Below are 50,730 nucleotides of genomic sequence, written 5' to 3' on the forward strand. Positions count from 1 at the left end.
AAGGTATTAAATTAAACTTAAGAAGTTCTGTATATACTGTACCCTGAAGACCTTGCAAAATCTGCAAAATGTTAAATTTTTATTTTACCAAAATATTTTACCAAAATAAGAGGAATCATACAAAATGCTTGTTATTTTTTTTTATTTAGTACTGATCTGAGTAACATTTTCCACACAAAAGACACTGACATAATAGTCCACAAGAGAAAAAAATAGTTGAATTTATAAAAACCACCCCATTCAAAATGCTTGATTCTTAATAATGTGTGGTAAACTGGATGATCCATGGCTGTGTTTTTTTGTTTTGTGATGGTTGTTGATGTGTCCCTTGTATACAACTATTACAGAAGAACAGGTTATTTTAACTTATTTTGTCTTCTGTGAAACATCCAAGTTTCTTCTAAAGGGAAGTACTAAATGATATTTTTTTTTAATTTAGGCTAAGAAAAATGTACACCTCTTCATTCTGTTCAAAAGTTTACACCCCAGGCTCTTAATGCATCGTTTTCCCTTCTAGAGCATCAGTGATCGTTTGAACCTTCTATAATAGTTGCAAATGAGTCTCTAAGTTTTCCCTCCAACACTGATGACATAAAACCATGATTTGTGATTTTATGTGGCAATTAAGAATTACTTTAATCTGAAACTCTTTCCTCGCCGACCATTCAAATAGCTTTTTTTATGTGTGAAACTTCATCCACGTTGAGCACATAAGCTGGCAGGTGAATTCGTTCTTAGTGTCAATTCTTAAGCATTAAGAATTTCTTTATTGGACAATATCTTGCCACAGTTTGCAGGTGAAAGGCATCTCTCTAGCATGACTTCTTATGTGGCTATAAAGGTTTTTGTTATGCTTGAAACTCTGTCCACACTGATGGCACATGTAAGGTTTCTCTCCACTGTGAATTCTCATGTGGACTGTAAGGTTTTGTTTTTGACGGAAATGTTTTCCACACTGTTGGCAGATGAAAGGCTTTTCTCCAGTGTGAATCCTCATGTGGTCATTAAGAGTGTGTTTATATGTAAAACTCTTTCCACACTGAGTGCATGTATAAGGCTTCTCTCCAGTGTGAACTCTCATGTGGCTTTTAAGGGTTCCTTTTTGAGTGAAACTTTTTCCACACTGATGGCAGGCGAAGTAACGGTTAAATATGGTTTTCTGAGCCCTTTTTAATGAGGACGTTTTTTCAGTTTCACCAAATTTATCTCCATTCTTGAAATCGTGGTCTATTTTCTGATAGTGATCTTTCTCTTCCATTTCAGATAGTACTTCACTCTCCTCTTTAAGCACCATCAGTTCTAAAGTGAAAAAAGACAAATACAGTTTAACACACAGCAACAGACATCCAAACCAACAACGTGCTTGCTATATTCTAGATTCACTAAACCAGTGAAAGCAGAGTTGTGTCAGTCCACGCAAGCAAGAAGGGTGTGGCTGAAGACTGGTCTTTTTTATTTTCTTCTATTTATTGATAACGTTTTGTTTGAATCTCTCAACCATTTTACAACAGTAGCCAGTCGGTGAAGACAAGAAAAAAGAAACTTAATTACAAAGTCAGTTGCAATCGCCACTTGCACTCTCTGCTACCTGCGACATCACTTGCAATCGACCCAAATTGCCCATGTTGCCAATGGAGACAAGACGCTGTGGTGGTTATTAAATTATTAAAACTAATTAGTATTCTAAAATACAGAGTCCTGCAAGAAAAAGACAAGACCGGCAGATCCATGGCCACAGAACAGCAGAATATGAATTCAATGCACAAAGTCTCTGGTAAGTGTTTTCCTCCATTAACACTTAATATAGCTTAATGTATTAAGAAAGTCCTAAATTGAGTGCAATTAAAATATCTAATTTAATATAGTTATTAATTAATGTACTACAAGGCAAGCAGATGTCCATGAACAGCAATGCGCAAACTTTCACTTCTCCTCCCAAACAGCACAACGCCTTGGCATGATAACAGACTAAGATGATGAAAGACAATTCAGTAGCCTATGTCTTATTGTTGACTCAAAGTATACACAGACCAACAAATATGAATGTGCAATATGAAATACATTAAGTGATATTAAAACCATGAACTCCGTGAAGGCAAGCAGATGAGCCCAGAACGCAATATTAATGTTAAACATTTTCCTCCCATAGAAAATCCTAAATTAGACACATAAATGTAGCTTAATGGAAAAAGAAAGTGATATAAAAGAGCTGTAGGCCATTTTTTTTAAGTGATGTGATGTGGTCAAGTATACTTGGAATTAGTGCACTGAATGTATCCCATCCAAAGTGCACACACAGCAGTGAACACACACACACCGTGAACACACACACACACCTTGAGCAGTGGGCAGCCATTTTTGCTGTGACACCCAGAGAGCAGTTGGGAGTTTGGTGCCTTGTTCAGGGGCACCTCAGTCGTGGTATTAAGGTGGGAGAGAGCACTGCACATTCACCCCACCTACAATCCCTGACGGTATGAGACTCGAACCCACAACCTTTGGGTTACGAGTGCGAATCTCAAGTCATTAGGCCATTACTTCCTTATTCTATATGGAAAAATGCTTAATGCAAAACTTTGCGTGTTACCTTTATTCTGGGCTCACCTGCTTGCTAGAGGAGCATATTGAGTTTGGTCTTTATTGTCTTAGTCCATTATGCCTTAAGTTTTGCACTATGGGAGAAAAATAATATATTGATCATATTAATAAACTGCATATTGAATTTGATATTTTAATAGCATCTTAATACATTAAGCCATATTAAGTATTTATGTGTTCTACGGGAGGAAAATGTGGCCACAGATTTAGGGGTCTTGTCTTTTTCTCCTACAGATGACTTTCAGGACCCTGTACACTACGGTATTAAATTTTTTTTTTTAACTGTTTAACCACCACAGAGTCTTGTCCTGGCAGTTATCAAAACCTCTCATCACTTGACCCAAGAGAAATGGTTTATTGTAGACCAATCCCAATGTTCAGTTTTGCAACAAAATGCTATTTCAGTCAGTATATAGCCCCAGTGTAGAACTAAAACTGTCCTTAATAATGATGCCTTCACATGCTATTGGAAATGTCCTATTACCCACTTATGAAGTCATGATTACGAGCTTGTTGTAATCATGTGTTTATATGTTTGTCCCTCTACCATTTTTAAAGATGACCCGCCCAACTCAGAAACTGGTATCAAAGTTATTTCTGAATTTCCCAGTGATAAATAAGACTTGAGAAGTGTTCATCTAATTTCTGATTAGGAAACTTGTATTTGCAATAATTCCGATAAGTATGTGAAGGCAGCATAAAGCTTTTTTCCATTTTTGTAACGTTTTTTTCTCTTCTAACAGACACCTAGTGATCAAAGTTGATAAATGTAAAAATACAGGTAAACCTATTAAAACACTTCTTTTCTCTTTTGATGAAGGCCTGTTTGACCTGAAAACTGTTGGTGTTTCATATGTATCTCTGCAAATAAATTCTTTTTAAAAGCTCAAATATGCATTATACGCAGAGTATGCAGTCTGAATAGGGCAACAACTCCCAAAGAAAACAAAAACAAAAAACATGCGCCATTCTCCCATCCGCACTCGCGACCGCTCCCACCTCATGTTTGCGGCTGAATGTTCATAATTGATGGATGGACATCTATACTGAGAAGATGCGCAAATAAACACTGAAAATGAACGTGGATTTGTGCATCTTCTCAGTTAACAATGGCTCTGTGTAGTAACAGCTGCTCTATGTGAAATCACGCACCTGAGGGAATTAATGGCTTATTAGAGAACCGGCTTTACTGACGAGATGCGCATTAACAATCGGCCGGAGCACCTCTACCTTCCACCCATCCTCACCACATTCTACAGGGGCACCATTGAGTGTACTGACCAGCTGCCCAGGCGTCTGGTACAGGAACTGTAGTGCAACAGACTGCAAGACCCTCCAGCGGACAGTGAACACAGTTGCAAAGATCATCCGTGCCCCTCTCCCATCCATCCTAGACATTTTCATCAAACGATGCCCCAGCAAAAGCAAACAGTATCGTGAAGAACACCCATCCCTCCCACAGTCTAGTTCCAGTTCAGCTACCATCAGGAAGACGGTACCAGAGCATCAGAGAACTGCTCAACAGTTTTTCCCCCCAGGCTGTGAGAGCCTTAAACCCAAATCTCCCCATCTTCCTCTGAAACCCCAGACACCCTACCTCCTAAACATGGACCATCTCACCTCCTCCACCCCACACCCCCCTTTACCACATAACAGAAAAACTGTCTGAAACTCTCTTTTTTTGTGTGCAATTCAAAATGTGCTACACACAGGTGAGTGGGCCTGTAGTAACCATAGACAGTAAAAGAAATGGACACAGTGACCTCATTGGAACTCAACTGAGACAATTGAAGCCCATTTTTAGCGTTTTTTAGCACTTCCATTTCTGACGTGCAGACTCAAACGAAGCTTGATGACGTCAGCAACCTGTCTGACAGATGTAAATCTTCTAGTAGCTGTGCGTGCAAACTGCCATCGTTAATCTTGCAGAGACGGCGAGCTTGAGCGGGGAGTTCTTTTAAAATGTATTTTAAAATGTAATGCCAATACGCCATATTAATTTAATTGCCTGCAAGCTTCTCCTCCTGTCTGTACGGTAATGCGACAGAGAGTTGAGTGGTTATGACTCAATCGTTAGCCTATTTTTTACAAAAACTGTTTCTACGGGGCCATAAAGTAACATAAAAGGTAATGGAGCCCTTTATACATTGTCGTGTATCTTTAGAAATGGACAAACGGAGTCTTTAAACGCCTCAGATGTAAAGTTATTCGCTGTCAAAGTGACGCCAAAATGAATGGGAGTCAATGGGAATGCTAACGCAAGTGAAGTTCTGCTACAAGATGGCAGCCCCCAGCCGACTTCAACTTCCGGTCGACTTACTTGCCGCCTGGTAGTAACAGTCTCCTCTATGCACATTGGACACTTTTCACACACACTGCCATGTGTACATAATCAAAAGACTTGGTAATATATGTTTACATGCTTATGCACTACAAATCATCCTGCACAGTTCCCTCAATCAGCTGCTTGACTTACGATGTTTCTCTTTGCACATGTTGAGTATTACGTGAAGCATTCATATAGTTAGTATTTTTTAGTTTAAGTATAGGTAAACATTTATATATAATGTATTTATAGTCAAAATCTGTCAGTAGAGTAGTTGTGTATGGGTTTATATGGTTTTACTTTGTATGTCTGTATTTATGTAGCACTGTGGTCCTGAGAGCCAAGACATTTCGTTCTACTGTATGTCCACACATGTATCAGAATGACAATAAAGCTCAACTTTACTTTACTTCTGTTTTATGAAAAACAGGATGTTGACTGATTTATTCATACATTTTTCCCTGACTTTTAAGGATGTAGTAAGACAAATGATAGTTTTTCAACATGACATCACAGACATTGGTCCTCCTATTAAGCACCATGTGTACAGAGTTATTCAGAAGAAGATAAAGGTGATACAGATAATGAAGTGAAGTATCTACTGAACGACAGTTGGCTGAGCTTACTGAAAGTTAATGGGTTCATGTTTACCTGATCCAAAGCCTGTTGGAGTATTTTAGCAAGATCAATGCAGTTACAGTTCCTGATTCTTACCATTTACCCTGAATGGAGGGCTGTACTGATAAAAGTTGTAATGTTACAACAGGTTAGCTACTATAAGCTACAAAATTACCATCATTTTCCGTTTTTTATCCATTCAGTGAGATTTTGAGCTGCCAACGATCCATGACAGTCGTTGTCCATGCCGGCAAATAATAGCCAAATGGCCATTTGACATGAATTACATAAATAATTTTAATAGCACGTCCATTCAAAACCCAAGGATCTACCATGTGCAATCACTCACAATCATTTTGGGTTGGAATTATGTAAACACAGATATCGCATACCAGTTGGGTCTCAATTGAATGTAACCAGACAGGACAAAATAAATCTGTGCCTTAAGACATGCGGTGTAAATGCAGCCTTAGTCAAACCCTGCGAACTTCTGCAGTCTCTGATGTATCTGCTTTGGTAACAAAAGACACTTTTTATACAATATAATTTCCTGTAAAGCTACTGGAAAATTCTATACTGTGAAAAATAAACCTTTATGTTGTGAAGCTTGTGGGAGTCTCATAAAGTGTTTGGGTTTACATCAAGTCTGAGCTGATGAATTCATGTGTGGTTATGGATTATTTTCTAAGAATCTTTGTGTTCATCTGAAGAAAGTAAGTATTCATCACATACAGCAAAAGAGTGAGTAAATGAAGAAAGCATTTTACACACTATAATGGTTTAGTTTACGCTGTATCTGTATATTATCCTAAAACACACACTATAATTTTCTAATGTGTGTGTCCTGTCGTAAAAAACGTTATAAACTTATAAGCAGGATCTTCTCTGGTTAAAGGCAGTGTTAGTATTTGTCAGGTCAGGTGATCTCAACATGTCTGTCCACATGAGGCTTCATGACAAATTAAACAGCTTTAAAGGACTTCAAACACTTGTATAACATTCTTTAAAAATATTTTCTATAGAGCTGGACAATTTAATAAGGATCACATGAGTAAATTCAGTTTTAAGAATGAAAACTAACCTGTTTTTGTCTCAGTATCTTCTTGTTTGACTCTGAATGTTTCTTCAATCTTCACGTCTTCAATCTCCTCTTTAATAAACAACATCTTTGTTTGTTCCTCAGTATCTTCTTGTTTTACTCTGAATGTTTCTTCAATCTTCACGTCTTCACTCTCCTCTTTAATAAAGTCCATCTTTATAATTGTAATCTGGGTGCGTCTCAATCAGCACACTGGTAAGACAAAGTCAGCCAGAGTCAGAGTAATGACCTGATGAGCCAAGAAACACCAAAATATATTTATAATTAAAGGTTTATATTGTGTATCTAATAATATGCAGATTAGTTTACACTTGCATGAAAACATTACTGTTTAATAAAAGTCAATCATGCATTTGTTTTTTGTTCTCGTTGCATTTACACAGATTTGAGCAAGTCCGCCGATTCGAGCGATTCAAAACAGTGAATCAATTGATTCAATTGAATCGGAGTTTCAAACCAAAGCTCCGTTTATTTGGTAGTGACCGAATTCGTGTTTACGACAAACTGATTCACGAGCGAAATGAGACGCGACTCATTAGTTAATCACGTGCAGACGCAGTTTACAAAAAAAATAAATAACACTCATAAATGTTATATGAGACGTTACAACGACTAATTCATAATAAATTATTCATTTTACATAGCTTGCCAAACATAATAAAACTCTCCAGATGCTGAAAAACACCAACCTTTTTTCAAAAGCAGGAGGGCGGCGCAGCCTTATGACGTCACATCGCCAGAACAAAATAAAGGTCCTCCAGCGCATTAGAAATTTAAGATACATAGAAATAGATTATATATACATTCAGAAAACACACAAGTAACAAAACATGTGTCTTCTTGTATAATGTTTAATGTAGTAAATACTCAGCAATCTTTTTTCAGGTCAAGCATATGTCCCATATGTGAACATCTGGCATTTTATCGGATTTCTATTATATTACTTTGACCATTGCACTTTTTACAATGCATTTATTGTATAATATTATTATAATCAGTGTTGGGGAAAGTTACTTTTAAAAGTAATGCATTACAATATTTATATATTACAATATACTCCCCAAAAAAGTAACTAATTGTGTTACTTAGTTACTTTTTATGGAAAGTAATGTCATGTTACTTTTGCGTTACTTTTCAGTTACTTTTTCTTACCTGGCTGAGGCTTGATCTCTCTCAGGTCTTACACGTGTTTTTTTTTGACTGAGAAGTTATTGTACTAGTATTTAAAGCCGTAATATATTCAACAACAGCCTATACAAGTCAAGCACCTTTATTTTCTTTTAAAAACACATAGGCTATATATTGAATAATAATAATATAGAATAATATTATATCCGGAGAACTTCCTGATCCCATAGCTATGCATGCTATATAAAAGATCAATAAACATTAAAGATTATGGAAAGTAATGTGTTTTTTACTTTTGTTCTTATTGTGTGGGTAGAGTAAACTATATAAAGTGAATTCACTATCCATTGTAATAATGAGGAGTGTAATACTTGTTGCCATTATGAAATAATTTATATCAGGGTAAAAGACATATCTTAAACATTTAAAATGTTTTATTAACTTGTTAGAGGACAATAAAGATGATACTTGAGAACAAACATCACCACCAATTAAACAGATCTGTCAGCTTTCTATTATGTGTCCTTAAAACAAAATTATTTTATAAAAAAAAAAAAAAAAAGTCCAGATCACTTCTGCAATACAATGCAAAAAAAATGTATTGTCAATGTAATGTTAGAGTATTATCTTAATAAGAGTTCATTACTTCATCTGGGTTTTATTTTCAAAGTAACGATTGTAGCGCAACAGGAGTAGTTTCTCAAAACGCTGGTCTGTGAGACGGTTCCTTTTTGGGGTGAGGATGAGACTTCCAATACTAAACAGCCTCTCAACTGGTGCACTGGAAGGTGTTGCTGTGTTGGCTTTTAAGAAGATCTTCAAAATCCTGGGGAAATCATGTAAATTTACCATGTAATAAACCATATTTGCTGATTTCAGGTATTCACATATCTCCACGTCCACAGTAATTGCTTGGTCGTCATGTTGATTCTCCTCTTCAGGAAATGCAAAGAAGTCATTTTCATGGTCTCTGCTTTCAGGAGACTGCAGTGGCTCTTTCTGTGGTATCTCAACAGTGAGAGCACGACACTGTGCTGCCAGAATCATCTTGATGTTGTCTTTTCTTGTTTCATCCCTCAACCCAATTTTGGCAGGGTTACCGCAGCAATCAAAGCTTCATCGCTGTCAAGGGTGGAGCTAAACCGTGTCTTGATAGCCTGCAAGAGAATTTTAGATAGGTTACACAGTTAATACACTAATAGACATGAATTCATACCAGAATAATGTGTAAAAAATAGAGTTAAAAGTAGAATTAAACTTAACGACACGCAAACATATTGACTTGAAAGCACTGACACACACTATTCTATGAGAACTGAACTGAGCTGAATGATGACATCACTGTTTTTTCCAGAACTGCTTTATAGCTACAGTATATTGAACTCATTTCATAGTTGATGAACTACACTATTATACTGAACCAAACAAAATAAACACTGAACTGATTTGAACTAATGATTGTTTACTATTTTCTTTTTAGAGCTGCTTTGCAGCTAAATTGAATTCTGTTTGCATTATTGAATCATTATTTTCCTGTTATCCCTGTAAATCTGCTTTGAAACAATCTATATTGTATAAAGTGCTATACAAATAAAAGTGACTTCACATTAAATAAAACTACATTAAATAATAAAAATAATAATAATAAGACCATATTGAACAGAATTACCTGAACTATGTGGTCTGGGAGGTCAGCCATCATATGAGAGAGGCCCTCTTTCAGTGCCAAGATTTTTGTCATCAGGATTTCAAGGGTAGGTTGAAGGGTGCCATAGAAACATTGATCTTCACCTTGAAGTATATCCAGTGCCATACAGACAGGCTTCAGAACCTTGCAGTATTCTTTAATGAACTGGTACTATCTCTCTGTAATGCATCTGATGTCCAGGCGAGTGCAAAGTTGATTGAGGTCCACTAAGGGCATGTTTATGACTAAGTAAACAAGTGAAGTGAAGCTAAGTGCATCATAAAACGAGTTCCACCTTGTAGTTGAAGGGACCAGCAACTTTCTTTTGCTAAATTCTTCCAGGCTCTCTGATGCCACAGTTGATCGACTAACTTTTGACCACAAGGCTGAACATTTTCCAGTTGCACTTCCGTACACTGCTTTGCAATCTCCCTTCGCCGTCAAAAATTTAACTATGTCGTTCGAGCATATAAGGTTAAGGGTGTGCAATGCACACCGGTGATGTGGAGGGAAAACATACTGTTCGCTGGACTCAACGTCATCTCGTAAAACTGTGTGCAAGTCCGTAAATATGACCTCGTCTTCATCATTCTCTGTTTCATTATCATCGTCAGCTTGAAACATTCTGAAAGCTTTGACAAAGTTCGAAGCATTGTCAGTGACCGTGGCAGTTATCTTACCACAAAGAGCATATGAGCTGTGAATTTGCTCCAGCTCCGCTGCGATGGTATCGTACGTGTGTCTCCCACGAAATCGTCTGCAGGCGATTGCAGCTTTTTTCCGATGCAGAGTAGCAGGATCTATCCAGTGTACTAATTCCCAGAAAACTTTTATTCTGAGCAGTCCATAGATCTGCAGTGGTTGAAACATATTCCAAGTTGGCAAAAGTTTTCTTTAGTTCGGTCTCCATTTCCATATATGCATTATCCAAAAAGCTTGCAAAGGTTTTACAATTGGGCAGCACGCCTCCCAACCTTTTCCCTGTCACAGAGATTTTGCTGATGATTTTTCTAAATGTGGGCGCCTCCACAGTGGACAGCGGCTGCATCTCCTCAACAATAAAAGCAGCAACCAATTTGTTGAGTTCAGTGGAACTAATTGTTTTACTTGGTGATGATTAACTGAAATCAAGCTTTTGTTGTTTAGCTTGAGGCGGGGTGGAGGTATCATTCGGCGCTCTCTCTTCCAATTCTGTAGTGCTGTGCTTTGCATGCAGATGTTTTTTTTAATTTGAGGTGGTGTTTTTTGCAGTTGACAAGAGCTTTTCACCAACACATAATTTACACTTAATGATTATTCCCTTCTCCTTTTCTTCGACGACTTCAAAATAATGAGAATACTTCCGTCGCAGTAATGTAACGCTCTGGCCTGCCATCTCCGTTCCTGACTAGAGTTTGTTCCCGCGCAGGACGCGCACGTATCTGTGTTCTACGTGACTACGTTCATTTTAATTCAGTACTTTTTTCTTCTTTTTTTATGCAAATTAATTAAACTGAAAAGTAACTCGCATTACATTTTTAAAAAAGTAACTCAAATATTAATGTGTAAATTTATAAAGTAATGCATTATTTTACTCGTTACTCCAGAAAAGTAATTTTATTACGTAACGCATTACCCCCAACACTGATTATAATTATACAAATACAGGGCTATTGTTAACAAAAATTTTATAAGACAAAATGGAAACTTCAATTGTTAATTGCCAAGAATTACCCTGACTGGGCAAGTCAACCAAGCAGATTGACTTGTTAACTGCTAAGTGAATGGGTCATCTGAAAAAGAAAAAATCACCCCGAAAGATTACTCACTGTGGTATCAGAAACAAAATGTTATCAAATAATTTTTTGCAAATGTTTTGCAACCAGGTAATGATCGTTATATGTTTTCTTTTTAGAAAATACATTTTTCACTGGCAGAAGTGAGCGCAACCAGAGGATTGAGCAACTTTGACAGGACCCCTGGAATTGTGTGCACTCATTTCTAATTATTATGCTGCCTTCAAGTACCTGGAGGAAATAGTCTCTCTGAACAATCAGAATGAAATTCATGTAATTTGCCTGCATTATGTTATACTGCCTCAAATCAACATGCACCAGGAACTGTCCTGGAGAAATGGGGCCAGCACCTTCTCTTCTCTTAGGGAAACCTTTCTCCATTCTTTCTATTCTAAAAAAAGAAAAAAAAAGAAAAAATTTTATCCAAAATTTTGAGACACTGCCCCTGATATATACAGTCCTGCTCACCATTATTGGTACCCCTTCATTTTTTTGCAGAAACTATACAATATCTTCAGGAATAAATACAAATGTACAAAAATTATATCATCAGAATTTTTTTATTTGGAGGTCCGAAGTATTAAAACAAAGAACATTGTTTTTCAACTTGCATGTAGTAATTTCAAAGAAGAAACCCCCCAAAATTGCAGGGGCAGCAATAAAGGCACCCTTCCTTAATATTTGGTTGCACACCCTTACCCTGCAATGACATCCTCCAAATTTTTTGGGGACAGAAGCTCCACTGCACTTCACTAAAACCCACCCTTTACACGTCTCTTTGGAACAACGTCACTGTGACGAGTGAGGCGGGGCAGAGGGACGTGGGAACGAGGAGTGAGGCCAGGTGCAGCTCATCTCCAATCACTACACCTGGCCTCACTCCTTGTTCCCACGCACCTTGGCCCCGCCCCACTCGTCACAGTCACGCACATCATTTCTCTAACAAAGAGAAGTTATAAGAAAACTGTAAAGAAATCAATCACTGGAACTAGCACGATCAGAAAACGAACACGATAAAAGCAGCCGTTTGTTTGCATGCTTTGTTAAATATATAAATCCTAAAATATCAATGTTTTACTATAATGTTATACATTGACCATAATGAATATAAAATTAGTCACAAAGAAATAAAATGGTATGAATATAGATAGCCTGCTTATTCAATATAGTCTGTTTTTGTTTATTTGAAGTCACAATAGCATATATACATCACATTCAGAAAGATTGATCATTGACCAGTGCTACTCCATAACCCACCCGTAACACAAATCTATGAAGCAAACATCATACAACCCCACCATTTCACCAGTGAGGTGAAAAAAATTATTAAAATTAAGTATGTTAACTAACTAAAGACTCCATTAATAAAAAAATGATATACCAATAATTTACAGTACAAATAGCCATTTATTCATTTGTGTCAGCATGCTAAATCAAGCTAATATTTATCATTATTTCATTTAAAAATCAAACACACTTACACATTCAATCGCAGTGGTCCAGTATCAACAAAGACAGAACAAATATGAAAACAAATGAATAAATGCTTATAATCATATATGATTTGTACAAGATCTTAAAGTGGTGTTGGGTATTTCCATAAGCAGATATATCATATATAATGGTGATGGATAGCATAAATAGTATTTAGCTTCACATAAAATACAGTGTCATATGGTGGTCAAATCCCATTGGGCCGCAAACGTAAGTTAATTCAGATATTTGCTGGTGTTTGAAAGTGAGTTTTGACATTTAATTGTTTTAAATGTCTTAAATGTTAATGTTAGCTGTTAGCTTGACATGAAAATGACTTGGACATCAATGAACTGCTTTTACTGTTTCCATGAGTTGTTTTGTTTCTCTTTTACACCATTCAAATATGAATCGCAGAACTGGTAAAGGGGTGGTTACACTAGCCATTGAACGTGCCAAATTATTTCGGATACCGCTGCGAATATGGTCCTCATTCAGATGTACCATCGGTTCCTGTTTCCATTGACACTGCGAACCATGCAGCTTCTTTTTATATTATCTTTTAAATATGTATTATATAAAATAGGATGCTGCGCTACGGCTAAAATTATCACTTCCTTCAATTTGTAATTTCTGTACAGAGAGGTCATGCAGTATCGATAATCTACTGGTCACACGACTTCACGTGATGCGAATTCGCAGGTCAGAGTTCACCAAACTTGAACTTTCGAACGCAGCGAAATGTGAAATTTTTCGCATGAGCCTGCATTTCCGGTCTGACGCTTTCGCATGCGTATGAATGGAAGTCAATGGAACAAAAAGTGCAGTGTGACTTCCCCTTAAAATCCAAAACAACAAACAAAATATTCTACTTAATAAAAACATAATCCCTACTTGACCTACGGAAAAAGTAAAGAAAATAAATTAGGATGGACTTCCCGACTTCCTGTTTACAGCAATCACAGGCATTCTAAAACACCACCTCAGTTATGAACCTGGAAATATTTACATTATTTATAATGAAATCAAAGGGCACCACCTTTTCAAACAAATTGACAAAAAAAAAACCTAATGGGGCAAATTAAAAGACTGATAAGAAAAGAAATAAACACATTATTTTGAAAAATAAAATCACTCAACACCTTATTATAGAAGCTTTTTCTACTACACATAGATTCATCTCAAACACCCGCCAACATCCTAAGAGTATTTCAAGTGACGTCAGCAGGTGTGTCCATGTATGTCCTATTAGGGGGTTATATAAGTTTAGAACAACTTAAAAGTGAATAATTGAAGACTTTAATAATTATACCTTTAAGACAAGTAAATGACTTTTCTTCAGTCAAGTGAAGTGTGGCCAAGTATGGTGACCCATACTCAGAATTTGTACTCTGCATTTAACCCATCCACGGTAGTGGACACACACCCACAGAAACTGTGAACACACACCCGGAGCAGTGGGCAGCCACATTGCTGTGACACACGGGGAGCAGTAGTGGGTTCGGTGCCATGCTCAATGGTCTCACCTCAGTCATTCACTTCCCCCCACTGACAATTCTAGAACCCGCAACATTTCTGTCACGATCTCTAGCTGGAGTGCCTGTGAGCTTCATTAGAGGGCACTCCATTCCAGACTCATTATTCATTTCCCATAATCCTTTGCCAGGACTCATCAATTGCAATCACCTGTTTCTCATCGCGTCATCAGTCTCGCACTATAAAGGTTGCACACATCCACACAGACTTTGCTAATTATTGTTTAGCCTTGTACTCCGTTTTCTAGTCTTGTTGTTCTGACCCTAGCCTATTTATCTCGCCTCTGATCTTTTGCTGCTTGCCTTTATCGATTGCCTGTTGAAGTGAAGAGCCGTGACATACAACCATACTCATACTGACCCATACTCAGAATTCGTGCTCTGCATTTAACCCATCCAAAGTGTGCACACACAACAGTGAACACACACCCTGAGCAGTGGACAGCCATTTATGCTGCGGTGCCTGGGGAGTAGTTGGGTGTTCAGTGACTTGCTCAAGGACACCCAAGTCGTGGAATTGCCGGCCCAAGACTCGAACCCACAACCTTAAGGGTAGGAGTCAAACTCTTTAACCACTAGGCAACACCTTCCCCATGACTTTTGGATTATTCTTTTGCCTTGCCCTCTGGACATTGTTTGCTGGTATACAACCTTTGCCTGTCTGACTATGCCCTTTGTTTCAATAAAGCTGCAATTGGATCCAACCTTGCCTACAAGACCCTGATTGTAACAATTTCGGGTTACAAGTCAGAGTCTCTAATCATTACTGCCCTAGTGTGAAGCCTCATGTGTAGGGAAGGGTGTCGTTTACATTTTATCAATACCGATACAAATTGATACTTTAATCGATACTGTTAGGTGCAAAAAGATATGAGGTTGTTGAAAATTTTAATTTATGTTATTAGTGCTGAACTTGACAGTCAGTTATTTTTCTATTTGTGTTTTATTTCATCAACATTAAATGAATAGTTTGCACAAAATGTGTCATCATTTACTCACTCTCAAATCTGAATGAGTTTCTTCTTCTGTTGTACATCAGTTATTTTGAAGAACGTGGGAAACTAAACAGTTGCTGGTCCCCAGTCAGTGGGGACCAGCAATTCTTTGCTTAACCACATTCTTCAAAATATATTATTTTGTGTTCAGCACAAGAATAAATACACATTTATACATGTCTGGTACAACATGACTGAGTAAATAATGACAGAATTAAAAGATAAAACAACGTAAGTATCAACATCAGTATCGTTTGTCCAGCGTACGGAATCGACCCAATTCGGTCCAAAAAAATACCAGTTCTCAGTACCCATCCCTAATCATGTGACAGTTAATTTTTATTTGGATCTGAAACTCTGTGAGTCACTCCGTGACCGCATGTAAAAGTTCTCAAGTAAATATCAAGGTTTGTTTTGTCTCTTTTTCCAGTTTTCCACAGTGAAGCACAATGAATTATTTTTTTTCTGATATGAGTTATTACATGATCCTTACAGTGCTTCCTTTCTGTGAAACTTTTTACTGATGACAAATTCATTTTATCGAATGATACCTTATATGGTTATTTAGTAATTTTTTACATCTGAAACTGTTGGCAGTTGGAATATTTCTCTCCACTGTGAATTTTCATGTGGTCTTTAAGAGTTTGTTTACGTGTAAAACTCTTTCCACACTGTTGGCAGTTGTATGGCTTCTCTCCAGTGTGAATTCTTATGTGGGCTTTAAGAGTATATTGACGTGTAAAACTCTTTCCACACTGAGGGCATGTGTAAGGCTTCTCTCCAGTGTGAATTCTCATGTGGACCTCAAGGTCTGATTTTCTAATGAAACCCCTTCCACACAGTTTGCAGGTGTGAGGCTTTTCTCCAGTATGAATCATCATGTGCCTTTGAAGGGTTGCTTTTATAACAAAACTTTTTCCACACAGTTTGCAGGTGTAAGGCTTTTCTCCAGTGTGAATCCTCATGTGGATTTCAAGGTTTCCTTTTAGATTGAAACTCCTTCCACACTGTTGGCAGGGGTATAGCTTCTCTCCTGTGTGAATTTTAATGTGGGCATTAAGAGTTTGTTTATGTTTGAAACCCTTTCCACATTGAGAGCATTTGTAAGGCTTTTCTCCAGTGTGAATCCTCATATGAACTTCAAGGTTTATTTTTTCAGTAAAAATTTTTCCACAGTGTTGGCAGGTGAATTTACTTCTTGCTCCGGTTTTCGGAGCTCGTTTTCCTGTAGTCTTTTTAGTCTGTGAGATACAAAAATTTTCTCTGGTTTTGAAATCATGATGTTCTTTGTTTTCCATTTCATCCAGTGCTTGACTCTCTTTTTTCAGTGACATCAGGTCTAAAGCAGAAAGAGACCAATATAATTTTTTTAATGACACAAAGCAAGATATGTAAATCATCAAAATCAACAAAATGTTTGTTAAACACTACCAACTAAGCTACTGAAATAAGTGTTGCCTGTAATGCCTATAGTGAACTCTTCACTTTCTTTAGAAAATATCCCAAATACTTTTAAAGCAGGCATTTACCAGACCCCATATGAAAAAGCTCGACTCAGAAGGACTGGTTAATTACAGTCATATCTCACATTTGCCAAAATATTTTCCTCTCCTCTATGATTTTAGAAGATAAACTTTTTGGAGAGAAAATTTATTTTATCAGTCGATAAATGTTTCAATCAGGATTTAATCCCCATTGTAGTACAGAGACTGTGCATATAAAAGCTATTAATTAATTTTTTTGCACATATTCATGTGCTACATGCTTTTCATCAGGTGCTATTAAACATTATGACAAAAAAATGCCATGACATTCACTTATTTTATTTTTTTTTGCCATTTCTGGACAAGAATTAGCATGGTTTAACTCTTTCGGTTAACATTGCGTATATCTGACCGCTACAACTTTGCTTGTGTAAATCAAGACACATCTCATCAAATACAGGTATGGAGTGCCACATGGATCAATGTCAAGTCTTCTTCTTTTTATGTTTGTAAGTTTCCCCTGTGGGTCCCATTCGATAATCAAGAGTATGCAAAAAATATTTGGTTAAATAAGCATGTTTTCACAAACAAATAAACAGTCATTCACCATAAACTGTTTTACAACAATTTATTTTAAAGGCAATTCAATTATGATGCAATTTCAATATTTCCTTTCTCTTTGGGGTCTTACAAGCTCTTGGTGCATAAATAAGATCTGTAAAGATGCAAAGACTAAAGTCTCAAATCCAAAGAGATATTCTTTATGAAATTTAAGTCAACCACTCCTACCAAAAACGCATCCTCCTAACACGCCGCCACGTCTACATCACAATGTGAGAAGATTTGCATAACACTGCATAATGAGTAGCCTATTGTCTGTTTCTATAAAGTGACAATCTGACAGTCTGGCACTTCTGACTCACAGTCTGTATGTTTTCATATTTAAATAATTTGCCACTGATGATTCAAATGTGAGTTTTGAGTAGTGTAGAGTAGGCTTGTTGTTTGTCGTTTCTCAAATGATAAATGCAAAAATGTTTTTATGTTTATGCTAAGCAATATGCAACGCATAAAAATACAATAAGTCATTCTAAAAAGTAATTATGTCCCCACAGGATGCGACAAATGCCTCATTTACAATGGGTTTTATTGTTTTTGTCTTGTCGCGACAGGGCACACAGCATCACAGTATGGTAAGGGGCATAACATTTCACACTGGATAGTTGGCCAATGAGCACACACATGGCTTTTCAGAAAAAATAATAATCAATTCATTTCAGAAAGGCAGGCCATAGGGGAGCAGAAATTGATATGTAATATAATAGATGATTTTTTTTAGCATTTTAGCTATTTAAAGATATTAAATGTTTTGTTTACATGGCACCACGGTTGGGAAACAGTGGCCTATAGTGTATGATCCACTAAATGTATAGCAAATAAATGTATGAAATCTATTTTTTTTTATCTTATAAATATGCCACTGGAAGCTTCTAGGGTTGTTTTTATGAGTAAATGTTACTTCTGCATCTGAAAATGCATAACGGGAGGCAATTTGGTCAGTTAAAAAGATTTTATTATTTATTAAAAACGTTGCTACTAATCTTTCACATGCCCAAGACTTTGATAAAAAGAAAAAAAAATCCAGCAACAATTACTTTTAAATAGAAAATAAGTCTTTTTTTTTTTTTTTTTTCAAATCAGTGACATCATTTATTAACTTGGCAATTAAAGAGTTAAAATCTTGGATTTAAAAAAAAAAACATTTGTTAGTTTTGATCAGGACTGAAGATGATTAACAGATTTATGCAAAAAAATAAAATAAATGAATCTGATACATTTTTACAGTAGTTTAATTGAGTGGATGTTTTCATCCCGAACATATCGAAAGGGTAGTGAATTTGAACAATGCACAAGGGTTAAATTTGTCATATTCTTCAGTCTCTTAAACTTTAACAAAACCTTTAACTTTTAGTTTTGAATCTCACTGGGTCTCTTGGGAGAAGTAGATCAGACTTGCTTTGTGCTGCAAGGATTGTGATTGGCTGTTCGCCAGTGATGTCAGACATTCATGTGCATGCGCTCCACAAACTCAGGACCAAAGCCTGAGTTGACAAAGAAAGTTGATGAACAGCGTCATGGTACCAACAAAGCTGGATTGGAGAGGTTTGGTTGTGTCAACCTAAAACTAATCCTGTAACTCTGAATTTGTTCAGCTACCATCATGGTACAGGCCCCAGGTCCTGTTCTTTTAAATGGGCCTGGCCCTCCATCCCTCCCCTTTTTTGCCTCCGCTCCACCACCCTCCTGAATTTCTTGGGTTTGGTTTGTTTGGGCATCAGGAGCCACCATATGACGTATGTACCGGATGTTGGTGAATTTATTCTGTTCTAGTCAAGTCTGTTCTCATCTCATCTCGTCAAGTCTTGTTTGGATTACACCTTGTAAATAAACTGCACTTGGGTTCATCTAAGCCTGCCGCCAGTCGAATACTCATTACAGGAATAGTGATATGACCGCAACCAAAATATTATCAAACACTACGATGCAGGCTCCATTCTTTGTGAAAGATGGTTAAAAAGGGTCACAGAAAACAAAAACTTTGAAAAATTATATACGACCCACCAAATCGCAGATGTCACTTAGCACAGGACTAATTTTATCAGAGGACATATTTCGGCTAAATATTTTAGGTCATTTGCGGGGGAATTTTTACTCCACAAATTACAGACATGGCTGATTGAATTAGATTACACCAGATAATACTAATGGGTGGTGTTGGCGCAGTGGACAAGACACATGCCTTTGGTGTGAGAGACCCAGGTTCGAATCCACTGTGAGACACCAATGTGTCCCTGAGCAAGACACTTAACCCCTAGTTGCTCCAGAGTCATGTGACCTCTGACATATATAGCAATTGTAAGTCGCTTTGGATAAAAGCGTCAGCTAAATGAATAAATGTAATGTAAATGTAATTCTATGTGAACAGGGCTAAAGAATCAATTCTGCTGTTTTTCTCATGAACAGTGATCTCTGGCAGTTTAATATAATGTATAATGCAGGGGACAGGGGCTTAACAGAGTGTGCCGCTTACTTAAAGTGGCAGCATGATCATCTCTTCCTATTTACTACTATTTTAACGCGAAATAAAACACATGACCATCTCGTGCCTCATGTAATCGCTCAATCAGTGTTTCATGGAAAGACATCAGTAAAACAGCTTATAAACAAAATGTCCTGTACCAGTCTCTCTTTTTTTTTTTTTTTTTACCATATACCAATTATTTTCCCTTAGGTAAGTCATCAGAGTCTACAGGTTGTTAGTTCACTATAAATGAAGTCTGGAGAAGAGCATTTTGAAAATATTAGACCTATATACTAATTACATTTTATTTTACTTTGTTAGTGATGTCTTATTATTTGATGTTTAAATAAATATTTTAGGAAATGTGTTATAAGAAGCAGTGTAAATGAATATTTCAACAATAAATATAACTTAATAAAAAGTTAATTTAAAAACTGCATTATGTGCAATTCACATGTTTGCATACATTTGTAAGTTGAGTGTTCCTTTTTACATTTAATTGCTAATTATTTTTTAAAATGTAAGTTTGGGTTCTGTTGTTAACTGTAACTTTGTAGGCTAGTAGGCCTAATGTAAAAGGGCTCATTAGAGCATAACCCTAGGTAGATTTTTATCCATAAGAAAATTTGAATTATAATTTATTTAAAGAAAGAGCTATTTGTTCAGTAAACTATTGTTTAATAATAAAAAAAATTGTTAGTTTTTTCCCCCTGCTGTACCGAACCATTTTGTTTGTCTACTATTACACCCCTAGAGAAAAACCTATGCAAAATCCGATCCGAGCACTCCGACTCAAACAAATTAAGAAATAGAATTTCAAACCACAAATGAACGTACCACGGATTTGTAAAAAAGATTTAATGTGACTTACTAAATATGATCAGACTCCAATCTGCTATGTAGAAAAATCAGATCTGACAAGGCTTTTGTAGCCAGACAACAAACAAGAGACTGATCTGAAGTGTCAACGTCATTACAAGCTTTCTGTCGAAACCGTTCCTTATCGTTTGGCCCCCGTCTGTGGAAAAGCGGCTATACAGTCCCTCGAGAAAAACGCGATTATGCGATCGCGTGATTTAATGCATAATCAGCCAAGTGCCGCATATTTATGCGGGGGTCGCATTTTTTCAAATACGCCGTACTTTCGCCGCATAAGTTGATGATTTCAGGAAGCAAAATATGCGGAGGTAGCATGATTTCATAATAATAATAATTTTTGTTGCAAAAAAGTAACATATATCTTAGCAGAAAGTTGAAAAATGTTCACACAAGTAAATCGCCATTATTTTCCAATGGGAACCTTATGAAGTGACGTAATTGCGCGACGTGAACATCATCTGTGAACCCCGCGGTGAAACCAGGGTGAAGGATGCAAATCATTCTCATCCGCCAACAAAAATAAGTGCAAAAGACTGCGCAAAGGAGTTACCCGGTGTGTTACATGACAGTGGGGGCAAATTATTTTGAGAGAGGGATGAGGATGAGGATGGCAAATGATAGGCCAGTGTTAGAGGCTATGCAGTTAGTTTTCATTTTCACAGTGGACTGTTGTAGTTTCATTCAGAAGTTGATGCACCTCTACAGTTGTAAGATTGTACTTCTTTGTTCACAGAATACAGAAAACTAAATTCGAATTTTGTGCTTAAATAGGATTCAAATTCAAATTATATTCAAATTTAAAATGCATAACTTAAGTTAGAAGAGTTTTTGGCTTTTCTCCCGAGGCCACAAGAGGTTGCATCGAGCATAAGATAACATGACTATCTGTGGAAAAAGTGCTAAAATAAGGTGTTTAAAATTATGTTTATAAACCAATTATAATTAAGTTGCTTAAAAAATTTAAACAAAACAGCATCATGCATGTTTTCATAGTTTAATACAAAGATCTGAAAGCCAATCACATGGAGTACACTTTTCATTTAAAAACACGAGTTGCAGTGGGATGGGGTATTTACATTCAGGTATGTGTTAGTATGGCACTTTTGGGGACGAGTTGAATAAAAATAAAACAAATGTCAAGTGAAAACAATTGTCATTGTTTGCTTCATGTAAAATATTAGACTGTTTTCAAATTAAAAGTAGATAATGGATTTAATGTTATGCAAAACAATTGTTTTGTTGGCTACTTCTGTATTTTCATCTCTCTATGTCAGTAGGGCTGGACATTAAAATGAGCGAGGTCAACTATGAGGATGAAAACTAACCTGTTTGTTCCTCAGTGTATTCTTGTTTGACTCTGAATGTTTCTTCAATCCTCACATCTTCACTCTCCTCTTTAATAAACATCATCTTTATAAAAGTTTCTCACGTGGATCTTGGCTGCTTCACCAGGAGTTTGTGTGTGTTTTCAGCCACTTCGTCCTGTTTAAGTAAAGAATAATTAAAAGAAAGTTAAATAATTCCTAACTAAATCTCTGGATGCGTCTAATTCATCTCCGTTGTTCAGTCTGCGAACTAGTTAGGGAGTCCCAAAGTCCCAAAACACTCAAAACTAGCAATATCATATCCAAAAGAAGAACTCAACTTTAAATAAATTTAATATTTATTCTAATTCTTTTGTTGCTGGTTTGTCATGACAAATGTTTGTTTGGTGTTCTCGTTGCATTATAACACGGTTTTGAGCAGCGGTGATTCGAGCGATTCAATCAGTTGATCATTTGATTCAGTTGACTCGTAGTTTCGAACAGCTCGGCTTCTGCCATCACTACTTGGCAGTGATTGAATTCGTGCTCAAAATAAAACGATGCACTATACAGGAAGCGAAATGAGACTAGCCTACACTTGTCAATCATGTGGACGCCCTTTACTTTCACAAAATTACTCTCAATAATGTTACATTGCGCACTTAATTGTGCATTCGTTGGTGAACAATTTTTCTTTTCTTTTTTTTTTTTTTACATCGCTTGTAAAAAAAATTATAATAAAAGAAAACCTTCCAGAACGGTTTGTATCGATGTAAACATTAAAAATGTCTAAAACACAAACCTTCCTTTGGTCGAAACACAACAGATTCAGGATAGCGGCGCAGCCTTATGACGTTACCTCACCAGATCAAAATAAAAGTCCTGTATATATATATATATAACGTTTTGAGCCCATAAATGTCCAAATAATGCATCAGTGAAAGAACACGAAGTAAAATTCTGTCTTAAATACAAATCAGTAATGTTTGAGTGTAGAGTCCATTAATGATATTGTTTATAAAATAATGGTTAATCAGCTTCTGGAAAAGAGATACAGGGCAAAGGTAAAAAAATAAGTCTGGGAGGCAAATAATCATCGGAATGTATGTTCTTATAATAATGTACACATTCTCAATTTAGATACCTTGTAATAAACAAGGTACACTGCTGCACAGACGTTTCTGGAGCGTATTTTAAAATGTAATTTATTGCTGTGATAAAAGTAAAATTTTCAGCATCCAGTCTTCAGTGTCTTATTACCTATGTTTAAAATGGCAGTACTGTTTCATATCTTTGTAAATGGTTCAAATGTTATAAGACTTTTATTTTATTTTTCCCCTCTTTGGGAAGACATTAATAGCAAGGATGCATTAAATTGATCAAAAGTGTCAGTAAAGACTTTTATAATATTATACAAGTGTTTTATATGTTTTAAACTGTTATTTGAACTTTTTAAACTTTGTATTCATGAAAGAATCCTGAAAAGGTTTCATGGTTTAAACATTAAATAGCACAACTGTTGGAAAAATCAGCTTTGCATCACAGAAATTTTGCATCGAATATATAATAAATCTAAAAAACTATCTAATAAATGCAGCCTTAGTGAGCAGAATAGACTTGTTTACATACATTAGCAACATAAACAAGGTGATCCTCCCTTTCAGATAAGGATGATAACTGTACAGACTCAGGATGACGAGGATGCAGAGAAACATTTTCTCATACCTTTGCCACATGCTCTAACAAAACTAAATAAACCTAACTACATTAATATGGTAAACTGTATTAAAAGTTTCCAGTTTGCAAGGAATCTGGAGTCTCTAACTATGCACGAGAGGAAGATCAAGAGCCGGGGCCAGAGCAAAACATTGCATCAATCCTCCATGAAAATATCAAGAGTGAAGTGTCACCTTCCTGTACTTCCCTCAGAAGAGGCTGTCTTCTGCTGCCGGGGTACGAAAGACACCCTTCCTCGTCTCTCACAGCTGTTCAGCACCTGACTCTGTTTCTCAGCACTGTCCGAGAGTCAAGACAACCAGGCTTTGAGGCCGATTTCTTCCCTTATGACAATCCTAGGTAATGTCCTTATTATCTTGGTGCTTCTAAAGATGATCTTGTCAGATTTTCCTGTGGTGTAATGTGTGTAAAGAGTGACTAAATCTGTTTGGAAGAAAATCCTGAGGTGTGGTGTGAACCCCCAGGGATAAACTCGGATCTAGTGTAAAACTAGGATTTTTTTTTTATCCTTGTGTTTCTGGTCTCTAACATTTTGAAAAATCTTTTAGTGCGTACCCAGTGTTATTTATACAGTGAAGACTATAAAGTGTTATTTTACAGGTTATTTTTCCAGCAGGGATTGTAGGTGGGGGGAGTGAATGACCAGTGCTTTCTTCCACCCTCAAAACCATGACTTAAGTGCCCTTGAGCAAGGCACCAAACCCCCAACAGCTCCCCGGGTCCAGCAGCAAAAATGGCTGCCCACTGCTCCAGGTGTGTTTTCACAGTGTGTGTGTGTGTGTGCAATTGGATGGAATAAAAGCAGAGCACAAATTCAAAATATGGGACATCATACTTGGCGACACATCATGTCACTTTCACTGAATCAGATCAGAATGAGCTTTATTCACTAAGTTTTCACAAACACACAAGGAATTAGTTTTGGTTTCCAGGAGCTCTGGGTACAAACATATATAACACGAGAGAAAGAATAACATAAAACACATACGTAAAATAAATAAATGCACACACACACACACACATACATATATATATATATATATATATAATAAAGTAACTTACATTAGAAATTACAAGGTTTATGTACAGATGTAAGCATTATTTACTGTATTTACAGCTGATAAAAATCTGTATTTGTATAATGCATAACACCACAAAACCACTGAATTATACAAAAGCAGATAGCAAATAAACCAAATTTTAATTTGACATTTAAATTAAATAAAAGCAGGTAGCAAATTGATGTGTTATTTAAGGTGGAGAGGTGGGATGTTTTTAGCAGCACGAGACTCAGTCCAGCTGCTCTGCTTGTACACATCCCATCATCGGTTCTCTTTTAGCAGTTCAGTCAATGTACTGTTAGGAGTAACTGAATAACTCGGGATATTGGTTTATTTCTCGTCAGAGGGAGTGTAATTTCTTAAGTAATTTGTGGATTAGTGCGTACTGGAGACATGAACAGTTTCAAAAGATTCAGTTCGATTTGGTGAACCGGTTCAACCGGTTCTCTAAGAAGATCTGGTTAAATGGAAAAACTTGTTCGCGCTCTGGACATCACTAGACAAGACGAAATCAACAAACCCCATGACAAACGAGACATTTTTGCATCCATTAGGCACATAATTACAGATTATAATGACTTATACGGTCTTTTTACGCGTTGCGTTGGGTATTGCGCTGCGTAACCATAAAAGCATTTCTGCATTTCTGATCTGAGTAACAAGAAACAAACCTACTCTACACTGCTAAAAACTCATGCTTTAATCATTATGGCAAATTATTTACATATAAATATGGTACTTACAGGCTGAGTCAGAAGCGCCAGACTGTCCTTGCAAAGTTTGAACTGCCCCACTTTATAGAAACAGCAGTTGTGCCACAGACACACTGCAGGCCATTCTTTCAGGAAACAGTCCTCCTCCTTCATAAAATACACTGCACACATCTGAATATTTGGGATGGACTGTTCTGGAAAAGTGTTGAAACACAACTTAACCAATGATTTTTAGTCTTGTCCTCTTTTGGAAGGACAAACAAGTAGTTTCGCTTTCACAATGAAACACACATTGACTCCACGACATGACGGCAGCTGCAATAGAGATAAAAAAAAGTTATGCCTTTTTTCTTTGCGTGAACTTTTGAGTGGCATTATGTAAATCTTCTCACATCATGATAGAACGAGTTTGACGGAGCCGTTTTAGGGGTGTGTGGTTGACTCTTAATTTTTATAAAGAATATCAACTTTACAGATCTTCTTTATACACCAAGAGCTTGGAATACTCCAAAGAGAAAGGAAAAATTGAAATTGCATCATATGACCCCTTTAAAAAAAATATTCCTAATAAGACTATTTATTATTGTCATCCACTTTTAACATTGTAAAATACACAGTTTGAACATTAACACCGCTCTGTGCCTACGTTCAGGTAAATAAAACTTAAATATTAAAAGATTTTAAATAAAACTCTTAAAATCTGTGATTAAATAACAAATGTATTGTACTTAGCAGTACAGTTCTTATTTAACTCCTAAGTTTTAATTTAATTTATATTTATGTGTAGTTTTTAAACATTTATGTAGGTTTAGTTTTTTAAATAAAAAAACAATTCCCCACACTGCAGACTAATGATAACTTCATAACGAATAAAATACACTCTCTCTCCTTCTTCCCTCCACTCTTGGAGATGGAAGTTTTTCCAAACTTATCCTTTCCAATCATCCTACAACTTGTCCACTTGATCCTATCCCCACTCACCTCCTTCAGGTCATTTCTTCTTCATTCATACCTTTACTTATTCACATTATTAACACTTCTCTTCACTCTGGTACATTTCCCACAGCATTTAAGCAGGGTCAGGTAAGCCTACTGCTTGAGAAACGGTCTCTAAATCCAGCACTTTAAGAAGACTACAGATCCCTTTTTTTCATTCATTTCTAGTTGAGACAGTTGAGCAAGTTGTGTTCAACCAATGTTTCTAGTACAGAACCTTCTGGACAGCAACCAAGCTGCCTTGAAAAGTGGCCACTTAACTGAGACTGCCCCTTTTTAAATAACTAAAGCCCTGCGACTGGCAAGAGCAGCTTCCAAACCTCAGTATTCATCATGCTGGATCTGTCTGCTGCTTTTGACACAGTTAACCACTAGATTCTCTTGTGCACCCTAAAAAGGATCAGCATCTCTAACCGCTCTCAGGTAGGTCCTTCAAGGTGTCTTGGAGAGGTGATGTTTCTAAGTCACAACTTCTTGCTACTGGGGTTCCTCAAGGCTAAGTGCTTGGACCACTCTTCTTCATCTACATGACGTCATTAGGATCTGTCATTCAGAAACATGGCTTTTCTTACCACTGCTATGCTGATGACACTCAACTTTACTTCTCATTCCAACCAGATGATCCTACGGTAGCTGCTCACATTTCAGCCTGTCTGAGAGACATTTCTAGCTGGATGAAGGACCATCACCTTCAGCTCAGCCTTACTAAGACAGAACTCCTGGTGATTCAAGCTTACCCATCGTTTCATCACAACTTCTCTATACGGCTGGGTTCGTCAACCATAACTCCTTCCAGGAACACCAGAAAGCTAGGAGATCAATCGATCATCAGTTAAGCTTCACAGACCATATTGCTACAATCACCTGGCCCTGCAGATTTGCCTTATACAACATTAGGAAGATTATACCCTTCCTGTCAGAGCAAGTCACCCAACTTCTTGTCCAAGCACTTGTTCTCTCCAGACTGGACTATTGTAATGCTCTCTTACGGGCCTTCCTGTATGTTCTATCAAGCTTCTGCAACTGATCCAGAACGCAGCAGCAAGAGTGACGTGACATTCAGCCAAGTATGGTGACCCATACTCAGAATTCGTGCTCTGCATTTAACCCATCCAAGGTGCACACACACAGAGCAGTGAACACACACACTAGTTTGATCCCTTGCTCAAGGGCACCTAAGTCGTGGTATTGAGGGTGGAGAGAGCACTGTACATGCACTCCCCCCACCTACAATTCCTGCTGGCCTGAGACTCGAACTCACAACCCTTCGATTGGGAGTCCGACCCTCTAACCATTAGGCCACGACTTCCCCCAAAAAGAGGTTACACTGGCTACCCATAGACAAGTGCATGAAATTCAAGGTACTAATGCTTGCCTACAAGACGACCACTGACATTGCACCAATATACCTAAACTCACTAGTTCAAATTTATGCGCCCTCCAGAAGCTTGCGTTCTGCAAGTGAACAGAACCATCCCAAAGAGATTCAAAATCCCTCTCATAGACCTTTTCCTGGACTGTAACCAGCAGGTGGAATGACCTCCCAATCTCAATTCGAGTCTTCAGTCATTTTCAAAAAAAAATCTTTTTTGCCAGCACATGACCAACTAATACTAGCACATACCTTTTCTTTTCTATTCTATTCTATATATATATATATATAAAACACTGTCTACTGCGCTAGATTAACTGAAACTTGTCATGGCACTTGTATACTATTGTTCTATCATTGATCGGATTGCTTCTATTGTTCTCATTTGAAAGTCGTTTTGGATTTAAGCATCTGCTTACTGATTAAATGTTAATGTAACAGGCTATATGTGTAGCGGCAAGTAACAATAAGGCCGTGTGTCCACCAAAGCCAGCTGAAAACACCAAGCTGTGAGAACTTGACAGTGCCGCGTTTTTAAAAAAAATTAAACGTTGTGGTTGATCTGATATGGAATATATGCTGAAGCAGTATGACCGACGAATCCCTAATGAAATGTTTCTCCAAGCATTATTTTTTAACCTGCGATTATGAACTCGATATTGCATAGCTGGTCAGCAAACTACGGCTCTGTGTATTAAAGTCCATTCCATCGGAGCACACTTAATGGAGAGATGGAGATTAACTACTAATCACAGAACCAGCTTTACTGACAAGATGCGCATGACAATTGCATGTGATTTATCATGCAGCCCTAGTCCCGCCCCTCCTTCACTGTGATTGTTCAGATAACTAAAAAGTGACAGTGATGAGTGCTGTTTTACCAAAAGTTTAACAGTCTTTAACTCTTGGTGGCAAGAAAACTTTGTGAGTTTCCCATTTCAGGTCCTGAGAGATGGTCATGCCCAGGAAACCGAATGACACCGTGCTGTATATAATGGTGAGTAGAGGGAGTGCAGGGAGGTTTATCCTAAAGTCTGCGATCATCTCCACAGTTGTGTGTGTGTTCAGTTGCGTGTTTCAGGAAGTTTATCCATGCACCTGTTTGCTTGATAAGCTAATTGAATAGGGTTTAGCAAAGGTTCAGTAATGTCCTTAAAGTGGGCCAAAAACCAAATGACTTAAAATGTCTTCATGACCACAGATTTAAGGGCAATAAGTCTATAGTCATTTAGCCCTGGGATTTTTTGGTTTCTTTATTATAGGGATGATGTTAGAGCACTTGAAGCAGGAGGGGACTTCATACAGCTCCAGTGATCTGAAGATGTATCACACAGGCTTTGAGACAGGCTGGTGAGACACTGTCTGGGCTTTAGGCTTTACTTTTTTCTACTTTTTCTGAAGTCTCTACAGACATCTTCCTCACAGATCTTGAGTGCAGGCTAGGAAGCAGTAGGTGGGAGGAACGGGGTATGTTTAAAGGTTGTGTGGAGAGACAGTCAGAGCAGGTGAGAGATGTGAGACCAGGCTATTCAAACCCGCAGTAGAACTCATTCAGGTCTTCAGCCAGTTGTTGATTCACCTCAGTGCTGGGGGATGGCATCTTGTAGCTGGTAATAGTTTTGAAGGAATTCCAAACTGATGCAGGCTCATGGATAGAAAACAGTTTTTTCAGCTTTTCAAGTAACTTCGCCACTCTGATGTCTTTTGTCAGCGTGCTTTTGTTTGTTTGTACAAGGCTTTAACCTCACTACTGTAAGCATCCTCTTTTGCCTGGCGAAGCTGGCGGAGTATGTGAACCCTTGAACCTGCATTAGGAATGAATGATAAAATGCCATGTTTTTTGTAAAGGATATCCCATGGCTAGTTGTGCATTAAATAACTTTAATGCACAATGTAGAGACAAAGAACCACCTGAACGCAAAGCATTAAGAACTTCAAGCTGTTCATGTTTGCAATACAATATATGACCAGAAGTGTAAAAATATTTTTTGTAATTTGTGGCTTATTAGATGTATCATTCTTCTTGCTTTATATGAAACACAGAGATGAAGTAGTGTGGTAAGATCACTTTTTTTTGGATTATAGCATTTAAATTAATTATCGAGAGAAATTTAACACGTGTGCGTGTGTGAATTACCTATCCATAAGTTTTCCAATGTTTGTGTAACTGTCCACAATGATGGCACATTCTCTGCTATGAGAATTTTTACATGATTCTTAAGATGTTTTTTTTTTTTTGTGTGAAACTCCTTTCACAATAATGGCATATAAAAGTCCTCTCTAGTGTGAATCCCCATGTGATTATTAAGGTGTATTTTACATTTGAAACTCTTTCCACACTGATCGCATGAAAATGGCTTCTCTGTAGTGTGGACTCTCATGTGGGTATTAATGTGTCCTTTATGTGTAAAACTCTTTCCACACTGTTTACAAGTGTAAGGTTTCTCTCCAGTGTGAATTCTCATGTGAGTCTTAACATTGTTCTTTCGTGTGAAGTTCCTCCCACACAGACCGCAGGCGAAAGAGCTCTTTCCAGTGTGAATTCTCATGTGAACATTATATGTTCCTTTTTGAGTAAAACTTTTTCCACACTGTTGGCAGGTATAAGGCTTTTCTCCAGTGTGAACTCTCATGTGAACTTTAAGGTTTCCTTGTTGGTCAAAACTCTTTCCACACTGTTGGCAAATGAAATGCTTTTCTACAGTGTGCAATGTCATGTTTACTTTAAGCTTTCCTTGTTGATCAAAGCTCTTTCCATGCTGTTGGCAGTTGTCAGGGCTCTCACCAGAATGAATTTTCATGTGGCAATTAAGGTTTCCTTTACGTTTAAAACTTTCTCCACACTGCTGACAGGTGTAAGGCTTTTCCCCAGTGTGATTCCTCATGTGAACGTTAAGGCTTGCTTTGTGTGTGAAACTTTTCTCACACTCTTTGCATGCAAAAGGCTTTTCTCCAGTATGTCTTTTTATGTGGACTTTAAGGTTTGTTTTTCGAGCAAAACTTTTTCCACACAGTTGGCAGCTAAAATGACTTTTAGCTTCTGCCTTCCGAGCTCTTTTTTGGGAATTATTTTTTGTATATGAGCAACTTATTTCTTCAGTTATTAAATAATCTTTCTCACGTGGATTATTCTCCTCCATTTCCTTCAGTTCGTGACTCATCTCTTTTAGCTGATTCAGTTCTAAGGAAAAACAAAAGCAAATACAAGTTAACCTCATTTTAATGGCACAAAGCAAGTCATCAAAACCAACATAACACCAACAGAAAAGAAACAGACAATACAAGATGCTTTAGAAATGTATATATTTGACTCCTTTTATTACACAGAAATGTTTAGACTAAGACATTTAGATTAAAAAGCCTTTTTATTATATAACAACCTTACCAAAACTTGACATTAACACTAGCTTATTATTTGACATCTAACATCATCTGGCTCGTGTGTTTACTTCAACATGAAATGCATACTGCTCATTGCTGGTGGAGTTTGCTGGAGACTATTAGATACAGATCATTCTATTTGGTGTGGGTTTTCACTACTGTCTTTATAGTTGGAAAATTAGAGAATTAATATCTGCTTTAAGACATGCTTTTTCTGGAGCCTTAAATAATGGTGCAAATATCAGTTATTTGACTAGTGCAAAACATTAGTAATTAGTGTTGCATGATAAATTTTAATACCCTTTAAGTCTGAAAGAGAAACTCCTATAAATGTGTATTCAATAAGGTCAAGTGCAAAAATAACCGTCCATGCCTTTTCAGCGCTAATTCTTCACTGCACATTTTTAGTAAATCCTGACAGTACTATTTTAACACAAAAAAAGGCCATTTGCAGTGGTGCAAGCTGTTAGTAAATCAGGCCTGGTTGGAAAATATTCAATTCACCGTCTCAGACTTTACCCAGCTGGTCAACTCCCTAGAATTCAACTCTACTGAAGTTGATCAGCACAATCCAGTGCAACTGGATTTTTAAGGTCATTGCAAACGGAGTCCATTAAAAAAGAAATAAGACCTAACGTTATGTGGATCACATTTACACGCTGCTTCAACCCTTTACAATATTCAACCCTCAACCCCTCATTGTCCTGGTGTCCTGCCAAATGATTATTTTCTACCTGTCATGGGTAGCTACTGTGAGGAGCACGGAGCAAGGAACATGGAGACCATACGTACAAATCACAGAATTTAATTATCACACAGGGAATCACACATTGCACAGGGTGTTGACAAACGATACCAGACTGAGAACTAGAAACTGAGAATACCATTTATACAGGACTTGATAAGGGGAGGATGAGGAACACCTGGGACTAATGAAACAGGGTTCAGCTTCTGAGGGGGTTGAACGAGATTTGGGAGGTTCCTTAACTTCAAATTCAATGTCAGAACCATTCAAAAAGAGTACAAGATTAATCCACTCGGGAGAACTCAGAGACTGGATGAAAATCTCACCATCCAGTCCCAGTTGAAAAGCACACAACAAGAGCAGCACAGCTGGTAAACTAGTTCAATTAAATCCTCCACATACAACTCCAACCGGCCTGCCATTAACCCCACAGCTTATCTTCAGGCATCATAATTTGGGTCCAATATTTTGTCATGGGTAGCAACTGAGAGGCTCACAGAGCAAGGAGCATTGAGACCAGAGGCCGTTTCACAAAGAAGGTTGTGGCGAGTGGGGCGGGGCCGAGAGGCGTGGGAACGAGGAGTGAGGCCAGGTGTAGTGATTGGAGATGAGCTACACCTGCGCCCCACCGCCAGTATCGAGTCCCACGTAGGAGATGGAAGGATATAAAACTGGAGCGACTATAGTGAAGGACGAGAGAGGACCAGGCCTGGACAATATTTTATGTTTTGCTTTTTATTTATGCGCACCAGTCGTCCGTGAGGGGCTGGTGCGCCATTTTGAGTTTATTTTTCAATTATTAAAATGTATCGATTGTGCGCCGGTTCCCGCCTCCTCCTTCCCGATGATTACAAAGGTCGTATCGTTACAGTGGTGCCGAAGCCTGGGAGAAGGAGGGACGTGCTGCTGAAGATCCCTCGCTGCTGTGGTGAATCCGCGGTGCCCTCGAGCAGGCGAAGTATGTGCCGCCATGGACGCTAGCGGCGGTGGGCTGGAGCGAGTTGCCGGGGACGGGCGAGCTTGCTGCCAGTCGCCCACGATATGGAGGGGCGGCTGCCGTCCGTGAGGGAGCGGAGGAGTCGGGGCCGTTCGCCAGGGGGCCGGAGCCTGCCGCCTCCGTGATGGAATCCGGAGGGGCAGGGAACGGGGGACTCCTGCCGCTGCCCAAAATCGGAGGAGCCGTCGCCGTCCACCAGGCGGCGGAGGAGTGTCGTGCCGTCTGCCGAGGGCCGTCCAGTGCCACCGCCGGGCACCGCGGAGGAGATCACCCAGCCGGTGGAGGGCCGAGCAGCAGTGCGTCTGGGAACCGGAATTTTTTTTTTTTCTCCCCTTTCTTGTCCCTGTCGCTCCTCCTTCCATCTCCTTTTCTCTCGCCTCGTCTGTCCTACCCCCAGGTTCCCTCAGGTCCCCGTGAGCGGTCCCTCCCAGAGGGAACGGGGGGTGGGGGGCGGGGGGGATCTTGGAGTAGAGCGCAGTCTCGAGGGTACCCCCCCGGGCCTGCGAGGGGCGATGGGGGTATGTGGCGAGTGGGGCGGGGCCGAGAGGCATGGGAACGAGGAGGGGCTGGTGTGCTGTTTTGTATTTATTTTTTGATTATTAAAATGTCTTTTGATTGAGCGCCGGTTCCCGCCTCCTTCTTCCCGATGAATAGGAAGTTTATATCGTTACAGAGGTTAAGTGAAAACTCTGAGTATGTTAAACCTAAAATGAGGGAAACTCTAGGTTTTCTGTTTCAAAATGGGAGGTTTGTCAAACCTGAGAAAGAAGGATAAGTAAAGCCCGTTTCTGAAAGAGAGGTTACTTATACTCCGAGTCAGTTACCAAGGTAACTTACACTATGAACCTAACCTGGTCAGGGGCAGGTTTTCTTCGATAAACCCAGAGTTTCTTTCGGTCTCCTCCCCCTTTTTAAACACTTAATTGATGCACACTGGAAAAATGCTCTTCTTACTGTATATACGACACATGCAAATAATAGCTTGTAACGCGATTGACTGGGTTAGTCCAGCTTTTACTTGTTCTTCTCACTTTTCCCATCACTTCACATTAGAATTTATTTTCAATAAAAACGAACAAAATGTTCTAAAAGTGGAAGTAAAGTGCCTAACGAGTGTTTAATAATGATAAACTATTTATAATTGTAATAAATATAATAATTTACAATCTGTTATTATGGAATCCTGTTAATGTATAACAATACTGAGGTGCAAATGTATCTGCCAGTATAAAGTATAACTATCCCACTTCATATAAATACCCACTGTTGTATTTTTCTTACTCTATTGGCAGATCATTGTTAAAATAAGAAAAATTCACTTAAAATATTATTATTAGGGTCCAAGCACCGAAGGTGCGTAGGCACCTATTGTAATCGTTGGCATTATTATTATTATTCTTCCGCCGCAAGTCTATGGCAGCCCATAGAACCAATTGCGGGAAAGTTGTATAATTTGGCACACTGATAGAGGACAGTCCCAACATTAACTATAGCAAATTTGAAGTCTCTAATTCCTACTCTCTAGCGCCACCAGTTTGTCCAAACTTTCAATGTTTGTATGCTAATAACTTTTGAACCATAAGCCAGAAAATGAAAATCCTTTTTTCCTCTGAATCCTTGGCTCATGCCAAGTCGAATAAACCCCGAGATTCAAAAATCGCAAGGTTTAGTGCTTTTTGCTATTTTCAGTTATTCAAAAAAACTACTTTTTCAAACTCGTCCTAGGCGGTTAGTCTGATTTTCACGAAAATTGGCTCAGATCATCTTCATACCATGCTGGCAAAAATGTATGGAATTCAAGTAGATTCGTCCAACCGTTCTCGAATGACACGTGAACAAATTTGACGAAAATCACGCAAAAATGCATGTGAGGCTATATCGGCAACGATTTGGCATATTGAGACCTAACTTGGTATGTGTTATATTAAGCATGACCTGAGACTACCTGCAGCACCACCTAGTGGTCAGGAGATATGAAAAATGCATATTTTGGCTTATAACTTTTGAAAGGTTTGGCCAAAAATCATAAAACTGGTCTCTTTAAATTCAGTGAGTCATGCCGAGTCGCATAATTTTCCAGTGTCGGCCATTTTGAATTATGTTTTAAAATGCTATATATATATATAATTGCTCAATGCTATATATATATGTAATTGCTCATTGTTGCATTTGGTGTGATTCTCCATATCATGCTTAGTTCCTCAATTTGCCAGTGGAGTGCTTGGCCCCGTAATTGCTGCTTGCAGCTACATTTAATGTTATTATTTTATATGTATTTTTTTGCCCATGAGATACCATAAAATGATTAGCTATTAGTTAATTAATCTAACGTTCTGCCAGTTTTCAACTGTGATATAACACTGATAAGAATTACATTTGTATTGAGTCTGAAGTATGCAGACGGCTTTTTGGCGGGAGCTGTTGCCATGGAGAATCGTAATATCGGCGCTCCATTGATAATGGCTTTTTATAGTAGTGGTGCACACACTTAACTCAGAGTCAGTCAATTTAGAGTTGATTAAACCAACTAATTTCAGCTGTTCTGTAACGGAAAACTCAGAGTTTCCAATCTCAGGGTAAGATAAACTCACAGTTTAAGTTTAAACTAAAAGTTGGTTGAACCTCCTTAGTGAAACGGGCCCCAGAAGTACAATTCACAGAATTTAATTATCACACAGAGTGTTGCAAAACAATACCAGATGAAGAACTAGAAACACTATTTATACGGGACTTTATAAGGGGAGTATTAAGAACACCTGGGAATAATTAAAATGTATGAAGAACACCTTTGAATAATTAAAACAAATGGGGAACACCTGGAATCAAATCAATCAACATGAGGAGCAAAAATACACACAAAACACGAGAATATTTTGCTGAATTTATTGCTTTCCTCAAATTACTGGCCAGATGACAAATTTTGCTTTAAATAATTGGAAAAACTTCCATCTCAGATTTCTTATATTTCATTAAAAATATATATAAATAAAAAAATTCTCTTCGCCGTCCCAACAAATAATGGAAGCCCTTTTATCATACATAAAAAAATTAGCGAAATCTTAAATTTGTCTGTTTAACCCTTTTTATTCCAACTAATAGGTTTCCTTTCACATTGATATTTGTAATACTACTTTGTTTATCGAAGTGTTTCCCAACTTTCTATTGTTATCTGCCGAGCATTTATTTCTATATTTACTTTACTTATTCCATTTTTACTTGTCATGGTTTTTATTTTTGTTACGTTTTTAGTTAATTCGTCATGCTGATTTGATTTTCATCACAGTCTATTTTCGTCTCGTCCTTTATTCTTTGACGACAATGTCAATCAATTTAGTCATAGTTTTAGTCTCCATCAGTGCCTTGTTTTTTAGTTTTCGTTTAGTTTTCGTCCCCAAAAATATATTCGTGCCGAAAATAATGACGAAAATATTTAGTCAACGAAATTAACACTGATTTGAACATTATATTTTGAGCTTGATTAGTTTGATTAATTTTAATTGTAAATACTGGGTACCTCTAGTGCTAGTTTAGAACATGGAATCACAATTAGGAAAAAGACTGGAATTGACAGTTGTCCAGAAGACAATCATCAACACCCGCCATAAGGAGGGTAAGCCAAAGAAGGTCATTGCTGAAAGAGCTGGCTGTTCACAGAGTGCTGTATTAAAATATATTCATAGAAAGTTGACTGGAAGGGAAAAGTGTGGTAGTAAATGGTGCACAAGAGCAGGGATGACCACAGCCTTGGGAAGATTGTCAGGAAAAGCCAAATCAAGAACTTGGGAGAGCATCGCAAGGAGTGGACTGAAGCCGGAGTCAGTGCATCAAAAGTCACCACTCAAGACATCTTCAGGAAAAAGGGCTACATCTGTCACACACTCCTAGAACCTAGCCACTCTAGAACCAGAAAAAAAATGTCAGAAGCATTTCACCTGGGGTAAGGAGAAAAAGATCTGGACTGTTGCTCAGTGGTCCAGATTCATCTCTTCAGATGAAAGTAAATTTAGCATTTCATTTGAAAAAAAAAAAAGGTCTGGAGGAAGACTGGAGAGGCACAGAATCCAAAGTCCAATGTTAAGTTTCTGAAGTCAGATGATATGGGTGCGGTGATATCCACTGTTGTTGGTCCATTGTGTTTTATCAAGTCAATGCAGCCATGTAACAGGAGATTTTGGAGCACTTTATGCTTCCATCTGCTGACAAGCTTTAAAGAGATGCTGATTTCATTTTGCAGCAGAACTTTAGCACCTGCCAAAAGAGCCATTTCAAAGTGGTTTGCTGACCATGTTGGTACTGTGCTTGATTGGCCACCAAACTCAGCTGACCTGAACCTCACAGAGAATCTATGGAGTATTGTGAAGAGGAAGGTAAGTAACATCTGACAAACAATACAGAGGAGCTGAAGGCTACCATCAAAGTAACCAGGGATTTAATAACGCATCAGCAGTGACACAGGCTGATCACCTCTATGCTACACCAAAGCAGTAATTTGTGCAAAAGGAGCCCCAACCAAGTATTGAATGGTTTATGAGAGGTTTATTGGTGCCCCCCTCCCCAGCCTCCAAGAATTCCACACATCCAGAGTGAGGAAAAGGGCTAAGAGAATCACTCTGGACCCCTCACACCCAGCACACTTCCTCTTTGAATTGTTGCCTTCTGGCTGGGATTACAGATCACTGTGCACCAAAACAAACTGCTTTTTCTCTCCAGAACATATTCCAGCTGAACAACACATAAGATCTCCTGTACATCTGTAAGTAAGGATCCTCTCCAGTGTGAATTCTTGTGTGGACTTTAAGGTTTCCTTGTTGAGCATAACTCTTTCCACACTGAGGGCATGTGTAAATGTTCTCTCTAGTGTGAAGTCTCATATTAACAGTAACGTGTGCTTTTTGAGCAAAACTGTGTGCACATTGAGGGCATGTGAAAGACTTCTCTCCAGTGTGAGCTCTCATGTGCTTGTTGTGGTCCCCTTTTTGATTGAAACTTGAAATCCATACTGTTCGCAGGTGAAAGTCTTATTTCCAGTGTGAATTCCTTGTTGAATGAAACTCTTTCCAAACTGCATGCAATTAAAGTAACTTGCTCTTTTTCGTTGAAGTATTTTCAACCTGAGAGCAACAAAAAATATTTTTCTCCAGTTATGAAATCATGATGTTTGTCATATTGATCTTCCTCTTCATTTTCTTTAAGTACTACTTTCTCCTCTTTCAGTATCATTAGGTCTAAGATGAAAAACAAAGAAAATGTTTATAAAAAGATATAAAATATTATCAAATGAGGGGGGGGGGGTGTTCAGAGTTTGTGGCACAATGTAAGTTATATAGTACAGTATGTAGTGTATACGCTCACTAAACAAAGAGTGACAGCTTTTTAGTGGTTATGAGCGCTCTTTGCAAGGTTTCTAGTCTAAAATCCATTTAAAAAGTAGAACTTTTACGTTTTTTGGCCACACACACATTGCAAAGTTATGGGAATTATATATTTATGCGGGATTTGCTCTTGAAGTATCAGTTATTGACCGTGATAACCATAGCAATAGACAGGACAAAATATGTGAAAATGTGCATTCAAGAGAGCACCCTCAGTGATGAATACAAAAACAACAAAATACAAAAGGCACTTAATATTATATATATATATATATATTTTATTTTTTTTATTTTTTTGCCATGAAGTGTAGCAATAGCATATTTAAAAACAATTTAGAAATAGTACATTTCAGAAATTCAGGTAGCTTATAGGTGCTGGAACCTTCTGTAAAGTGTTTTTTAAGTAATACACAATACTGTCAATTACATTCAGAACATTGGAAACACTGACTATTAGAAAACATCTCTCTGTTGCTTCAGAGGCCATAACATACTAAGTCCAACTCTCAATAACCTTGGCCAAAAGAGTTCAACATAAACTGTTGCACCAACAAAATAATACATAGTTCAACATAAAGTGTAAAGTCCACGCTAGCAGCTATATGTTTTGCGTTGAGGTGATACTTGAGGCTCGATGTGTGCTGCGGTGATATGCGAACGCTAGTTGGTGCTCCAGTATAATCACCCGCCGAAACTCATCCAGTGAGAAACGTTCCGTGGTGCAAAAATAAGTTATTAAAAATGCGGGATTTTTTTTCTGTAATGAATTAATCTTAGTTAACGCGTTAAAGTCCCGGCCCTAATATATATATATATATATATATATATATATATATATATATATATATATATATATATATATATATATATATATATATATTTTTTTTTTGTATTATTATTAATGCATATTTACAAGTTAAGCACTTAACTACAATAAGTAGACCAGATGAAACCTATAAATTATCTAAGCTAACATAGTGTGTTGAAAATGTAAAAGATTGGATGACCAATAATTTTCTCCAATTAAATTCGGATAAGACAGAGATATTAATTATTGGACCAAAGAAACATTGCCGTGCATAGTCTTTTGAATCATTTATAAATATTTCTGCTTTGTTTAGTGATTACAATCCACATCAGATCAAATTTTCAAACACTTGCTGCTGATTAAGAGTGAGTTTTGAGCTCAAGTTATTTAATAAAGTCTTTAATGCTGGTGTTAAAGCTGTTATCTTTCTGAAATGATCCATGGCTGATGCTCTCCAGACGCAGAGAAACTCCGCCATTGTTCAGAAACATTATTCAGAAGGTTTTCGTCTGGCCAAAAAACCCTTACTGTTGGCCCCGAGAGAGCCCCAACAAGGCACGATCAAGCCCGGAAGTGACAGTGGAAACATGACTGGCACGCCCACTTTAAGCTCGACAGTGGAAACATGGCTTTTGGCTCACCCAGTTCTACTCAGCCATCATTGAGTCTGTCCTGTGTTCATCTATAAAAGTCTGGTTTGGCTGGTTCGGACAGTCAGGACAGCTGAGAGGTTTATTGGTGCCCCCCTCCCCAACCTCCAAGAATTCCACACATCCAGAGTGAGGAAAAGGGCTAAGAGAATCACTCTGGACCCCTCACACCCAGCACACTTCCTCTTTGAATTGTTGCCTTCTGGCTGGGATTACAGATCACTGTGCACCAAAACAAACTGCTTTTTCTCTCCAGAACATATTCCAGCTGAACAACACATAAGATCTCCTGTACATCTGTACGTAACCTTTCATTTCCATTCATAATTATTTTTTCACAAATTAAATTCTAGAATTCAGGTATTATCCCGTTTTATTCTTATTCCGAGGTCACTGTAGCCACCAGTCTGTGGATCTAGTCTGTACCCAGATCAGATTGTCCCTGCGGTCACCTGGATCCAGTCCAGATGGTGCATCAACACCTACATACAGTCGTGGCCAAAAATATCAGCCCCCTTAGTAAATATGATCAAAGGCTGTGAAAATTAATCTGCATTGTTAATCCTTTTTATTTTTTTTAAAATTCACAAAAATTTATCCTTTCATTGGATAATAAGAATGTTAAATTGGGGGGGTACCATTATGAAATAAAGGTTTTTCTCAAATACTCACTGGACACAATTATTGGCACCCCTAGAAATTCTTATGAGTAAAATATCTCTGAAGTATATTCCCATTCATATTCACAATTTTGAGCACTCCAGCATGATTATAAACATGAAATTATCCAGCCATTGCTTCCTGTTTCACAGAAATATAAAGAGGAGGGAAAACAAAGCCCAAATGCCCTTAATCATCCATCACAATCAGAAAAACCAAAGAATATATTTCTGATGTGCAGCAAAAGATGATTGAGCTTCACAAATTGGTGAAGTGGCTTTAAGAAAAGAGCTAGAGCAGTGAAATTCCCATTTCCACCATCAGGACAATAATTAAGAATTTCCAACCAACAGAAAATGTTACTGTGGCAGGGGGGCCGTGGTTTAGTGAAGTCTGCAGCGGAAGAGAGAATCTGGAGACGAGCGGTAAGTGAGTGGTTTGGGCAAAAACTATCAACACCTGTCTCTTGTTTCAGTAATTGGCGCGAAAGAGTATAAAACGTTTATAAAGTATAAGTTTGAATTTGAGTTAATAAATTCGTCAGCAGTCCAGCCGACCCCTTTGTCCTCTTCCTTTCCTCTCACGAACTTACTACAGTTACAAAACTGCCTGGAAGAGATCGTGTGTCTATATCGTCCTAACATGCGCGCAGTGAGAAGGAGAGTTTGAGTGGCTAAAGACTCTCCAAGGATCACAGCTGGAGAATTGCAGAAAATAGTTGCGTCTCGGGGTCAGTAAACCTTAAAAATAAATTGTCAAACAGAACCTGCATCAACAGGGAGTGTTACAATAAAAATTCTCCTAGCTCATCCAAAAACAAACTAAAGCATATTCAGTTATCAGCCATGACTGGATCTTCAGATGGGAGTGGCTTCTATGGTGAGATGAAACTAAAAATGAACTTTTTAGCAGCAAACACTGAAGATGGGTTTCGTGAACACAGAGAAAATAAGTACCACGTGTACAATGAAATATACAGCTACATTTTTTATTGTTGGGGCCTATATTTCTGCTGGAGGTCCTGGACATCTTGTTTAGACACATGGCATCTCTGATTCTATCAAATACCAACAGATAAAAAAATCAGTAAGTGACTGACTCTGTTAGAAATCTCATAATGGGCCATGTTTGGATCTTCCAACCATACAATAATCCAAACACAAACCTCACAAAACAACACAGAAATGGGTCAAAATTTAGATGTTTCCTAGTTTATCATTTGCAAATGAAAACGTCTGTCCACAGCAGGCTGCTTCTTCTGCTGAATGGTGGCATGACATATTAGATGCAGACGAGGACCCAGCTGTCATCAATTTCATTCCAAAGCATGCACCAGGGCCTCGGCTGATCACAACAGCCACATTCTCACCACTTGAGCTTTTTCAGCTCTTTTTCACATCCTCTGTTATAGGGTCAATCCTAAAAAATACAAATTAATTTACTGCAAAGAGGCCCAAGGCTGGTAAGAAATTTCTTTGTAGAGTGCTTTCTGAGAAAGACTTTTATACTTATATTGGCAGTGTCATCTATATGGGATTGGTGAATGCAAAGACTATTGCTAACTACTGGGCAAATAACTTTAAAAAAAAAAAAAAAATTTCCATTCCCACAGTTTGCAATGTCCAGATCACATTTCCAGTCTATTTCTTGGAATCTTCATCTTTCCAATCTAAAAGATGTAGAAGAAAATGGTAGAAAAAAGGGAACCCTGGACTATGATAGACTGCATAAAATAAACCCCTTCTATACTGACATTGTTTCCGCTTGCCAGGTATATTTTCATCCACGAAAGCAGCTATCAGTGGACGAGCGTATGGTTTCTCCTAAAGCCAGGATTTGACTGCAACAATATATGAAGGACAAGCCCACCAAATGGGGCTACAAATTGTTTGTCCTTGGGGATTCTTTTTGAGGCTACATTTGGAAATGTTATGTTTACGAAGGAAAATCCTCTTCAGAAAAAGACTTGAGCTATGAATCTGTGATGCAACTTCTGGATTTGAATCTTCTTGGACAGGGCTATCACATTTTTATGGATATTTTTTAAACCAGCCTGACCCTCTTTTCTGATTTGCTCCTGAAGCACACCCAGGCATGTGGCACCATATGCCCAAACAGGCAGGGCTTTCCAAAAACTAAAGTCAAGGACCAAAAGGGGGGAAATTCGTTGGATCAGAAATGGGAAGCTACTTTTTGTAAGATGGAAGGACACCAGGGAGTTCACCATGTGTTCCACGGTTCACAAATCGAACAATGGTGACACTGTAAAAGCGTCGGGTAAAGACTGCAGAGGGTGGTTGGACTAGCAGTTATGGAGTACATCAGGTACATGGTTTGTGTCGACCTCTCGGACACACTCATTGGATATTACAATGTGCTCCACAAAACAAAGAAGTGGTATAAAATGTTCTTTCATTTCATTGGCATTGCTGTTGTGAACAACTATAATATTCACAGTGAACTGTCAAAACTCCAGAACAAGACCCCTCTGACCCAAAAGATCTGGCAATGATACCACAGCTGCCAGGAGAATCTGTGTTTTGTGCAAAACAGAAGAGAAGAAAGTGAAGACTCCTGTATACTGTGTGAAGTGCAACGTTCCGCTGTGCTTTGTCTCATCCCGGAAATGCTTCCAGTGCTGGAACACTGAGGGACACTCAAGCTAACTGATGTGTCTAAACTCCAGAAGTCTGAACTACTTTTTATTTTTTTTGATGTTGTTTATTTTTATTTAAACAAAAAGGTATTTGAACAAGTTTTTTAGGTTTGAAGAAATGTTTGCAGTGTTTGTTTTTAGTTTTTTTTTTTATTAGTATTATTATTTTTAACAAATTTGCAAAACAATTTTAACATAAAAAAGTTCTTGCTTTTCTAATTTGAGGTAAATGACCCTAAAACAATTTTTAAAATTTTACCCCATTTATCTTTGAATATTGTTCTTCATATACATTTGCTCATTTTTGATATATTTACTGTGTGAAAAATGTTTGATCACTGAAAAATAAAAGGCAAAAAGTACTACCGTGTGTCACTGCTCTTTTTGATATACAATTATGATTTCTTCTGAGAAGAAATATGAATAAATGCCCTGGAAAATCTCCAAATGACAATAGCCCCATTGACTCCCTCTAACAATGTGTTTATGAAATTAATAGTTGGATGTGCCAGAACTTTCTTCAGTTAAACAAAGAAAAAACTGAAGTCTTTGCATTTGGAAACAAAGATGAAGTGTTCAAGGTGAATGCATACCTTGACTCTAGGGGTCAAACAACTAAAAATCAAGTCAGGAATCTTGGTGTGATTCTGGAGACAGACCTTAGTTTCAGTAGTCATGTCAAAGCAGTAACTAAATCAGCATACTATCATTTAAAAAATATTGCAAGAATTAGATGTTTTGTTTCCAGCCAAGACTTGGAGAAACTTGTTCATGCCTTTATCACTAGTAGGGTGGACTATTGTAATGGGCTCCTCACCGGCCTTCCCAAAAAGACCATTAGACAGCTGCAGCTCATCCAGAACGCTGCTGCCAGGATTCTGACTAGAACCAGAAAATCTGAGCATATCACACCAGTCCTCAGGTCCTTACACTGGCTTCCAGTTACATTTAGGATTGATTGTAAAGTACTTTTACTCGTATATAAGTCACTAAATGACCTAGGACCGAAACATATTGCAGATATGCTCACTGAATATAAGCCTAACAGAGCACTCAGATCACTAGGATCAAGTCAGTTAGAAATACCAAGGGTTCACACAAAACAAGGGGAGTCCTCCTTTAGTTACTATGCCGCCCGCAGTTGGAATCAGCTTCCAGAAGAGATCAGATGTGCTAAAACACTAGTCACATTTAAATATAGACTCAAAACTCATCTGTTTAGCTGTGCATTTATTGAATGAGCATTGCGCAATGTCCGAACTGATTGCACTGTATTTTCAATGTTTATGTAAAATCATTTTTTATTTCTAATTGCTAAGTATTAAAGGGGGGGTGAAATGCTCATTTTCACTCAATATCCTGTTAATCTTGAGTACCTATAGAGTAGTACTGCATCCTTCATAACTCCAAAAAGTCTTTAGTTTTATTATATTCATAAGAGAAAGATAGTCTGTACCGATTTTTCCCGGAAAAACACGACCGGCTGGAATCACGAGCGCCAGTAGGCTTTTGCGTTGAGAGCGTTTGGAAGCTGTGGCATTACCGTGAGGACAAAACACATCCAAAACAAACCATGGCTAACAGTCAGATTCAGCCGTTTATTTATGATCCAGAATCAGATCCAGAGGCTGAAATTTAACAAGAGCAGCAGCAGCAACGACGTCTCTATGTGGTATGTACTGAAACTGTATATATTTGCTTAGCGGTTTTGGAAAATGACTAAGTTCCACTTTATGTCGTCTTTTTTTTTTTTTTTTTAAGCTGTACATGTGGAAAGTGCAGTTTGATGACAACATCGCATGTTGTTTACTTGATGTGCTTACGCGCCGATAGCTAAGTTAACAACACAGAGATATTTTAAGCAGTTTTACTCACCGCCTGCGGTTCCAACACACGATCGTGACCCTTTTTCGTTTGGACTGCATTATCCTTAAGAAATAAACGATGTGCAAATCTGGCATCAAACTGGGCCTTGTTTGTAAAACAAGCATCTTTGAAATACAGGGAACACACAAAAACACTTGCACAACTCCGTTGATGCTCTGTAAAAATAAACTCCATCCACTGGTCCCTTAATGCTGTTTCTCTTTTGGTAATCTGTGCAGTGTTGTCTTGCCCTGGCAACCAAAAACACACTCCTTTTGTGACATTTTGCGACGCTCTCGCTCTGATCAGTGAACGTCTGTTGTGCTCTCAGTGCTCTGCTATACGGGAGCGCGCGCTCTTCCGGGAGAAATGCCCTTAGGACCCATATAAGGAAATATGGGTCCCCCCCCTTTAAGTATTTAAAGTTTTAAAATTGCTTGTTTTATTTTTGTTATTTTTCTTCATGATTATTTTACATGCTTTTATGTAAAGCACTTTGAATTACCATTGTGTACGAAAGGTGCTATAAAAATAAACTTTTAAGTGTATCTCTGTCGCAGAATTACAAACAACATGCAAACCACAGCACCACATGCTGGTCTGGCATGTATACTACATCGTTTTGTGGTTTCGTGTGGATGCGGATATTTCTTTTTCAAGAACCAGTTGCATCTGTTTTCAAAACACCAGTAGTTCTTTCGGACAGTTCGATTCAATAAAGCGGTTGAAGAAAACAGTTCACCGGTTCTTTTGTGCTCGACGTAATGGCATCATCGGTGATGACTGCAAGCCTTCGGTTTCATAATATTAGCACAGAATCAGTTCAGAATCAATCACCAAAAGAATCAGTTCGGTTCAGACGCTCTGTGTGTCGGATTGCTTCACGCTGAAATCACACATGCACAGTATCATCAGTTCATCGGTTCTCAAATCGGACACGTCTGACAGAAACGGTTCTTGACTCGAGAACGAGTCATTATCTGGCTCGGCTCAGTGTTCATCTTCAGTTCTCTTTTCACAGCAGTTCAGTCAGTGTACTGGTTGAGTAAATGAATTACTCCGGGATATTGGTTTGTTTGAACTCAGAGGGAGTGTCACCCACATTAAAAAAGTTAACAGCTTAAGTCATTTGTGGATTAATGCGTATTAGAGACGCAAATCGTCTAAAACGATTCAGTTCGATTTGGTGAACTGTTTCAAGAAGATCCGGTTACATCGAATGATTAGTTCGCGAACCGGATATCACTAAACTACTTTGTTTTGAACTCTCACTCACAACAGACACGGAAGAGAAGACAAGGCTGAATAAAGTCGTAGTTTTTGCTATTTTTGGACCAAAATATGGACCCTCTGATGTCACATGGACTACTTTGATGTTTTTTTTTACCTTTGTGGACATGGACAGTAGGGCTGTCAACGAATATTTTAAATTTTAATATTTATTCGAATAGTTTGAAAAAAAAAACGAATTTCGAAGGTGAAAATTTATATTCGAATAAATAAAAAAAATGTGGGAAAAAAGGCCCGCGGTAGTAGAGGCGTGGCTGTCTGCTTTGCGAGTGGGCTCGCAATCGCACCTGAGGGTTCAGGAACAGGTCACAGGAGTCGCACTGTCTGGCACAGCATCACTGTGCTGAAAGTTGACGCGTCTTCATGGAAGATGGCAGCAAGTGCAGAGCCCAACTCGACCGCAGCAGAGAAAATGAGGTAAAATTGTTGACCCGAAAGATAAAGTTGTATGCAAGCTATTTAAGATACAGTTAGGATACCAGTCGACCACTAGCAACATGAGGTCACGTCTCAAAAATGTGCACCCAAATGAGCATTTTATACTGTTTGGAACTCCAGTTAAACAGTCATGTCTTGACACTTAACGTTACTTTGCATCACCCGCCGCAAGCTCTTCGTCTGCAACACGACGAGAGGCCATAACGGATAAAATCATTTCGTTCATTTGTAAGAACATGAGAGCGATCAGTATCGCGGATGGGGCACGCTTCGGGTAGTTCTGTCAAGCAATGGATCCGAGGTTTGATTATTTATCGTTTCATGTCAAGGAAAAGTTCCATGTTTACCACAGCACAGCTCGCTCGGAGCATTCAATGTCAGTTCTATATGCTGTAAAACTTCAATTAATATTAATAATATTTGTTTCAATCACTGAATGAAGCCTGCTATATTTGGGACAACAGTCGCGACCTTAAATTGCTTGCACAAAAATGTGTTTGTTCATTTAAACCATTATGCGCAGAGAACGTGAGGGTGAGAGAGCGTGAGGTCTGCAGTCTTGGCCATTAGTTGATTTCCTTGTTTTTGTGTAGGTAATATGTTGTCATATATGTTTAAACTTAAATAGACTATCTATACAAGTAGTTATGTCTCTTTGTATTATTTTGGCCTGTTATTGACGTAATGCACGGCGTCATTTACAACATGCGCAACCAGATGTTCGAATAGTTCGAATATTCGTGTATTTTTTTGAGGGAATATTTGAACGTCATTTTTGAGAAATTTTGACAGCCATAATGGACAGTATACCGTACACACAGCTTCAATGTAGAGACTGAGAGCTCTCGGACTAAATCTATAATATCTTAAACTGTGTTCCGAAGATAAGAGGAGGGGTCTCACGGGTTTGGAACGACACGAGGGTGAGTTATTAATTACATAATTATGATTATTGGGTGAACTAACCCTTTAAGTGAACCGCTTCTTTCGGCGCTGCTGCTCAAAGTAATCTAATCCTGCTGGATTCTGTTCTGGAAAATGTCTAATTTTTTTTTTTACAGCTTTTTGGATTTATTTGGAGGTTATTGCTAATGTCTCATTCAGCACAAATCCAAATGTTTCCATATTCACAATGTATTTGAATGTTAAACTATTATTTATAATGTCTACTAGGCTTGTACTTTACACACATTCACATATAGATGGAAAAGATGATCGTCTTCATATCAGCAAAAACATCCTTGGCATAACAGCAAAGTGAGCCGGTACACTAAGGTCTACTTAAACTGACCAGTGTAACCTTTTAAATGTTTAGTTGACTGTATTTTATTTTGATAATGAACAGACTATGATGTAAGTTTGAATCTCAAGAATATATTTGTGCTCCAGGCTCCGGAGCGATCCAAACAGCTGAGACAGAGAGAGAGAAAAAAAAAAAACTTTTCTGCAAAAGTGTTCAATGTGCATTGTCATCATTTTCAGTTGAAGTCGTGGCCTAATGGTTAGAGGGTTGGACTCCCAATCGAAGGGTTGTGAGTTTTAGTCTCGGGCCGGCATGAATTGTGGGTGGGGGGAGTGCATGTACAGTTCTCTCTCCACCTTCAATACCAAGACTTAGGTGCCCTTGAGCAAGGCATCAAACCCCCAACTGCTCCCCGGGCGCCGCAGCATAAATGGCTGCCCACTGCTGAGTATGGGTCACCATACTTGGCTGAATGTCACATCACTTTATTTCCATGAACTTTCTTTCTGTTTTAAATCCAATCCAATCGTAATTAAGTCGTAATTATATTTTTGCATATTTAAAATATACATATGTTGTGACAAAACAAATTGTTATTTTTATGTTAGTCCTATTACTTACATAGGCTATACATTTTCCTTAAAGCATGATGTGAATGAATGATGTGTTTATACCGTCACCATCACTCACAGCCGCTCTCTCGTGTTGAGTGCCCATAGGCCGGACGCAACCCAACATTAAATCGGTTACCGAAGAGAAGATGGGGAAGTCACAACAGATGTTTTCATTAGTGAATCATTTGAGTCACACACATTCAGCTGAAATCATCCATTTCGTGTCTGCTGGCCATCAAAGATCTTCAAAGAAAGAGCAAATGTAGACAGCAGCAGCAACTCAACCAATATAAAAATCAATTACTCACATTGCTTATTGCAAAATAATGTTAGAATTAATAGAACTTAATGGTTTTAGTTTCTAAAGTAGATACTACATTTAATGTTATACAAAGTAATAGTTTGCTAAGTTTTTTATTTTGCTTATACTGATGTATTTCTTCTTTGATTTAAATGTGTGAATTTCATAATAACTGATGTCCAGTGTGGAAGTCGGATGGGTTGAGGGCAGCGTTAGTGTTTGTCTGGTCATGTGATCCCAACATGTCTGTCCACGAGGCTCCATTTAAATCAAAACCGCTCTGATTACAACACTCATGTGACATTTCTGTAAAGCAGGACATTTCAATAAGAATCAAATGAGTTAAGCTTTGAAAACCAACCTGTTTGTGTCTCAGTATCTTCATGTTGGACTCTGAATGTTTCTTCATCACTCATGTCGTCGCTCTCCTCTTTAATAAACACCATCTCTGTTTGTGTCTCAATATCTTCATGTTGGACTCCGAAAGCTTCTTCATAACTCGTGTCTTCGCTCTCCTCTTTAATAAACACAATCTTAATTTGTTCCTCAGTATCTTCTTGTTTCACGCGGAATACTTCTACAAGCCTTTCCTCTTCAGTCTCATCCTTAATAAACTCCATCTTTATAATGGTGCGTCACGTGGATCTCAGTTGCTTCAGCGGGAGTTTGGGGGTGTTTGGACACTGTCCTGTTTAAGATGAAGAAAAATAACTAATAATAAATACTAAGGTCTACATCTGTGCGTCTCAATCGGCTCTCTTGCTCAGTAATCAGTACACTAGTAAGTAATCAGTACACTAGTCACAGTGACGGTTCATAATAATAAAAAAAACCTCAAAACTAGCACTACAAATTAATTAAATAACACCATTGATACTGAAAATCTATGTATTTAATTTATATTTTTAATTGAAAAATTAGTTGGTTGCATTTAACTCTCATTAGACCCTCGTAAAAACATTTGTTGTTGTTGTTGTTGTTCTCGTTGCATTTACACTGTTTTGGTCATCGTGATTCGAATCACTGAAACGATTTGAAAATCAATTCATTCAATAAGATTTTTAAAATTATTATTTCAAACTAAGATTTCTCCGTCACTACTCGCCCGTGGCCGAAATCGTGTTTATAATGAACTGATTCACGATATAAGGAGCGAAATGACACGCACCTTTTGTTACTCATGTGTGGATGCGCTTTACTCAGAAAAAATATATGTGCTTTATCGCTAGATAAAGCACTAAAACATTACATTCAATCAAATGTAATTCATTTTACAGAGCTTGTAAAAACAATAAGACTGAACGCTCTGTATCCATTTAAACGCTGTCAATGCTAAAAACACAGACCTTTCTTCAGACGAATCGCAGCACGGCGCAGCCTTGTGACGTCACATCGTCAGCCCAAATTAAAAGTCCGGAATTGTGTAAAGAAGTTTACTTACAGAAAAAAAAAATATTTATTAAAAATAAACAGTAGCATGTTGAATTCTGTTTAAAAGGCCATAAAAAAAAGAAAAGAAAAAGTCATATTTAGGTGCTGAAACAGTTCATAACATGTGGTTGCAAACTTTTTTTCTTGATAACAATTAGCAACAACTGTTTATTCATAATAATACGTTCAAAAGTACATATTATATAGCTTCTATACTGTATACAGCAGCCAGTACAAGCTTCAAAGGTTTTTGCATTCCATTCAACTTTGTTGTTTATTTAAATAAAAAGTCCCAAAATGCACAGAACATTAAAAAAAATCTATCACACAATATAAATAAGTTTTACACTGAATAAGAATATGTGAATAACTCGATTTTGACAAAACTGTCAGATATAATCTTATAATTCCAAGGG

The 50,730-nt window shown here is 37.8% G+C and overlaps 3 protein-coding genes across 5 annotated transcripts; all 3 read right to left on the minus strand.

Moving 5' to 3' along the window:
- Positions 1 to 250: 250 nt before the first annotated feature.
- Positions 251 to 7,393, minus strand: LOC127969682 (oocyte zinc finger protein XlCOF15-like). Of its 2 annotated transcripts, XM_052571752.1 has the most exons (3): positions 7,331 to 7,393; positions 6,624 to 6,833; positions 251 to 1,299 (listed from the first exon to the last, which is right to left on the minus strand). In XM_052571752.1, the coding sequence occupies exons 2-3, from the start codon at positions 6,793 to 6,795 to the stop codon at positions 767 to 769; spliced, it is 705 nt and encodes a 234-aa protein (XP_052427712.1). In that variant the 5' UTR covers positions 6,796 to 6,833; positions 7,331 to 7,393; the 3' UTR covers positions 251 to 766. The 2 variants fall into 2 exon arrangements, with proteins under 2 accessions (XP_052427712.1, XP_052427705.1); XM_052571745.1 differs by lacking the exon at positions 7,331 to 7,393 and having other exon boundaries at positions 6,624 to 7,292.
- Positions 7,394 to 12,618: 5,225 nt separating this feature from the next.
- On the minus strand, positions 12,619 to 22,840 carry LOC127969586 (gastrula zinc finger protein XlCGF8.2DB-like). Its single transcript, XM_052571659.1, has 3 exons — positions 22,786 to 22,840; positions 22,005 to 22,161; positions 12,619 to 16,573 (listed from the first exon to the last, which is right to left on the minus strand). The coding sequence occupies exons 2-3, from the start codon at positions 22,087 to 22,089 to the stop codon at positions 15,810 to 15,812; spliced, it is 849 nt and encodes a 282-aa protein (XP_052427619.1). The 5' UTR covers positions 22,090 to 22,161; positions 22,786 to 22,840; the 3' UTR covers positions 12,619 to 15,809.
- A 1,731-nt stretch (positions 22,841 to 24,571) lies between these two features.
- Positions 24,572 to 50,281, minus strand: LOC127969384 (zinc finger protein 239). 2 transcript variants are annotated; one of them, XM_052571297.1, is made up of 3 exons: positions 50,230 to 50,281; positions 49,245 to 49,571; positions 24,572 to 31,043 (listed from the first exon to the last, which is right to left on the minus strand). In XM_052571297.1, exons 2-3 carry the CDS (start codon positions 49,501 to 49,503, stop codon positions 30,115 to 30,117), a joined length of 1,188 nt encoding a protein of 395 aa, XP_052427257.1. In that variant the 5' UTR covers positions 49,504 to 49,571; positions 50,230 to 50,281; the 3' UTR covers positions 24,572 to 30,114. The 2 variants fall into 2 exon arrangements, with proteins under 2 accessions (XP_052427257.1, XP_052427247.1); XM_052571287.1 differs by lacking the exon at positions 50,230 to 50,281 and adding an exon at positions 50,052 to 50,223.
- Positions 50,282 to 50,730: the final 449 nt, after the last annotated feature.

This window comes from Carassius gibelio, chromosome A4 (genome assembly GCF_023724105.1).
Source record: "Carassius gibelio isolate Cgi1373 ecotype wild population from Czech Republic chromosome A4, carGib1.2-hapl.c, whole genome shotgun sequence".
NCBI lineage: Eukaryota > Metazoa > Chordata > Actinopteri > Cypriniformes > Cyprinidae > Carassius > Carassius gibelio.

Coding starts and splice junctions, on each gene's coding strand:
- LOC127969384 (XM_052571297.1), bottom strand. CDS start 49,503: ATGGAGTTTATTAAGGATGAGACTGAAGAGGAAAGGCTTGTAGAAGTA. Junction 31,044..49,244: donor AGATACTGAGACACAAACAG/GTTGGTTTTCAA, acceptor GTTTTTCCTTAG/AACTGAATCAGCTAAAAGAG.
- LOC127969682 (XM_052571752.1), bottom strand. CDS start 6,795: ATGGACTTTATTAAAGAGGAGAGTGAAGACGTGAAGATTGAAGAAACA. Junction 1,300..6,623: donor AGATACTGAGACAAAAACAG/GTTAGTTTTCAT, acceptor TTTTCACTTTAG/AACTGATGGTGCTTAAAGAG.
- LOC127969586 (XM_052571659.1), bottom strand. CDS start 22,089: ATGATGTTTATTAAAGAGGAGAGTGAAGATGTGAGGATTGAAGAAACA. Junction 16,574..22,004: donor ATACACTGAGGAACAAACAG/GTTAGTTTTCAT, acceptor TTTCTGCTTTAG/ACCTGATGTCACTGAAAAAA.